This window comes from Maylandia zebra, unplaced genomic scaffold (assembly GCF_041146795.1).
Source record: "Maylandia zebra isolate NMK-2024a unplaced genomic scaffold, Mzebra_GT3a scaffold02, whole genome shotgun sequence".
NCBI lineage: Eukaryota > Metazoa > Chordata > Actinopteri > Cichliformes > Cichlidae > Maylandia > Maylandia zebra.
Genome location: NW_027490032.1, coordinates 1,676,852 through 1,748,940, shown reverse-complemented (window position 1 = coordinate 1,748,940; position 72,089 = coordinate 1,676,852). Strand labels below are relative to the sequence as shown.

The following is a 72,089-nucleotide window of genomic DNA, read 5'->3' as shown; positions in this document are numbered from 1 at the left end:
CTAAAACTAAGTTACTTTTTTAGAAATCAGTCCTGTTTCTCCCTCCAAATGAGAAAACACTTGATTCGTGCAACTTTTTTACCTTTATTGGATTATGGTGACCTGCTTTTTATGAATGCACCTGCTCACTACCTAAAGAGGTTGGATACTGTGTACCATTTTGCTTTACATTTTATCACTGACTATGGAAATCGTGTACATCATTGTTCTTTGTATGCTGCTGCTAAATGTCCATCTTTACATATCCGCAGACTCTCCTATTGGTTGATCTTTATCTATTTATCTCCTTGGGCTGGTTCCAACTTATTTATGTGTTTATATGTGTAAAAACCACAACCAATGCAGCCTTCGTTCTCACAATATCATACAATTGATTGCCCCAAAATCTTGATATTTATTTATCATCACCTCTGTTAATCCTTGATATTTATAACTGAGTGATCTGTATATATTAGTGCTATTTCTTAAATGTGCAAAATCTGTAACGCAATGTATTGTTTGGAGTTTACTCTGTCACTGTTACTTTTTTTAGAATTTCTTCCTGTACCAACGGTAACACACATACTTTCCTTAGGGATTAATAAAGTATTCTGAATATGATTCTGATTGTTTCAGGATACATGACCTGCCATTATCCAATGACACATCTGCTTTCCGGTATCTTTTGCTCGTTTTTCCTCCTCTTCTTTTCTCTTTTTTCTAAATTGAGCACCTGATGGCTTTGAACTGTTCTTGACCATGTTCCATTGTTTTTAATTTTGCGCTCCAGAACACCCATCCCCCAACCCAAAGCCGGCACCCCCCTCCCCTGTCGACAGGTTGTGTGTGAGATATTAAATCATCAAACTGTAAATTTTAAATAGTTATTGATCCCTCTTACCCCTAGTCCTAAAGTGTATATTTATTTTCCTATTCTTCTTATATTTATTGTTTGTTTACTTGCACTGCTGTGACTGGAGCCTCGTCGTCTCGTCTCTCTATATAATGTAGTGTATGCAGCGGAGATGACAATAAAGTTTACTTTGACTTTAGCACAGCAGCAAGCAGGCTCACCGAGGGCTCTCGCGCTCACTTTATAGAATTTCGAAAAAACATAGGTACAAATTATAAGTCTGTATCATAATGTCCAGTGTTTTCATGTTTGTTGGTTTGTTTTTATTTTGTTTCATTTTGCGGGTTGGATATTAGATGCTGCTCCAGCCAGCCAGAGAATCCCCCACCGCCCCGCGCTCTCCTTACTCTGCCGCAAGCAGCAGGCGCACCTTGCAAACGGAGGGCGCCCTTACTCCCAGCAAACGGGCGGCAGAAGACCGATCAGTGCCTATGACATCTCCAAATTGCGCTGGCTAATGTATGCATGAGTACGAGCAACTTTTTTTTGGAGATGCCCGTGATGCCACCCCTACCATGATGCTTCCCTGGGCAACCCCCCATGTCGCCCTATCAAAAACCGCTACTGGTGCTGAGCAGGTTCCAACCTGAGATCTAAAACTATTTACATGACTCACTAGAACAAAACTTAGTGAGATTACAGAGTGGGGAAACTGGTTCTTACCCGCTGTCGAGCATTACAGTTGTTGTTGCCATTTTAGTTCTCTGTCACCTGCAAAATGAAATTTGAATCATTAGAAGCAGCTTTTGATTAATATTTCAAACCTTTACTGATGCACTGACACATTTATACAGCCATAACATAAAATTATTTTTTAATGTTTAACTTCAAAGCTTTCAAATTAAAAAAACTACTTTTAAAAGAGAAAAACAAATGGTAATCTGAGTTTAACCATAGAAACAGCAAAAAGAACAAACCATTTGAAAATAATCCTACATTAATAATAATCTAGATCCCTTTTTAGAAAGTACGTTTAAAATTTTGTAAGAAATATTTAACTTTTGACATAAAGCTGTATTTAAATATAATCTTTACGTAGGCGTTCCTCATTATTGAAATGTAACACTCAAGCCTGGAGTTTGTCTCTGTAAAATTTCATGTTGGAGGTCGGTTACCCCTGAACAAGTTTTATTTATTGTTACCCTTTTTTTTTTTAATCTTTTCTGAGAATATTTGAGAAGGGTGGGAACCCTTTAAATGTCCTATCTTTTAATAATAAGACTTTGATGAACCTGGATCTTTGTTGTCTTTCTTTTTCTGTCCCATGTTCACATCACGTAGGTCACGCATGCTGTGCAACAATGAGCAACGAAGCATGCGTTGAGCAAAGGGGGCGTATCCAAACGAAGCTCGTGTCGTTCTTCAGAATACCGCGTGACCAAACGTGATATTTTTTTTTTCAAACTTTATTGAAATTACAAAATGAACAGCCAGTCATTCCAGTTCAGCCTGAATAGTAGACATACAAGGCAAACAAAAGCAACAATATACAGTGCAATGAAACAAGAAGGACAAATAAATAAAGGAAAAAAAAAAAAAGAAAAAAAAAAAAAAAAAGGGGGGGGGGGATGTGACAGACTTCATAATTTAGTACTTGTGACAGCTCATTTGTTAAACATTTCTGAATGAATTTCAAGCAGTGATAAACCTTTCTTATTATAAGTTAATTTAAGAGAGTTTAAATAATATTCAATTTCAATCAAAAACAAATTAAACGATGGGGTTGAGTTTTGAAATTTACATTTATGTATATGGAATTTCCCTAATAAGATATAAAGATTGACAATGGCACATTTTTTTTTCCCTTTAGTTTCAAAATAAGTGATAATGTTCTTCCCTTCAATTTTGATTTCGTATGTTGTCTTGCACAGTATATAATTTTCAAGCTCTCTCCAAAATGTAGCACTATATGAACAGTCATAAAACAAATGAGTAACACTTTCAAGTTCAGTTTTACAAAAGGTACATTTTCTATCAATGTCACAGAATCTTGAAATGTACATGTTGGATGGATATATGTTATGTAATATTTTCAAATGTAATTCTCTAATATGTTTATTGGTGCATTTCTTGCTTAAGAAATCAATACCATTTATATAAAGAGTGTTAACGGATGCATGTGGTGTGTTCTGTTTTTTGTAGCTTTTCATCAACTCAGTCAGTCCACTGGGAATGGACTTTACTACAGAGCTAAAATCTTTAAATTTGATAGGGAATATTTTTTCTGTAATAAAGTCATTGTAACTAAGTAGCTGGCCTTCAGAGTCAAATAAGTCTTTTAAATAGATTATATTTTTATCAATCCAATTCTGCAAATATAGTGATTTGTTCCTCTTAGTAATACATTCGTTATTCCAGATAATAGATCTATGTGGAGAAAAGTTATGTGAGTAACATAATTTCCAAGCCAACAATGCCTGTTGATAAAATGCAGACATTTTAACTGGTAACTTTGATATACTGTAACTACAAGACAATAGGAAGCGTAATCCTCCAACATTTCTAAAAATGTTATGTGGAATGAAATGCCATAATGATCCAGGAGATTTTAAGCATTCTTTTAGCCATTTCACCTTAAATGTATAGTTCAGGTCCATGAAGTCCAGAAGGCCAAAACCACCTTTATCTTTAGGTCCACAAAGCAATGATTTTTTTAGATGATGGTGCTTATTCTTCCATACAAAGTTAATAAATAAATTATTAACATTTTTACATGTGGAATCATACACATTAAGGGAGAGGGCTGGATACACAAATCTGGAAACACCTTCAGCTTTAGTCAAAAGGATTCTACCAAAAATTGATAGGTCTCTTTGGAGCCATAAGTTCAGTATAGTTTTAGTTTTTTCCATCCTGGGAGAAAAGTTGAGTTGTTGACGCTCCGTGTCATTCTTACAGACATGAATACCAAAGTATCTAACACAGTCTTTGACAGGAATATTGTATAAGGATTTGACATTTGATTGGTACAAACATAAAATTTCACATTTAGATTTATTTAGTTTTAATCCAGAGGCAATTGAGAAATCATTTATTAATGAAATAGCATTTTCAATCTGATCTTTGTTTTTTAAGAATAAAACAGTGTCATCTGCTAGTTGAGTCACTCTGATTTCTTTACCAAAAATAGATAAACCTTTAATGACTGGGCTATTTAAAATGTGTAATGAAAGTAGTTCAGCTACAATTAAAAATAAAAAGGGTGAAATTGGGCAACCCTGGCGAACAGATCTCATGACTGGAAATCTTTTAGTAGTATTTGGATATAGTATAACACAACTGTCAATATTTTTATAAAACATTTCGATAGTTGACACAAAGTTTGGACCAAAACCAAAGGTTTTGAGGGCTTTAAATAAGAAATAATGTTCTACCGTATCGAAAGCTTTATAAAAATCAAGAAACACAATAAGGGAATCATCATCTATATTGTCAGAGTAGTCTAATAGGTCAAAAATAAGCCTTATGTTTGAACTGATATGGCGGTTGGTCATAAATCCGGTTTGCGTTTCAGCTATGATCTCATCCAGATTTTTCTTTAATCTTTTGGCATAGACCAATGAGATAATCTTATAATCTATGTTCAAAAGTGTGATAGGTCTCCAATTTTCTATAACAAGAAGATCTTTATCAGGTTTAGGAATTAAAGTTATAATACCCTGTTTCATGCTTGTGGACATTTCTTTTCCATCAAGGCATTCCTTAAACAATTCTAATAAAGGATCAACAATGATATCCCAGAACTGTAAATAAAATTCCACTGACAAACCATCATTGCCTGGAGATTTGCCCTTTTTCATTGATCGAATTGCCTCTGAAATTTCTGATTTTGTTAAGGGGCGTTCACAATTAGTTTTAAAGTTTTCCGAGATAGTTGGTGCAAAATTTTTAACTGACTCGATAAATCTATCACAATCATTGATATTACAATTTGATTTGTATATATCTTTGTAGAATGAACCAACATGTTTTGAGATATCTAAATAATTAGTGGTTATGTTATTATCAATCTTAAGAGCAGATATATTGTTTCTTCTTTGGTTTCGTTTCTCAAGAGCAAAAAAGTAACTAGAATTTCTTTCACCTAGTTCTAGCCATTTTGCTTTGGACCTTATAAAAGCCCTTTAGCCATGTTAATATATGCATTATCTATTTCTTCCTTTAGTCTTTTCAATTTAATTTCTTCATCATCTGATAGAGCATCTTTCTTCATTAATATGTTTAATTCATTCATAATACAGATTTCTTTAGTGTCATTTCTTTTTTTAATTTCTTTGCTTCGCCTTATTGCCGCTTCCCTTACCTTGAATTTGAAAAATTCCCATTTTAGTGTGTGATTCATATTGGTATCCCCGAATATCTGTTCTGCCGTTTTTTCCACTGTACTACAAAATGTATCATCATTCAATAAATTATTATTTAGCTTCCAAAAACCACGTAGTTTACTTTGACCTTGTTTATTGCCAACTAAGTGAATTGTGATTAATTTGTGATCGGTTAATGGAGCAAAATCATGAGAAGATTCTGAAACAAAATGTAAACACGAAGAAGATATTAACCACAAATCGATTCTGGATTGTAGAGATCTATTTGCATTGCTCCAGGTAAACTCTTTTGTATCAGAGTTGAAGAATCTCCATACATCTATAACTGCAAGTTGTTCACAGAAAAATGCAGTGCTTTTAAATTTTGAGTGTTGAGATGTTCTTATTGGTACTCTATCTATAAGATCGTCTGGAGCATCATTATAATCTCCTCCAAGAATCATGTGGGCTCCCTTATATTTTGATTTTAAAAAATCAAGTTTCTCAGATAATTGTATGCACATAGATTTGGCCTGAGTTGTGTTATTGTGACTGTATAAATTACAGGCTATAAAGAAGGTGTTGTCCAATTTGAAAACCAGAATAATCCATCTGCCTTCATCTGAAGACAATGATTCAATAATATTACCTTTAAAGTTGTTAAGGAGAATGGCTACGCCTGCCGAATGTTGAGAGGCGTGGCAAAAATAACACTGATCACTCCACTGTGCTTTCCAGAATTTTACATCATTATCACTCGAATGAGTTTCTTGTAGAAAAATCAAATCAGCATTTTTTCGTCTACAGAAAATGAAAATTGACTTTCTTTTGGTACTGTCACGAATACCTCTAACATTAAGGGATAGTATTTTTAAGGAACTGAAATGTAAGTCTGTCATAAGAGAAGAAGGGAATGAATAAAGTGAACTGGATGTCTGTAAAATTAACTAGAAATTTATAAGGTGCTAAGGTATAAACACCTAAAGAAGATACTCTCAAACGGGAAAACTAAATGTTGAGTACCTAAGTAAAAGTCTTCAGACTCAATTTGTTTTTCTTTTCCCCATTGAAGTGACCCAAATACTTAAGCAAATTAACATTTATACACCAATAAAAGTAGGATGTTTAACTACTCACACTGTAAAACATAGGCAAGTCCAAACAAAACCAAAATAATGATTGCCAAGTATTGGAACAGCTAACTTGGAGGTATGAAAGTTTTATAGAAAACTTAAAGAGGATATTATTGGTTGTAAAGATATTACCTAATGAACCTGAGGTATTTCAAGCAAAACAAAACAAACAAAAATATACAATATACAAGTGCCTCAAAATTATTAAATATTGAACAGTAACATTGGGAGCCTGAGGTAGTTGAAATACCTGTTAATGTTACGTAACTTACAGAGTGAACTTAAAGTATTTCAGTCATCTTGCTGATCTTTTAATAACCTCTTATTTATGCAGTGTGTCTTACACCATCAATGATGGCCACAGGACCAATCCATTTGGTCTTCTTTCCCTCATCACGGGCTTGTTTGACAGTTGGCCACAGTTTATTTCTGCACTGTCTCTCCATGTAGGTGAGATCTTCAGCCAACCTGAGATTCTTCTTCTTCATCACATCAGAGTTGAGGGAAGCTCTCCACACTTTGTGTCGGAAGGTGCGCATGGTGAACTGTATGATGATGGGGCGTGAGCGGTTTTCATCTCTTGTTCGACCAACTCTGTGAACAGTATCTATCATGAACTCGAATTTGTTTTTTTCCTCTGGGATGATCAGGGCGATTATATCCATCACCTCTTTTCTTATATCTTCGTTACTATGCTCTGGAAGATTCAGCAAACGTAGGTTCCACCGCCGACTATATCTCTCCGTCTCCTCTTGTTTCTCTTGAAGTGCAGCAATGCGATCTTTCAGCTTCTTCACAGTAACCTCTGTCTCTTTGCTCTGTATTTCAAGACCTTTCACTTGATCCCGCACGGCAATAATCTCCGCCGTGTTTTTGTTCACCATTTGTTCGAATTTGGAGAATCTGTCATTCAGCCCATTAATAGCTTTCAAGATGTCAGCATTGGATACAGCTTCCTCTCTTACCTCGTGCACTTCGATGCGGCTCTTCTTTGGGTTGGGGCTCTTTAGAGGGGTCTGAGGGAGAGGTTTGCATAAGCTTGCAAAGGTTTTATCTGGCTCCAAGTCCATTATCAGTCCTTCCTTTCTTTTTGCCTCTTTTTTGGCCATGCTTATCCCGTGGCTATTAGCTAAATGTTTCTATACAAGCTAACACTTCACCGTGTCAGAATTCGGCAGGGAAAAAAAAGAAACTCAGTTCGGCCTGATGTTATAAAGATGTCCTGTACGTGTGCAAAACACAAGTGCAATGAGTCACTTCTAATAAAGGAATTATCTGAGTCCGTTTAGATCATTTAAAACGTTAGGTACTCATCAGAAATTCACGAGCTTACAGAGAAGCGTCCACACAGGTCGCCATCTTGGCCACCCCCCTCGTGACCAAACGTGATAAACGAGGACCAGTTTCTGTGAAATGACGTCACTGACTCGTTATGTGGCTCGACTGTAGTACTTTGTTTTTGTGTTAACTGGGTCTGAGGTGATTCTGAGGATCATCACGGCTTAAACAGATTATGAAGCCACCAAAAAGGCGTAAAACGTCGGCAGCTGGGGATGGTTAAAATTCGGAGTTTTAACCAGCTCTCTTCTTCTTTTAAACATTTTTCACACGGACACCGTCAACCTGAAATAAATATACATTCGCATAAAACCCCTGTTCCCCAATGTTTAACAAAACAAAGACGAATACTTACCACAGCCTGTCTTTTTTTTTTTTTTTTTTTTTTTTTTTTTTTTACTTGGTTGCAGAGCTTTTTTTTTTTTTTTTTTTTATTAGTAATATAAACATACAAACAAAATGCACCATATATTACAGATTCAGAGAATAAACATTTCTTACATATTAGCAACTTTCAAATATAGTGAAAATAAAATATAAAGATGGGGTCACATAAATTAACAGATTATTAACTCACTAAATCAAAATCTTCTACAAAGGAAACAAAAAAAGCAGCCTTTTTCTTTTTAACTAAAGTCAAAGATTTAACCAACAGGTTTAGGTCGTTTTTCCAGTGAGCCAGTGTTGGTTTAATCTTAAAAAAGCGACATTTATGTATAAAATACTTACACAAGATTAATAACACATTAACACCATAATTAGCTTTCTTTTCTTTCAAAAACACTCCAAACATTATCATATTTAAGGTAAATGGGGTAATTTGAATCCCACTGGAATAAAGCCAGGTATGAAAATCCAACCAAAATATTTGTATAAAATTGCACAAAAAGAATAGATGGTCCAAATCCTCCTCTTCTGTTTCACAAAATACACAATTACCCGTTTCTATTTTGAATCTATCACTAAGGAGTCTATTTGTCGGATAAATTTTATTCAAGATTTTAAATTGGACTTCTTTCCCTTTAGGAGGGATAGGGAAGGTGATATAATCAGTTCTTATTTTTTCAATTTCTTCCCTTTGGAAATCTTTTAATATGTAATTACGTCTAAGTAAATTTGGAGAATAAAGACTCCTTAATAAAGATCTAAGAAACTTATTGTTGCATTTAACATCACAAAATCGAATACCATCTATATATAATTGCCTTAACTTGGGGGAGATGTCAGAATATATTATATCATTTACAACTATGTTTTTAAGTGACAATGGAATGGATTTTATAACCCGATTAAATTTACTTTTAGAACATTGGATATTAAACTTTTGGCAAAAATCTTGATGTCCTAGAACATGTCCTTCCTCATCTACAAAATGGGCAATTGCCCAAACACCTTTTGATAACCAATCTTGAATAAAAATAGATTTTCTGTTCATCAGTATATATCTATTGTTCCAAATTGGGCTATTATGTGGAGTGAAATTATGTTTAAATAACATTTTCCAATAAAGAAGGACCTGTTTATGGAATTCAGAGAGTTTAGCAGGTAGCTTAGTAATTTCAAAGTCACACTTTAGGAGAAAGTCGATACCCCCTAGTGTGTTAAAGACCTTACTTGGTATAAAAAACCAAATGGAGTGTGGATTATTTAGGAAGGATTTTAACCATTTAAGTTTCAAAACACCATTCATTATGTCAAAATCAATTGCGTTTCCACCGCCTTCAATGTATGGTACTTACCACAGCCTGTCACTACCCGATCCGTACCGGAAACCCGATCGGTACCCCGCATGCGCAAATCTTACGTCACTTCCTCTCTTTGCCAACATTTTTTTTTTTTTTTTTTTTTTTTTTTATTAGTAATATAAACATACAAACAAAATGCACCATATATTACAGATTCAGAGAATAAACATTTCTTACATATTAGCAACTTTCAAATATAGTGAAAATAAAATATAAAGATGGGGTCACATAAATTAACAGATTATTAACTCACTAAATCAAAATCTTCTACAAAGGAAACAAAAAAAGCAGCCTTTTTCTTTTTAACTAAAGTCAAAGATTTAACCAACAGGTTTAGGTCGTTTTTCCAGTGAGCCAGTGTTGGTTTAATCTTAAAAAAGCGACATTTATGTATAAAATACTTACACAAGATTAATAACACATTAACACCATAATTAGCTTTCTTTTCTTTCAAAAACACTCCAAACATTATCATATTTAAGGTAAATGGGGTAATTTGAATCCCACTGGAATAAAGCCAGGTATGAAAATCCAACCAAAATATTTGTATAAAATTGCACAAAAAGAATAGATGGTCCAAATCCTCCTCTTCTGTTTCACAAAATACACAATTACCCGTTTCTATTTTGAATCTATCACTAAGGAGTCTATTTGTCGGCTCTTTGCCAACATTGCGACATTCAATATATTTGAATGATACGGTTAGCGCCCAGTTAGCTCCTAGCATTTCTCAGCAGCTCTGCCTCCTTTTCGACTACCAGGACATTTAAACAATGAATAATCCGTATCCGCAACAAATTTTTGCTTTTCTCCTCAACAGAAAGCGTTCCCCTATTGAACAACAGCGCCGTAAAATAAGAAGAATGGTGCCTAATGACAGAGTTAATAATACAGACTTTATAATATGTCACGTGAAGATTCAGCAGCCAGATGAAGTGTTTACTGGCAATTGACAGTGATAGCGGACATTATCATCACTTTTCCAACAATCCTCTCCACACAGACAAGCATAAACACACTCGATTATCACTAAATCAAATTTAACACACGTTTGTAATGACGCTAATTCAGTTTACAATAGGGTTCATTCGCTCAGTCAGCAGGTGGCGGTATCCTCGTACACTGGGGAGTACACTGCCATTAAACGAACAGAAGAAGAAGAAAACCCCTGCACATGCGCGGTACGGATCGGGTAGACCCGATTTGTACGGTCTGACTTTGCACATGCGCAGTAAGGATCGGGAGTCCCGATCCGTCACTATCTTTTAATTTTTTTATTTTTGTCTACATTATATTAAATGTTTCATTATCGGAAACATGTTAAGAGATACTTGTTATTCTTAACATCTTAACAGATACTCTGACCTGTAACTATCGTAAAATGCTTCGACCGGAAGTAGACACCTTTCGCGCATGCGGGGTACCGATCGGGTTTCCGGTACGGATCGGGTAGTGACACAGCCGAACGACTGCACTCTGTGCCGTCTTCATGGAAAATAACACTTCCGTCTCACGTATTTGTTTTTACTGCCACTCAGACCCTACATCCCCAGTGAGGGAAGAAACGGGGGTGATGTCTCCCGAGGACACCTCACACACCATCTCTCCTTCCTGTAATCACTTTAAATGTGAGATCGCTCCCTGATATGATTGAGGAGCTAATGACGCTAACCCGGTCACAGTGGCAGTATCCCGGCACTGCCCGGTACTCCCTCTGTGAGTAGGCTGCCCGGCTTCCAGCTGCTGCGGGCGGACAAGACGAGAGACAGCGGTGAGAGGAAAGGAGGGGGACTGGCGGTGTTTGTTAAAGACGGTTGAGGTATCTCTGGGCACATCGCTGTGAAAGAACAACTCTGCAACACAGACATTGCCGTTAGCATTAGCGTTAGCCGTTAGCATCCGTGGAGGTAGCCTGTGACTCTCTGTGGTCCGCAGACTGCAAACGCAATCTCCGAGAGCTCGTCTTCTTCTTCAGGGGACTTTAATCATGTCTCGCTGGACTCCACACTGCCCACCTTCACCCAGTATGTGACCTGCCCCACCGTAGGCAATAAAACATTGTACTTAATGTATGCCAATGAAAAAGTGGCATACAGTTCATCACCTCCCCCTGCCCAGGGAAGATCCGATCGTAACCGAGTGCGTCTTGTCCCTGTGTGCAGCCCTTACTGTGCAGGGAGCCACTAATCACCCACGCAGTGCAGAGATGGTCCGCGGAGGGCATATAAATAAATAATAAAAGCAAGTAAATGACAGTATGCTCTTTCTGAAACAAACGGAGACCTTAACTTTTATCAAAATACCGTTTTACTCAGTTTAAAGTAATACCACTGTATAATAGCCTTCAAATTTAATAATGTTAACAGTATCTCAGGAATATTTTTGCCCTTTCAACATGCATTAAAAAATAGATATACAGTTTTGAATCAGACCTGTATGTACGTTTTCTCAAAAGTGACGTAAATAAGTAATCTCAAGAACCTGAAATAATAGTTTCCCATGTAAACTGGAGATGTCCTTGTCAATGTCATCAGAGTACTCTGGATGTCTTACACGAATTTGAAACATAAAACCAGAGTGGCACATGACAGTGTTGCACATAACATAACTAGTTTATATGACATGAAGTTATAAAAAAAAAATAATCCATGTAACTTGGTAATGGCTTCTTTCTGATAACTGTCGGCTGCAGTGTGCATTATCTTGACAAAAGTATAAGATACTGAACCCACTGATATGATGTGGTGGAGGAGCACAAATACCTGGACACCCACATAAATACATTTGCTGAACTGGAAGATCAAAACAGAAGCTGTACACAAGCAGTGTATGGGCAGGCTATTTTTTGTGAGCAAGCTTGTGCAGTGCACTTTGATGTGTTCTTATTAAATTATGATTTAATATGATTAATTTAATTTAATATGATTATTAAATTATTTATTATTATCGTTATTATTATTATTATTATTATTCCACTGGGATTATTTATCTTTTATTTATCCAGGTGAAAGTGTCACTGGGGTTAAGATCACATTTCCAAGAGAGACCTGCCATCTCTCTAGAGAAATCCGAATCAGAATACTTCATTAATTTTATGATCGTAAAGGTCCGGGGTTTGAATCCACTGAGCTGCCCAGAGGTACCCCTGAGCAAGGTACTGTCTCTAGACACTGCGCCCTGAGCGCTGGATTGGTGGCTGCGCACTGCTTCACTGAGTGAATGGGTTAAATGCAGAGAGGAATGTCCCTACACGATTAATAAAGGATAGTTTATTAATCCCAGAGGAAAGTATGTGAGCACAGTTGCTCCAATAAATTAGAACAGTAACAAACAAGGTAAAGTGCCTGTAGTGGCAATTCCTTTTGTTCGACCAACCAAACATCCCACAATTAAAAATCCACAAACCACTGCTGCACTGAGATAATATTTCGTACGCAGGCCCACCCCAGTGCATGCTGGTCCTATACCAGTCTCTTTATTTATAGAAAAATGGCCCTACAGGTATTACTGACTGACTTAACAAGGTAAACACCAAAAAAACAAAAAAAACATTGAAACAAATATTAACCTGCAAATAAAACTTGTAAATAAACCCAAATTATAAGTAAACTAACAACAAACTTTAACTAATTTCAAAATAATAAAAATAAAGAACAAATAGCTCCAACAGTGCCAACATCCCTACTTCCAGACTTGGTTGTACTTTGCTTGCACGTGTATTAATGTTTCAGAGATGCAACAACCATTTCCTGATGCGAAACAAAGAGCGGAACAGGACTGTGGTTATCTTTCATGAATGCTGCGGAAACAAGCCGACTCCTGAAAATGAACTGTGTCCACATGTCTTTGTTTCCATTCTGTCCCTGGAGAGTGACCCAGTTGTTCATTAACATGAACTCATGTTCACCACTTGCAGAAATGAAAGTAATGCAAGCACAGCAAACATCTACTTAAGAAGCCGTTTGTCTTCATGTCAGTGTTTAAGACAATCAGGAATCTTAACCACCCACAGCACTGGATACAAATAAAAACAAGATGTGCAGGTCTATTCTTTACTTTTGTGATTTCTGTTTCAGCTGAGGTCTTTTGTTGCTATAAAACCAACGACTTGATCAGTTGTGTTTCTGTTGTTTTGAAATATTTGTATTTGTCTCCTTTTTGCTAAACAGCATCACACCAGCTAACCAGGCCCATGAAGTGGAGGTTAAATAAAGCTGTGATGTATAAAGCTGCTTTTCAGCTGGTTAACAAGAGAGTGGAGAAGAAATCGAACTTTGTATATAAATAAGACTGAGCACGCATCAGTACAACCCGTCTACTTCTTCCTTCTTCTCTCATTAGGGATCGCCACAGCAGATCATCTGCCTCCATCTCACCCCATCTCTACCATCCCCCTCTAACGTGCCAACACTGCTGATTTTCTTTGGCGAACAGAAATCCAAATACATTTCAGTTTTAAATGTCTAATGGGATGAAAAATGAAAATGAATTTCAGTAGAAATACCACAAGGAATTATCAACACTGGTATAAGGCACAGTCATACATGAACAAGTGAACAAATGTTAACAGTCTGTAGTTGATTAGACATTCATTTTCATACAGTTGTCCAGTTCAAGTTAGCGGAGGGTGATAGAGTTGTGGCTGGAGCCTGTACAATTCCCCAGTTTCAGAGAGTCTTCAGGAGGCACATGTAGACTCTGCCCTGAAGCAGCAAACACACAGGAGAAAAACACAGTGGGCACATCTTAGTTTCACTACAAGGCTTTGAAAGGTCTGCAAACAAACGATGAATGAAGCTGAAATATAAATGTGCCAGCTTGGACTACTGATGGGACACCCAGCTGATTTCAAAGAGTCCTTGATGGTTAGTACCAACGTCTTTGGTGTGACAGGAATGACTCATTTAACCCACATGGGCCCATCACAACCGTTAACAACAGACAAGTGAAACTGTGTGAACACCTCAGGCCTGTTAGGGACACGACCCTCTCAGTGATGTCACAGCTAAATGGAGAAGGCCCCATCAGTTACAGAAAGCATTGGCACTGTTCTTCCTCATTTTTAGATAAAGCTACGGACGGAATAAAAAAACTAAACACAACAATAGCCATCAACCTCCTGACGAATTTCTATTTTTCATATTTTGTGCCATTTTTGTAAATACAGCAAACCAAACACTAAGAATAAGATCGGAGCCATCGGCACAGCGTCAATGAATAAATCAGAAAGATGATACTCCAAGATGAGCTGACAGCAGGTCAGAAGGTAAGGAGGATCCAAAATCACTGACACCCACACAGAGGACAAAACATGAAGAAATCCTATCAGTGCCTAGAAAATGTCCATCTGAGCACCAGATCTAAAGAAGCCAACACGACCCTGCAGGCTGTGTAAAGGTGTCACAGAGACTATCCAGCACATAAGATGCAAGCTAGGACAGCGTACAAGCAAGTGGCTGGGAGAGGTTACAGGAACGTCTGAACTCCTAATGCCCAAAAATCCATCTGGGAAGGATGATGTGAAATCTTTCTTTAGTGAATCTTACATTTGGAATCAACATGAAAACACAATCACTGCTTTGTGAAACAATTACATTTCACTGTAAAAGCCTCACAATGAATAACAACAATAGCAAACAGCCATCCTTAATTCAACTCAGTGCAGTTACATTCCTCTGACTGTGGGTGATTCTGGGCTTCTGCTGACACCTGGTGGATACACTACAAAGTTTACAAAAATCACTTAAACACATCATTTAAACTGTATGTCATATTCCTAATGTTTTTCATTATATCATATCATGTTTATCACTGTGAGCAGCTTTGTCTTTGTGTTTTGTCTTATAGAGCATTAAATATGAGTGTGATCTCACGTTCTCTTTAACGCTCCTTTAGCATTATGCTGCCTATATTCCCTCCACTGTCTACAGATGAACACTCTTCAAGTCCTGTTTTTGTCTCTAGTTCTTGGGTCTACAGGTGAGTGAAAGAGCATTCTTACATTTTTATTCTTTAATGGTATTTCTGTTGAAAAGGGTTCATGTTTTTCATCGTCTCATCAGTGTTGCTCATGAGTGATAAAGGTGCAGTAGGCCTCTCTTCAGTACCAACAAAGTATGGTTCTGGACTGAGATGTGGAGAAACAAAACTGACACTGCAGAGCGACTGACCAACATTTCAGAGGACGCAATAAGATAAACGAGGCTGCAGCGACTCACAGAAACATAGAAGCCAAACTCAAATTCAGTTTTATTTATATATCACAAAACAACAACAGGGGCCTCAAAGCACTTTATATTGTGAGGTAAAGACTCTACAGTAATAACAATGATCCACATTTGTGCTTTAAGAGCTTTCTGCTCATCTTATATAATCAAATATAATAAACCTTTATTGTGATTGTACATGTAAAACTAAATTTTGGTTCAGCATTCCAACTGTGCAGGGGTAAAAAAAAACTTTGCAAAGACATCAGGACAAAACAGCAAGCAGACAATATATAGAGAGATGCATAAATGCATAAATCTTCATCAGTGAGCAGAACCAGTTCAAGTCAAGATTTTTTCAGTTTGGAGTTCAGATTCTGACAGTTGTGTACTTTTTTTTTATCATAACAGGAAGTAAATACAGAATAATTCGAGTCCCTGTTCATGCTGCTCAGTATAAAACACTTGAAAATATATTAACTTCTTATAAAATATTATATCTCATGGAGTTGTTAAGTGTTCAGTGACAAATACAGCACATACTGTTTGTGCCATTATTAATATAAAGGAACAAGAAAACATTAGCCACATCAGCTATTTGGCACCAAACAGACATTTTCCAGCACCTCAAACTGTATTCCAAACCACATTAGTTAATAAAATAACTCAGTTACAGTTTAATAAAAATAATTGCACTTTAGCTTCGTTGTAGTTACATTTTCTCCTGTATTCATTTTTCTTTGGGGATTGAACCATCAACTCAAACTGTAACAGTAACAGCAGACTCAAGAATCAGGTGACATTTCAGTGCAGCTCGTTTCCAGCTTCATCGCTCTGCAGGAGATCCTCACGGGTTTGTTTGCCTCTGATCTTTGTGTCAGAAGCAACAGAGACGACATTAATCAGTAAACAGTAAACTGGTTCTTGTATAATGCTTTCCTACTCTATCTAAGCATTCAAAGCCCAAGGCCTCCCTCCTCTAGAAGTGGCTGTTCTTGAGTGGTATGTAACCTGCACCTCTCCTCGTCATACTTCATCAAATTGTTATGTTACTCAGTCAGTGCGGTGGCTGCTTCACTGTTTAAACTTTCTCTCGGTTCACTTTCAGCTGTTGACCTGCCTGTTAGTCACAGACACCCACCTGCTGTGCTGAAGATCCAGTTGTGAGAGCCAGCCTGCTGTTCTTAAACCCACTAAGAGCAGAAATCCTGTGAGCAGAGTGGGCTGGTCACTAAACCAAATCAGAGGAAAGACAAAAAAGAAACCTGTCTGACGGCTCGCTGATACAAGCAAATAAAATGTATCGCCAACTGCTGCACCTGTAACAGACTGAAAACCAAAACAAAGATACGACATGTGGGACACAAAAATGAGAAATACATAAATCAACAATCTTCTTATTGTGTGTGTGAGTGAGAGAGTGTCACAAATATATGTGATAATGAGGGTGTTGAAGCTGCAGCGACGCCCCCCCCCCAGAAGCCTGAAGGTAGACAGAGGTGAAACCGGGACAACCGGGCCCCAAGAGTACCAAAGGCCCGACAAATAACCAGATTTTTTGTAACCTAAAAAGTGTCATCTGTGCCTTAAAATGTGCGTGACATATCCCAAAACTATGACACCGTCAGTGACAGTAACAAACTGATCAGGTCTGATTGCAGTCTGCTGTGTGGGGACTTTCACCTGCTACTGTAGGGTCTACCTTACAGTAGCAGGTGACTGTTGTTGATTTGGGGCTGTATAAATAAAACTGAACTGAAAACTGAACCTGCCCCAAATTTCAGTGAATCATGCTTAACTGCGGTCAAAAAGCACAAAGACCAACGAGTCTGACTGGATTCTTTGGTGGGGCCCTGATGACTGCTAGGAACAGGCGGAGCTCGACATAAATTTGACATATTTAAAGTCTAAGATGACCTGAAAGAGGTGCAGTTAACCATGGCTCTCCAACAGTTTGTGTGCTGCTTCACTGTGGTGATCATTTTCTTCTGCAAAGGTGAGAAAATGATTTGATTGGTTGTTCTCTTTCTTCAAAGCAAAGACATGAACTGGTGGGTTAATGTTTAAAGGTTTTATGTCAAAATTATCAACATCATCAATGAAAAGTTGAAGTTTGTTTCAGCAAAGATGCAGATTTTCTTAAAAGCTGTTTTAAATATAGAAACTAGACCTAAAGATCTACAATCCCCTCCCCTAAAAAGTGTTGTGTTTAGTGTGATCAGTTCTTCAAGTTCGAAGAAAGCAGTCAGTGCTTACTTTCACAGGTTTAACAGGTTTGTCTGTGTGTTCTCATTTCCAGGTTGTCACTCACAGCAGCCCAGTAAGCATCCAAAGACATTTGAACCTTGTCTTCCTTCTGTCAGCTGTACAGTAATGAGCACATATAAAACTGTGATGTCCACATTTGAGTGTGCTGACTTTGGTTTTTCTATAAACTGTGATGTGATTTTGTTCAGTAAAATCTTCCAGTTTTCTGACACAGAGGAGGAACATTTGTGGATCACATGTAAACCACAGTCTAATGTTAAAATAACATCCACATAAATGTCACTGCTCAGGATCTCCCAGCAGAGCATTGATCAGTGTTATCTCTCTGAGTGGTTTTAATGTGGTGGCTGATCTGTTTAGCTGTGCTCTCTCTTCTCTTGTCAGCATGTGGCAGAAGTGCTGTGAACAGCAGCAGCATCACAGGAGTTCGTGACGCTGCACCAGGAAGTTGGCCCTGGTTCGCTGCTGTAAACACTTATTCTATAGGGTCTCTGATCACCGACCAGTGGGTGCTGACAGCTGCATCCTCCGTACCAACGTGAGTCACTGCTGCAAGTTTACACTTTGTTGAGGAGTAATATGAAGGTGAAGTGCAATATTTATATGCACTAGAGATGTTTTTTTAAAAGATATTTCCTCACTTCTTTTAACATTTAAAAACAACAGCTGTTACACAAATTGCTGAACTGCAAAGTACAGAGTTGTCTGCACAACAATCAAACCAGATGTCACATTAATTTAATTTCATCCTGTCGTGTTATTCAATTATACGCTGTACGATTCATAACCACACTTTATTTTCTTGTTCTTGCTCTGCCCACATATAACATAACATTCTATACAAAAACACACTGGTCTCGCCCTCTAGCTGCCATCAGCCTAACTACACTGACCGGCTGCATTAACATCTACTGTACAATGCAATTACACCACACATCCAAGTCATTGTTTTTTCGGAGCATTGATTTGTCAAAGATATGCTGTCACATGAAAATATTGATGATTCTGTCCGTTCATGTCAGAAGATGGTTAGCTTAGCATAAAGTTTTTAAACGGGGAACCTGCAGATAATAAATACAACTACGCACCTCTGTAAGGCTCATTAACGAACACATGCTGGGAAAGACTCAGTCACACAGTCAATTGTTTTGTGAGTTTTCTTTGTGTGCAGGCTGTGATCAGCTGACCTCACGTCACAGTCGCTGCTCACTTCAAAAAAATATAAACAGATTTACATGAGCTACATGAGCTCTGCGGCTGATAGCCAAACCCTGCACTCTCTAATGTCAGCATTCAAAAGAGAACTTAAGGATTGGCATAAATTGACTTTGGTGTCTGCACTCTAACACTGACCACGCTCTGCACCAGCCCAACACAGAGCAGCTCTGTAACCTTCACCATAGTCCTGCAAACTAACCAGTTTAACCTGAACTAATCTGATGCTTTCATGCAACCTTTGGAAAACACAGAATTATCAGCAGCACAATCACTGATCCAAGATCTGATTTTAGAAACTCATGAATGAATCATAAAGATGTAAGTTACATATCCGGACATGTTGGAAAAAGTTCCTGCTTTAAAAAAGTATCACACACAGTTTGTGTGTTTGCTGATGTTTGTTGAGCTTGCTCCTCTACAAACACTAGATCTCCATGCAGCACCTGAAACATAAACTTACTCAGTGTTATGGATGAATCTGACCATCAGAGTTAATTACTCATTTATGTAGTGCGCCAGCAGGTTCAACCACCTGCGCGCGCACACACACACACACACACACACACACACACACACACACACACACACACACACACACACACACGACAAAGGGCTGAAAGGAAAAAGGAAACTCGTGACATTGACTGCTTTGCTCTGTGACAATGATCAACATGAGGCACAATAAAAATATCTGTTGTGTGTGAAGGGATTACAGTAGCATGGTGGTCTTGCTGGGCAGCAACAGCCCGTTAGATCCAGACCCAAATAAAGTGAGGCTGAACGTGATAAACGCCACCTGCCATCCTGGATTCAACTCGTCGACTCGTGAGAACAACATTTGTCTTCTGAAGCTGTCGGCTCCTGTGAATTTCACAGACTACATTCAGCCGATCTGCTTGGCCTCAGAAAACAGCACTTTCAACAACGAGACCAGCAGCTGGGCCATCGGCTTTGGTGACATTGGTAAATCATAAAATATTTATTTGATTTTACAGCATTATGTTGGAGTCTTTAGAAAAGCTTGATGTTTAAATTCTCTCCAAACAGAGGCATTCAGGTATAACCTGCAGGAGGAAAAGTATCAGTAGTGGGAAACGATGTGTGCAAAGCCAGATTTCCATGGATCCCAGACAGCATCATCTGTGCTACAAAGACGAATTCATGTTGGGTGACCACAACTTTATTTACTATAATCTGTTGTTGACTGTCACTGAGATAATCTCATCTTTACTCACACTTTGGTTTACTTGTTTTACTGTCGTTGTCTATAAATATTAATATTCATATTTAATCAAAGGTCTTTTTTTCTTTAAAAAAACCTAATTTATTTAATGAAACTGATTCCTTTAAAAGAGCTGTCTGAAACTTTCTGTCTGTGGAATCGTCACTTTCATTTGCACCAAAGCAGCTGAAATGGATTCACAGTGGTTCATGTTTCCTAACTGGACAGACTGACATCGATTAAGTTTTACTGACTGTGATATACTGTGATGATCAACTACTCCCTTAATTTATTTGAGCAGTTTGCAACAAAACTACCAACAAAGTTAAAACTTTCTCAGGTGAAAAAGGTCAACTTCTAAGAGTTACACATCTGTATCTGTCCTAATAACTTTCATCACTGTCTTTCCACAGGATAAACTTGGAGCGCCACTCATGACTCAGAGTAAATCAGTCTGGCTCCAGAGTGGAGTTTTCAGTGTGCCTGGATGTACAGCATCTCCTTCAGTCTACACTCCTGTGTCCCAGTACCAGAAATGGATCAGCGACACAGTTACAGGGACACCACCAGGCTTTGTTACCTTCACCTCCCCACACAGTTCATTACAAACCACTGCTCCTCCTACTGCCCCTCCCACTTCCCCGACATGTGTGGGTGTGTTTTGCAGTGGTGAAAACCTGATCCACTTCACTCACTTCTCCTCTCTGTGTGTTCTCGTTGTGTTGCTCCATGTGTTTGCTGGAACTGTTGGAAACTAGATCAACACATTTACTCAAGTTCAATACAAACATGAAGAACTTTACCTGACATGTTACTTTATAAATAAAATAACCTTTTATTATTCATTGATAACAGTCTGCACAGCTTCTAATTGTAACTAACTTCCAATCCAATTTTATTTATAAAGAACTTTAAAATACCCAGCACAGGTCCAAAGTGCTGTACAGAAAATAAGTTAAAAACAATAGAATAACAGAAAACAGCAAAAATAAATAAATAAAACACATAATGCATGAAATTAAAACAGTCATATATTAAAAGAAAAACAAGATAAAACAGCATTGAATCAACTAAAAATAACTAAAATAAAAATTAAAAATAAAAATAAAAAGCAACATTTCACGTGGTGTCAAAGGCCAGGGTAAAGAGGTGGGTTTTCAAGAGTGACTTAAAAACATTTAAATAATTTGGTTGGAGAAATTCTTTCTGGATAACAGGGAGCATAAACATTTTGTATCAAAGTTTTATTCCGAGATTTATGCCCTAATTGTGGATAAATTGGCATGGTTGAGAAAATCTTGGGGGACGCTGCTTAAATGTGAAATAGATATACAGGCATGGGACAAAATCCTGCTCCTTCGGTTTGTAACCGATTTAAAGAACTGCAGTACTAAATTTGCACAATGTGTATATTTCTCCATATATTTATAGGAAGTATAATATGGGAACATCTCCAAACTGTCTCAAGTGTAAGGTCAGAGTGGGCACTAGATTCCACTGCTTGTGGGAATGTGCTGTTATCCAGTCATTTTGGAAAGAGGTCTGCGCCAATATTAGTACAGCCATTGGTCATCAGGTGACAGAAAACCCATTAATGTGTATATTGGGATATATTCCCATCTCACTGGTACAACATGAGCATGTAATTCAGTCACTGTTAATGTTGGCCAGGAAAAGCATTATGTTGAGACGGGTGGGGGCTGAGCCTCCCTCCATTTCTCTATGGAAGTCGCTCATCATTGAAGTTATGACTCTGATCAGGCTGGGACACTATGTTGATGGGAGCTCCTGAATTTTTGTGGACAAATGGAAGAAACCACTGGAAGCACTGGGAGTAACCTGTAAACTGGATCCTAGTGGACAACAATTATGGACATAATGTTGTAATACTCTAGTGCTGTTTAGTGTTATTATTTTGGATGTGAACCAGTCTTATATTTGTTGGGGAAAAAAGTTAAATAAAAGTTAAAAAAAAAATTAAATAGGTGGCCTGTCTAATCTCTAAAGGAAGCTCGTTCCACAGTTTTGGAGCTGCTACAGCAAAAGTACAATCTCCTCTAAGTTTACGCCCAGTCCTGGGTACATTCAGGCGCAGCTGATCAGCTGACCTGAGAGAGCGGGTGGGTGTATAAGGCTGTAGCAGCTCAGAGAGATAAGATAACTTAACAACAGTGACATGATGAGAAGCTGTAAAGTGCAGGTGTGCTCACTCACTGTGGAGCCTCACAGGTGTTTCATCCAGGCTGACTCCAGAGCAGCAGTGATGGGATGTTCCACGCTGTGCTGAGCTCCTGAAGCACTCGTGCACCTGAAGCATGTGACCATCTTACCTCTGGCACCCTGGGCCCAGATTCAGGTGTGAACCTGTTACATGGAGGTGAACTCCAGCACTAGTTTAAAGCTGATGGTGCGACTGGATGTAATGTTTCATTTTAATAAAACAAGTCAACAGGAAGTAGAAGATTAGAGATTAGATAGAACTCTATTAATCCCTCGGGTGGGTTCCTCCAGGAAATTCAGCAAAGAATAAATAGGAATCAATCATTTACTGACACTGTTTACACGTATGATTTTAACTAGAATACACCACCTCCTCCTTCGCCTCACACCACCTGCTACAGCTCTACTGTTCTATAAATACAGTCATCCACACCACTGATGTGAGGTCACATGGTTTATGTTCATATGTAAGGAGCAGAGAGACGTCCTAGCAGCTGACCTCAGGTCAGTTTAATGACTCTGAGCTCAGATGAGCAGCTCTGTTATTCTCACTGTGACAGGGAGACACTCTCAGACACTCCGGTCATGTCAGCTTGTTCTCATGCAGGAGGATCAGGAGCGCCATGTTTGTCATAGTCTTTATTTTTGAATCATGATGTGTTTGTGCCATCAGAGTCTGTCATGAGTACTCAGGGTTTCACAGCAGCTCTTCTGAATGCTGAGGAGGACTCCAACCTCATGTTTCACTTCTCTGAGGTTCTGATGTCTGTGAACACTCGTGTTTGTTCTCTGGGCTCATCTGGACAAAAACACCTTTCTGTGTTTGGGTCCAGCCTCATTCTGACTGACAGGAAGTGTGTTATCCATGAGCTGCACGTCTTTGAGAAAGCTGCAGTTTCCTGGTGTGTTTCCTGTCTGTGGACAAACACGAGTGTTTCAGCTAAGGACTTGGTTACTTCCACCTGTCGATAAAGGACATCACCCTGTCTTTTCTCTTTAAATGCAGCTCCAGGTCCTTCCACGTGCTGCTCTGTATTTGTGCAGTTTGTAGTCTGTCTTGGGAAACGTAGCACACATCGTGTTCTTCTGGTGTTTTCTCCTTGAGTGTGAAACAGTCACACTGACACTGTGCTGTTGTTCACAGAGGGGGGCTGATTCTGAGCTATTCTGAGCGCACGTAAAAAAAAATTGAGTGCAAGTAAAAAAAGTTTGCAAGTGCAAGTGTTGTATTTTGAGGAGAAATTTATTTTGAGCAAAGAAAAGCTGAATTTGAGTGAACAAAATTCATTGCTGTGTGCAAAAAATGTATTTACGTGTTTGCTATTATCCACACACACACAAAAGATGCCCGTTACCCACCAGCTGACCGGGTGGTCACTGGGGTTAAACATAATATATAAAGCCTTGGAGATAAGCGTACAAGGGTGTTTGGAAAGAAGAGTCTAAACACAGTTTGTTATCAGGGGAGAAATTGTTTGTTATGTTCAGCTCCAGCCTTGAGACCGCAGCTGGCGCCGATATGGTAGCCACATGGTGGTGTTCTTGCTTTAGTGTGAAGCACTACATGTCAATTTTACAGTTGATCTAATGTCCATCACTGGTTCCTCACCATTCCTTTTGGAGAGCCATGAGCCTCTCCACGATGTTATCCAGCTACACCGAGATGTCATCCAGTTTGCTCATAGAGCACGAGTGTTCACGACAGCCGTGAGCCTCTCCAAGATGTTGTCAGATGTTGTCAGAGTCTCAGCACTCACAGCAGCGGCAAGCTTCTCCAAGATGTCATCCGTGCTGCTTCTAATGAGCCCATTCTGAGAAGCCACGGCTCGCTCCATCGTTCCAATCAACATAGCAGGCAGCCTTGTGGGGATTTGAACAGCTGTTTCCGCTTTCTTTATTCTTCGATAAGCCAGGGCCAAGCCAGCGACAATCAGCAAGAACCCTGTTATCATGGTTCCAAAAAGATAGATGTCTTCAATGGGGTCTCCCAAACCCAGGTGTCTGCATTCAGGGACCAGTTGATCAAATCCATGTGAGACTCTTCCAGGGTAGAGGGAGAAAAGTAGACAAGACTAGACAGAGACATGAGAAAGCCAAGCAGGAAGGATAAGGGAAGGGAGAGGGAGAAAATGCGACCGCCTTCGTCAAGAGCCAGAGAGAAGAAGAACTGGAACAGTTTGCTGTGGTTTATTCTGTTCCTGTCATAAATAAGAGTCTGGTAGCACTTTGCTCTCTTTCCACATTTTTAGGAAGGAAGTTAAGAAGAGTGAGTGAGTCGTCTTCCTCTGTGGGCCCAACATCAGGCAGCAGCAACGCATTTTTAAAAACCCAGCTCACTGCTTCACAGTTCCACCTGTCAGTTTCTGCTCTCTGTGCTGGGATTCCCAGAGGAGGTTCGGCGTGGTGGTGTGTTCCCCTGTCGAGGGTTCAGTTTTTGTGGCCTGAGTTGGACGTGAGTCATCCTCTGATACGTATTTGGAGTTTCGTCTGACGATGGAAGCTGGTATATTATTTCTGTCCTGGGTTTTAGCCAGTTTATAATCCATAGGAAAAATCCCCACAAAACACTTAAAAGTCATAAAAATTCATTCAGATTTTGCAATTTGGTGACGCATCCATCGGATACTCCAAGATGAGCTGACAGAGTTCCTCTGACAGCTGAAGACAGATGCTGGGACCAAACAGGAGGATCCAAAATCATGTAATGTACCACAGACAGACAGACAGAGGACAAAACATTGAGAAATCCTACCAGTGGTTAGAAAAAGGCCAGATTAAAGGGACAGCACAGAGGCTCTGATCACGGCAGAGAAGAACAGGACCTAAGCATCAGATCTATAGATGCAAGAGTCTACCACAGCCAACAGGATTTTTTTTTATTGCAAAAGTTCACACATCCAGGCATCCACTGACAATTCAAGGACGAACCACATCAAACTGGGAATGCTGACTTGCATCTTAAACTCCCATCTCTCATAATATGAGAATTAGAAGACACAGAGTAAAGTCTTTAACATCAGATTAGAAAGGAAAAACAAAAAGAAATACAAAACACTTACAAAATACAAAACACATGCAAAACACAAAACACATACAAAATACAAAACACATGCAAAATACAAAACACTTACAAAATACAATACAGTTTCATAAACGTAAGAAATAGTGAGGCTTTGAAGGCTAGTGATTTTTGAACTGATGGTATGTTTTTGTCTCTTTTAGAACACAGTTCTGGATGGACCTTTTGAGTGACATGAAGGAAATGCACCTCTTTAATGGTAGTCATGAACACATGTGCTTGGTGCGCTTCGTTTTCATGGCTGTGCTTCAGAGGGATCTGAATGAATTCAAAAGGAAGTGGAACACGCACCTGATTCCCCCAGTTAGGTTGTCCATCTGGTAAAATGTGATGTATTACCTGCCTCATAGGTTTGTATCACTCTTGTCAATTTAAAATGTGAAAAATCAAAATTCTGTAATTTAAGTAGAAATCACAAAAATGACATTTTTTTTAGCACCTTTTAATCTCTAAATGGTAAATGTCCTGTATTTGTATAGTGCTTTTCTAGTCCCTAAGGACCCCAAAGCGCTTTACACAACCAGTCATCCACCCATTCACACACACATTCACACACTGGTGATGGCAATGATGCTCATGGGGGGTAAATGTGCAGTAGGTCTGTCTTCGATTACAACAAAGTATGGTTCAGGACTGAGATGTGGAGAAACAAAACTGACTCTGCAGAGCGACTGACCAACATTCCAGAGGATGAGATAAGATAAGACTGCAGCGACTCACAGAAACATAGAAGCCAAACAATTGAAGTCAGTTTCATTTATATATCACAAAACCACAACAAAGTGGCGTCAAAGCACTTTGAATTGTAAGGTAAAGACTCTACAGTAATAACAATGATCCACGTGTGTGGATCTTTTTGCTTCATCTCATGGAATTGAATAGAATAGCCCTTTATTGCCATTGTACTGGAGTACAATGAGTAAAAAAAAAAAGACTCCAACAGTTTTGTAAACACATCCTGTCCCTATCCTTCCCCTCCACCTCTCTGTCCTACTAAGAATCTGAGGTATAAATCCTCTTCAGCAGGCTGAGAAAGGGAAGTGTCAAAAATTATAAGTAAATAAATAAAGTTATCTGCCCTCACAAGATGCACTCAAAGATATTTTTCCAATCGCCTACAAGAGTGTGGACAAACTGAGGAGACAGTCATCTCAATCTTCAGTGAAAAACACAACGTAGTTAATTACAAAACGAAAATCCAAACACACATATCGCAAGATGCCCATTTCTAGGCATGGGCCGGACGTGTTGTTGTCTGAAGGTGATACTGATGCCAATTTGGCACGAATGGTAACGTAATCTTATTGAAATTTACAACATAGTGAAAGGTCTGTTATCTCCAGCTTAAAGCTGCGTCCACACTTACAGTGCTCAGGAAACCAGAGACCAACATTTGGCCACATCTTGCAACTTCTACTAACATGGCAATAAATAAACGTGAAAATAAATAAGAATAAACCAGCAGAAAAAATAAATAAAGCAAAACTAACACACAAACCGAGTGACTCGACTTCTTGTAGTGACCCACTTCGTCTTTGTTTACCTTTTGATAGTAAAGTTATTGCAAAGCAAATATGATCGAGTTTCCTGTAAATGTCCCTGAACGGCCCTGCTGGAAGCTGAGGTGTGTTTGAGGCGGGAGCGTTCACAGCTCTGTTACAAAGTTTCCACAGAATTCCACGTCCACTAAAGCCATTTCATTCTTTTTCTTCCCCTCTGGGATTATTTATCTTTTATTTATCCAGGTGAAAGTCTCGCTGAAGTTAAGATCACATTTCCAAGAGAGACCTGTCATCATGGCAGCAAAAGTTACAACACATAAAATATTCCATACAAACAAGTGAGTACAAACAAAGGTTATATTGGTTGCTTTACACATATAAAACACACAGACAAGAGGGAACAACCCAGGGTTTAGCAGGCGAGATGCAACAGTCAGTGTCTCTCTTTGCTGCTGGTTGTGAACGTGGATCGCACCAGATGGTGAAGTTTAACCAAGCTGGTTTCCATAACTAGCACATGTTTTGTGTGAGCTTGAGTGTAAAATGTGAACATTTTAAAGACTTAAGTAATCGTTTAAACCACCTTACTGTCCTTTCACCGTCTGCAAACTGATCTGGAGCATAAATGAGATTCAGAGAAATCAGAATAGTTTATTAATCCCAGAGGAAAGTATGTAATGACAGGTGCTCCAATAAATAAGAACAGTAACAAACAAATGGTAATGGTAAATGGCCTGCATTTGTATAGCGCTTTTCTAGTCCATAGGACCCCAAAGCGCTTTACACTACATTCAGTCATTCACCCATTCACACACACATTCACACACTGGCAATGGCAAGCTACATTGTAGCCACAGCTGCCCTGGGGCACACTGACAGGTAAATTGCAATTTTTAATAATACAAAATATCACGAAATAGTTCTTATATATAAATGTCCCAATATATATCACACCAAACTGAAATATAAATACACTTTCAATTAGGCTGTCCCTCTTAATCACTGTTTTTTTCTCCGTAGAGGATGTGCGGACATTAAAGGTGTACCTCCTTGTACATCAGGGGTGCCCAATCCCGGTCCTCGAGAGCTACTGTCCTGTAGCTTTTAGATGCGTCCTTGTTCCGACACACCTGAATCAAATGAATGGCTTGTTATCAGGCCTTTGCCAAACTTGATGGCATGCTGAAGAGATCAAACCATTTGATTCAGCTGTGTTGCAGTAGAGATGCATCTAAAAGCTGCAGGACAGTAGCTCTCGAGGACCGGGATTGGGCACCCCTGTTGTACATCCTTTAAACATTTCTACTGGCAGATTTCCAAAATTTTCCAAAGTTTTACTTAAACGAGGTTCAGGATTATAAATATGAGCCTGTCCATGATTGTAATGCACTAAGCAACAACACTAATCCAACTATAATTTGGGGTGTGCAGTATTTCTGGATTCTTTTTCTTTTAGTCCAAGATGAGAAAGAAGTGGAGGTTGGAGAGGATGCAACTCTCGATTGTCAGGGTCCCAGGGAGCCAGAGATCTGAGATGAAGCAGGAAACCAAGCTGAAAGTTACACCTGCAGGTGAGTTGAAGCCTCGAGTGTGTCCTCTGTAACCGTTTGTCCCTCGATGAGCAAGACTAGCCGGTTAAATCAAGAGTAAGAATTCCCTCTTCCTGCTTTCATCCATTTTATTAGTCATGTCCTGGCTTCAGGTATATACTCTTATGATTATACATTTATTGAACTGGTTTATTAGTAAAATATCAACTTCCAACAATGCCAAGATACGTGCATCTATCCACTTTCCTCCTGTTCTGCTACTACTGTGTGAATCACAGCTAAGCAGACAGACAGCTCTTTGACCAGTGACAGGTGTGCTGGCTACTTTATTAAGACGGCCCTTCAAAATGCAAGCAGAGTAAAACTAACAGACATCAACAAACATGTACCTCAGCCTCAGGGTCGACGCACTTATGGTATCAATTTCAATATCCTACGTCACCTGACAGGATTTTTTTTTTCATTTGACCTCTGACCTTGAGGTTGATATCCCTGAGAGTTATACTTGTCTGAGATTTTATAGTAGCTACACCTATGGTATTGATTTTTAATTCCTCTCAAGTTATCACATTCACAAACTTGGGAGTCCACGAAAATCCATGAACGTTTTACAGCTGAGGGGTAAAAAACAAACAAGGTGCAATGAGACCTGAAGTTACATAGTAGCCTGTTTCTTAAAATTAACTTCCCTAAAAATCACAATTGTATGTAAAGTACTAAAAAATTATAATTGAAGACACGTCAAAAACTCAAAATACTCAAAACACTGCCCTATGCATAGCCAAGAAAACTGTCCTCATGAACTGGAAAAATAAAAATAATCTTAATTCTAACCAATATAGAAATTATCTATTAGATTACATTAGTCTTGATACAGCCTCGGCCACCACATCAGATCAATTGCTCTGGGCTCCTTTGATCGGCTCCATCACCTAGTGGGGGTGGGGGGTCATAGTTTGGTCCCGCTTTTAATGTTGTGATTGGTGTGGGGGCAGGGACAGGCTTAGGGCGTCGGGGGGTTCCCCGGAGGCATCTTCCTTGGGGGGCTCAACCCGGGGTAGCGGTCATGTCCGGTTGGGGGCTCTTTTCTGACTATTTCCTCGTGGCTGCGTGCAGCGGGGCTAGGGGAGGGTCTGTGATGATGGACGTGGGTTACTGACCTGGTAGCCTGTCTGCCCCTGGGTGGGTCCGGGATGGGCGTGAGGGTCTGGGGGCGCTCCATCTCTGGGCCGGGGCTCTGGCTGGGCCTCGGGGCCTTGGGTCCTGGTTTGTGTGTTGCCGGGGTTGTGGGCGGGTGGGTGCATGGGGGCCCATCCCTGGCGCAGGGTGCCGCCGGTGCGTCGAGCCGCCGGTGGGGCTCTTCAACCGGTGGGGGAAATTGTCACACCTTGCAGGAGCTTTCCTCCCCTCAGGAACTCTCTGCAGGAGGGGGAGATACAGGAGAGGTGGAGGAAGATCTCAGCCTGGGCGTCTATTGTCTCATGTAGTCTGGAAGACGAGTGGATGGTGGGGTGGGTGCAGTTTTCTCTGTGGTGGGGTTGGGTGGACTGTCCCAGGCTCTGTGGGGCGCTGGGCCCCGGTCTGGATGGGCCTGGGCCCCCTTTTCCCTGGCGGGTCGCGGAGTGTGGGAGTGCCTACTGGGGTCAGCGGGGGAGCTGGCCCCAGGGAGGGGTCACCTGCCCCTCCCTTCCTTCCCTCCCCATCTCCAGCTGCCTCCCTCCTCCTGCTCCACCACAACCACCCACACATGCAGGGCCTTGGAGTAGGGGTGTGTCACCAGGGTGCAGAGGAGGCTACCCCACCCCCCCCCCCCCTCTGTCCCCTTCTGGCTGCCTCTGCCTCAATTTTATCCCACAACTTAGACATTCACATTACTCACACTCTCATTACACATACATATAGGATCTTGGGGGTGGGCACGATACACGGAGTCCAAGTTACCATCAGGGTGTACACCTCACCCCTGGCATCGTTGCCCACCTCTCAATTTTAAATACACGTAGACATTGAGGGCTATCAGGAGGGACTATGCGCTTACCTGCTGCTCTCTGGCAGGTAGCTCCATGCCCTCCTGGGTTTTAATTGCACCTTAGAACACACATGCATCAACACTACAATGAGCGGGTGGAGGGAGGTTTGGAGTCTTCTCTCACCCCCGTTCTCTGCGGCCTGCTGGAGCGGGGGGGCTAGGAGGAGTTGGCCGTCCGGCTGCGGTCTGGGGTGTGGGGCCTCCCTGCTGCTGCGGAGTCGGGGCGGTCTGCCTCTCCCCACCGCAGGGAAAAGGGTAACACCACCTGGGTCTGGGTGCGGTTCCCCCCCTCCAGGGGCAAGGGTACCTAGACCCGGTTTGTAGAGTACGCTTGGGGAGTGTGATCGTGTATACAGCGTCTCTTTATGTCTGTCTCCACGTCGGTTGAGTGTGAAGTGCACATGAGAGCATGAGGGTGGGAATGGATGTTTGTGTCTGTGTGTGCCTGTATGTCTGTGTCTATATGTCAGGTTGGGTATCAGACGCCACCTCTCTGGGGACATCTTGGGCCCTCCAAGGTTTGGAGGCCCATCTCCACCCACCACCACTTCCCCTGCCGGTGGCGGACTCCCTCAGGTGTCGGTGCACTGGTGGTTCTTTGTGTCTGGGGGTGGGCGTCCAGGTACACACCGGCTCACTCCTTGGCGGCCGCTTATTGGGGCTCGCTCGGGCCATTTCGGAGGTGGGGTGCCCTCGGCCTCTCGGCCTGGGGCTCGGTCACTCAGGCGCAGCTGGCTGCCGGCGGAGCTCACGGGCGCGTCACTGCAACTCCCCCTGGCTTCTGCTCCGCGGCTACTGAATGAGCCCTCATCTGGGACTCTCCTTAGCTCTTACTGGGACAGTGACGCAGCTGCCCCTCTGTGGGTCTTCCTTGGTCTCTTGTGTTCTGGGGGCCTCTGGATGTCTGGAGTTTTGATCTCCTCCATACCTGCTTGATACCATAAAGGACAGGGCTGTGGCTCCCCACACTCCCTAGCAGATCATTACATGGAGAAACCTTTGGAATGCAAGCATGCTGATCCACACAGGTATGTACACAGGTGCACACATGGGTATTCACAGACGCGGACTACAGCTTTCTTGGCTGCTGCCTCAAAGCACACTGTGCGCTGTCTATCTTGCATGTTGCACAATATCGTTTATTATTTAGTAACTATTGATATCTATGGCTAGCTAGTTTATTGTGATGGTGCTTTTTTTTTCTTATTATGTTGCTCTTTGTTGTTTGCTGTCTCCTCTGTTTTTTTTTCTCCATACAGGTGACCCAGGAGTTGTTGTTTTTTTTTTTCTCTCTTCCCCCCCTTCTCACCGTCTCTTCTCCCCTTTGGTTTTCTTTCTTTCTCTCCCTCTCTTTCTTTCATTCTTTCCCCCTGTCCTATCCCACAGTTATGTCTGTCCCGTTTGCAACTGAAAATAAAATAAATCCATAATTATAATAAAGGTCAATCAAATGAACCAATATGGCAAGGCCATGATGATCCACTTGGTAAAATAAATCCGCTTGGCATCTTTCTTGGCCTCAAGACAACAATTCTGATGGCTATAGATCCAAACGGGACAAAAAAAAAAAAGAAAAAAAAAAGAAAACTCAAAATACTCACGGGCAGTGTTTTCCACAAAGTCACAAATAAGGATGAAGTTGAGTTGGGTTCATTCATGACTATTTAACCAGCGCACGTGTGAGAAATATTTCCTGCTTCTGACTTTGCTAGGCCTCGACTGGTTATCGCAACGCAACCTATGAACAGACAAAGCAATAGCGCCACCTGTTGGTGAGATTTAACCCAGCACACTCCCACTCATTTCGCAGTCTGAAGGATCGGGCCCAGATGCTGCGATAGCGTCTGCCAGATGGAAGGAGAAAAAAGAAAAGAAAGAGTCCACGTGAGAGGTGGGAGGAGGCTGCATCACCAGGAAGCCTTGCTCACGCTTGTGAAAGATGTCCTGTAAGAGAGAGAGAGAGAGAGATGTTCTGATGATCTTGGCAGCTGTTTTAACTATCTGATGTAGCTGGGGTCACCGACTTTGCAGTTTCTGAACAACATCCCTGCTGAGTTTGTCAAATAGTTTTGGGGGGATAATGGTGTTGAATGCTGAGCTAAAGTCTATGAACAGCATTCTGACATAGGTGTCTTTCTTGTCCAGGTGGGAGAGGGAGAGGTGAAGAGCAGTGGAAATAGCATCCTCGGTCGACCTGTTCGGCCGGTATGCAAACTGCAGCAGATCCAGTGATCTGGTGGCATGTCACATGTGGCATGACAAGTTTCATGAAGCAGTTTATGATGATGGGGGTCAAGGTGATGGGACGGTAGTCATTAAGCACACTGAGGATTTCTTTGGCACCAGGATGATGGTGGTGGACTTGACCAATTCCTGAGTTTTGTTTTCTTTCTCTGTAAGGTGATAATGGGTTGCCTGACTCATTTAATTTAATTAATAATAGAAACATTAATAAAACCCTTTAATTCAGCCATTTGCCTCCCTGTCTCCTTTTTTCAACTGAAAACTTACTGAAAAGTTATGGTAAATGGCCTGTATCTGTATAGCGCTTTAATTAGACCGTAAGGACCCCAAAGCGCTTTACACTACAACACACACACATCACAAGCTACATTGTAGCCAGAGCTGCCCTGGAGCGCACTGACAGAGGCGAGGCTGCCGGACACTGGCGCCACCAGGCCCTCTGACCACCACCAGTAGGCAACGGGTGAAGTGTCTTGACCCTCACCTTCTTCCAACTCAACAAAAGTGCCGTCAAACGTTTGTGCTGCAGTATTTGTGTTTGTGCTGCTTCTGTGTTAAAGTTATTCATGAAAATGTAAAAGGTCACACATACACACGTTTATCCAAACCAAACAAATTTGATGTCCATCAATTGTACTACTTTTGTGCTGGTATTATTTTAAAAATATGAGAAGAAAGAAGAATCTTTTTACAGTAAGAAGGGGGCTAGTTGACTACAGATGACCTCTAGAAGCTTTGATTTATATCTCTGAAAGGATAGCAGCACAAACAACTATTTTTGCAGCATAAATGTCACAAAAACATTTGACACCACCTCTGTTGGAAAAGATGGGGAGCAAACTTCACACTCATTAAAAATCATCTATTGAGTATTTTTCTGGGTAACCGTATAGAGTTTAAATTTTCACCTCCCTCTTTCCTATTAAACCCACAGGCCGTTTTAATACCACAGAGGCATGACACCGAATGAGTCATAACTCATGCAAACATCAACAACCACCCAGAGAAAACACCATCAGTTACAAACGTTTTTGCACTGTCTTCCTCGCCTGTAAATAAACCCCAGGGGGTATTATGAAACATGATCATCCAAAATGTTCCTGAGCAGTTTCTATTTTTCATATTTTGTGCCAATTTATAAATACAGCCAGTCCAGCACTAGAAATAAGTCCTGAGCCATCAACACAGCGACCATGAATAAATCAGGAAGATGACACTCAAAGATGAGCTGATAAACAGACTCTACTGTAATAACAACGATCCACATCTGTGCTTTATGAGCTGCCTGCATCATCTTATAGACTCAAATAGAATAGCCCTTCATTGTCATGTAAAACTAAATTAAAGGTTTAGCATGCCAACTGTACAGGAGTAAAAAAAAAATAAACACATCAGGAATAAGCACCAATCAGAAGAGATGTATACAGTCAAGAGGAATACATATAAAAACAATAGAGAGGCACACACTGTTCTCATCAGTTAACAGAACCAGTTTAAGTCAAGATTTTTCTGGAGTTCAGATTCTGACAGTTGTGTACTTTTTCCCCCCCTTTAACAGGAAATAAATACAGAATAATTCGAGTCCCTGTTCATGCTGCTCAGAGTATAAAACACTTGAAAATATATTAACTTCTTATAAAATTTTTTTTTTTTTTACTTTGATTTTTATTAGGTTATTTTGACATTGTGGACATACAGTAAAGAAAATAACAAACAGACATACATATAAACAAACATAGAGTCTGGAGTTTACATATCTTTCTCCATTTATCACGTTGCAGAAAAAAAAAAAAAAGAAAACCTATTATGTTATTTCATTTGTGTCACTTCTGAATGTTTTCCACTTCCTCCATAGTATGTCGTATTTACCTCCCATCAGTCTAATGTTGAGTGTTATTTTTTCCATCTCTGAGATATCCTCTACAATACTGATCCAATCCCGCTGGGTGGGAGGATCTGGGTGTAACCACTTCTTTGTAATTGCTTTTTTTGTTGCGGCCAGAATTATTTTGACTAAATACACGTCCTCTCTTTGTATGTATTCTTTTATGTTTCCTAGATACATCACTTGGCAAGTATTTGGGAATGTATAACTCAAAATATTATCCATATTCATTTTTAAGTCTTCCCAATACTTTTTAATTTTAATGCATTTCCAGAACACATGAGAATGATCCGCTTCCATTTCTCCACACAATCTCCAACAATTTTGTAAACTTGAGGTCAGTTTGCTTTTTATTTTGGGTGTAATGAAAAAACGTGTCAAATTTTTCCAACAAAATTCCCTCCACAACGGCGAATTAGTTGTACTGTGTTGCAATTCACACATATTGAGCCATTCTTTCTCTGTTATTTTTATGGTCAGTTCGACTTCCCATTTCTTTTTAATATAGAGTGTTGAATCTTGTCTATTTTCTTCTAATGACCTATAGAAGGTGGAAATAGTTTTAAATTGTTTATGTTCATAGCAATCTTTTACTTTTCCGACAACCCCCAGTGGTTTCCCAAGCCAGTCAGATTTTATTTGTTTTGCGTAGTAGTCCCTAACTTGCAAATATCTAAAGAAATCTCTATTTTCCAATTTGTATTTGTTTTTTAGTTGTTGGAAACTCATTAGTCCTCCGTTTTTCATAAGGGTACAAACTGCTGTAATCCCTTTTAGTTCCCACTGTTTGAATGTTTGGTCCAATTGTCCTGCCTTGAAATTTTTATCATGTCTAAACCATCTGAGTATAAATAATTGTTCTTTTAACTGACATTTTTCTATTACTGTGTGCCATATGTCTAATGTAAATTTCACAATTTGATTCATTCCACTTTTATTCTTTGTCATTAAATGTTTGTCAGAGATAAAAATCTGAATGTTGTTTCCCTCGATTTCTTTCTCAATTTCCTTCCATCTTGCCTCATATTCTGGTCTACACCAACCAGCAAGTGGTCTGAGTTGGGCTGCATAAAAGTATTCCCTTAGGTTCGGCAAGGCCATCCCTCCCTTGCGCTTCGGGAGTTGCAGTGTTGTTAGTCTTATTCTGGGCTTCTTCCCACCCCAAATAAACTTTGATATCATCTTGTCCCATATTTTGAAATTTTTTTGAGATATAGGAAGTGGGAGTGACTGAAACATGTATAACAGTCTTGGGAGAACATTCATCTTTATTATTTGGATTCTTGAGTAGAAGTTTGTAGGTGTTGCCGACCACCGTTCTAGATCTTTTCTAATGTTGCCCTCCACCTGATTATAGTTTATGTCCGCCATATCTGATAATGATTTTGTCAAGGTTACGCCCAAATATTTCATGTTGTTCGAGTGCCAATTTAATTTGTATTCGTCTCTGATCTTTTGGGAGGGTATATAATTGAATGATAGAATTTGTGTTTTGGATACATTAATTTTATAGCCTGACAAGTATTCAAAGGTATGGAATAGTTGCATCAAAATTGGGAAGCACTTGTTTCGTAGAAAAATAATAACGTCATCAGCAAACAATCCAATAAGGTGTTTTTGTCCAGCAAGGGATACCCCCTCCAACTTTGAATGTTGTCGCTCTGCTTGTGCTAGTGGCTCAACATATAAAGCAAAAAGAATTGGTGACAAGACACAGCCCTGTTTTGTACCTCTATATAGCCGAATTCTATCTGTCAGACTACCATTCACCTTGATTCTAGCTGTAGGTTGATTATAGATTGTCCTTATACATTGTATTGAGCTGTCCTTAAACCCGAATTTTTCCAATACTCCAAATAGGAAGAGCCAGCTTACGCTATCAAATGCCTTTTCTTGATCTAAGCTAATTAACACAGTACTGATATTCGTTTTTTCTGCATTGTCAATAATGTGAAGGACTCTCCTTATATTGTCCTGTGCCTGACGTCCCTTGATGAATCCAGTTTGATCCACTTCTATCAGATCTGGTACAAATTTTTGGAGTCTTTTGCTAATGATCGAAGCGTACAATTTATAGTCGTTATTTAGGAGGGAAATGGGTCTATAATTCTTGCAGTATTCTTTGTTTTTTCCTTCTTTGGGTAAGATTGTTATAATAGCTTCTCCCCATGATGGTGGAGCTATTCCCTGATTCAGAGTCCAGTTGAAGCAAGATAGAAGAAGTGGCTTGAGTTCTTCTTTGAAAACTTTGTAAAATTCAGCCTGAAAGCCATCGCTTCCTGGGGCTTTATTTGTTTTTTGTTCGGCAATAACTGTATCTAGTTCCTTATCTGTAATCTGTGAAATCAGTAACTTGTTTTGGGTATCTCCTATGGAGGGCAGATCCAGCGGGTCAAGAAAATTTTTTATTGTCTCAAGGTCTGCGGCTGCCGGTTGTGAATACAGTCTCGTGTAATATTTTTTAAATTCATTTTCTATCTCATTAGGCATATAGTGTAATTTGTTACTATCCAAATTTCTTACTTTATCAATAATCCTTGATCTCTGCTTTTTACGCAGTCTACTGGCAAGTATTTTAGTTGCTTTGGGCCCTGATTCGTAATAGGTTTGTTGCATATACCTAGCCTTTTTTTCTACTTCTTCTTTTAGTAATTCATCAATTTGGTTTCTGATGTCTGATATTTCTTCTAGAATTTCTGGATTTTTAAGTAGTTTATGTTCCCTCTCCAGATGTTTAAGTTTTTCTATCAAATTTTTATATAGGGCCAGTCGCGCTTTTTTTGTGCTGCTGTTAGGGCTATGAGTTTTCCCCTTAAGACTGCCTTTAATGCATCCCAAAGTATAGTTGGGCTCACATCTCCGGTATCATTGTCTTCTATATACATTTTTATATCTTCTTTAATTTTCTTAACATGTTCATCCCTATTTAAAATACCCAAATTAAGTCTCCATGCTGTATGTATTTTCCTATTATCGAGACTGATTTCTAGACTAATCAAACTATGGTCTGAGACATCTGCCACACCTATTTTACAATCTGTAACATTATGAAGTTCTTCAATATTAATTAGAAAATAATCAATTCTCGAATATGTGGCATGAGGTGCAGAGTAGTGGGTGTAGTCCCTGGTTTGAGGATTACGTGTTCTCCATACATCAATCAGTCCCACCTCTTGTAATATTGTATTCATAAAATTAGACAAACGATGTTTACATGTTGCAGCACTGGTAGTGTCAATATCCCGATTTAGCACAGCATTGTAATCCCCTGCACATATCACCAGACTTTCAGATTCTTGTGTCACTAAATTGAATAAATCTTTGTAATCACTTTTCTTACTTCCTGGTGGGGCGCAGATATTAACCAGGGTAACTAGTTTATTTTCCAATTTCCCTTTAATTAGTAAGTATCTACCCTCTTTATCAGACACTTCTTATAAAATAATATATCTCATGGTGTTGTAAACTATTTAGTGACAAATACAGCACATAGTGTTTGTACCATTATTAACAAAGAGGAAAAAACACATGAGCCACATTAGCTGTTTTTGCAGCAGCTCGAATGTGTCTACAAAACATTAGTTTTTAAAAGAAATATTTATTTATTTTATTTTAAAAAATGCATTTTAGCTGTGCTGTAGTTATGTTTTTCACTGTATTCATTTACTCTTCGGGGACTGTACCATCAACTCAAACTGTAACAGCAGACTCAAGAATCAGGTGACATTTCAGTGCAGCTCGTTTCCAGCTTCATCGCTCTGCAGGAGATCCTCACGGGTTTGTTTGTCTGCTGGTCTTTGTGTTAGAAGCAACAGAGACGACATTAAACAGTAAACTGGTTCTTATGTAATGCTTTTCTACTGTGAGCACTCAGAGTGAGCCCTTTACACAACTTGCCTCATTCAAACATTCACACCAGCACTTTTTCTGTGAGCTTTTTGTCTAACATTTAGACTCCAATGACTGCATCTGAGAGCAACTTGGGCTAAGTATCTTCCCCGAAAATATTTAGGATGCAGACTGGAGCCAACCCTCCCATTAGTAGGGAACCTGCTCTACCCCCACAGCTACAACCACCCCAAACAGTAAAATCAATGCAGTTGCTACAATCACTGCAATCACTATGGCTGCTATCTGTCCAACACGCCACTTTTCTCTCTCCATGTTCCCTCCAACATCCCTGTTTTCTCTCTCAGTGTTTCCTCCACCCGAGGTATCTTTAGTAGTCTGTTCCACCCGGACACTGATGGAGCTCCGCTTGTTTCTTGTTCTCCTCGTTCCGACAAAACACTCATATCTGCCCGCATCATTGAAGGTGACATTCTTAAGAATCACTGAAACGTCTCCATTCTTCATGTCCGGGTCTCTCAGCTTCACCCGGCCTTTGTAACACGGATGCTGATATTTTTCATAGGAGCGCTGCTCTCTGTAGTACCACACGTAGTCTGTCAGCTCAGGTCTGCTCCACTCCAGCAGCTCGATGGGAGCATCTGTAAAACCCCAACACTGGAGAGTGACGTCCTCTCCCTGCTTCACTGTGATCACCTCATCCGGATCTAAACCACAACAGAAGAACAGTCATTAGTGCTTCAGCTCAAAGAAAACTACAGGGAAAAACCCAAAAAGGTCAAAGTGTTTCATATGTGATGAGTGGACACACAGACACATCCAACATCCAGGTGAGACTGAAATCACGCAGATCTGCTGAAAGTAATTTAAACTCTAGCCAAACATTTGTGCTTGCACACAGGGCTGGAATGGGACAAAACCTAAATCATAAAAGGAGGCTAACCCAGAGAGAATGTATTTGTAACTTATATTAATTTCAAACAATAACAGACCATGTTGATCATATTCTAATAATCCAGCTGAAACGCACATAACCAAGAGTGAAAATATAATATATGTAAATGTGTGATCAGTGTGATCAGTTCACACATGTAAATAGTCTGCTACTAAGAAGCTGAGGTATACATCATCTACAGCAATCTGAGAAGTGTCACAAAATTATAAATGAATAAATAAAATTATCTGCCCTCACTTGATGCACTCCAAGATATTTTCGTCCGTCACACGAGTGTCGTTTCAATCAACCATTCAACGCTGAAAACCACAAAGTAGTGAATCACAAAGCGAAACTCCAAAGACGTGTGACAGGATGACTCAGCAACAGGTGAAAACACATTCTGGGAATCCGAGCACAGAGCGCAGACCTACCGCAGGTTACACTCGTTACCTGCATGTTTACATTCATTTTTCATTCATGTTCATTTATCGTGTCTGACGAATGTTTTCGTAAACTTTGAGAAAGTTCACGAAAACACGCAGATCTGCTGAATTTCGTAAACTTTGCTGAAGCATTTCGTAAATATTTCAGCAAAGTTTACGAAAACAGTCGTTCCTCACCGATGATGATGATGAACTGGCAGGTCTGTTACCGACAGCTAATATCTGCGTCCACACATGAAGCGAGCAGAACAGAAGCCGAAAGTGGACCGCATCCTCCAACTGCAAGGATGGCGCAAAAATAAATAATAATAATAAAAAAAACACACACGCATATCAACCAGTTCCTATTTGTTTACCTTTTGATAGTGAAGTCCAAATCATCAAAAAGAAAAAGAAAACAGATATGAGCCACATTCCTGTAGTTTAAGTGATTCCAGCGCAATCGCTTAAAGAAAGTACGTATTGGTGCGTGCAGGGTCCAAATATCGCAATGTCGATACCAACTCTTGTACAGATACGGATCAATGAGATCGACACTTTAGATGCGATGTCATCGAAGAGGAGACCCGACTGTGTGTGCAAGAACCGCTGCTTTCACAAGTCACAGAGCCGCTGCAGTTTGTTCCTCCGCCTTTCTTTTGTTTGGATTGTTGTACTGTCACGTGACTCATGCAGTGTCGGGCAAACAAGTAGCGTCAACTATTACACTATTACACTATTACACTTTGGGAGTGAGAACGTATTAGCCTGAAAACACGTGACGATGTGAAACTACACTCCAAGATGAGCCGAGTGCCTCTGACACCTGGGGACAGAAAGAGAGGAGGATCCGAAATCATGTAGCTAATGTACCATTGTCACACAGACAGAGGACAAAACATCAAGAAAGCCCTTTATTGTCACTGTACAGGAATTAGATTGGTTGGAAAAAAACTTTGTAAAGATATCCTCTCCCTCCATCTATCTAAACTACTAAGAATCCGACATATGCATCGTCTGCAGCAGTGTGAGGAAAGGAAGTGTCACAAAATTACAAACAAATAGCTGAACTACTTCATAAAGTCAGTATGCCCTCACAAGATGCACTCCCAGATGCCAAAGTTGTTTCAATTATTAGTTTATTAATCCAGTTTGGCAAGCAATATCATTAATTTTATGATTGGAAAGGTCCGGGGTTTGAATCCACTGAGCTGCCCAGAGGTACCCCTGAGCAAGGTACTGTCTCTAGACACTGCGCCCTGAGCGCTGGATTGGTGGCTGCGCACTGCTTCACTGAGTGAATGGGTTAAATGCAGAGAGGAATGTCCCTACACGATTAATAAAGGATAGTTTATTAATCCCAGAGGAAAGTATGTGAGCACAGTTGCTCCAATAAATTAGAACAGTAACAAACAAGGTAAAGTGCCTGTAGTGGCAATTCCTTTTGTTCGACCAACCAAACATCCCACAATTAAAAATCCACAAACCACTGCTGCACTGAGATAATATTTCGTACGCAGGCCCACCCCAGGACATGCTGGTCCTATACCAGTCTCTTTATTTATAGAAACAAAATGGCCCTGCAGCTCTTACTGACTAATGTAACAAGGTAACATCAAACAAACAAAACATTGAAACAAATATTAACCTACAAATAAACTTGTAAATAAACCCCAAAATATAAGTAAACTAACAACAAACTTTAACTAATTTCAAAATAATAAAAATAAAGAACAAATAGCTCCAACAGTGCCAACATCCCTGCTTCCAGACTTGGTTGTACTTTGCTTGCACGTGTATTAATGTTTCAGAGATGCAACAACCATTTCCTGATGTGAAACAAAGAGCGGAACAGGACTGTGGTTATCTTTCATGAATGCTGCGGAAACAAGCCGACTCCTGAAAATGAACTGTGTCCACATGTCTTTGTTTCCATTCTGTCCCTGGAGAGTGACCCAGTTGTTCATTAACATGAACTCATGTTCACCACTTCCAGAAATGAAAGTAATGCAAGCACAGCAAACATCTACTTAAGAAGCCGTTTGTCTTCATGTCAGTGTTTAAGACAATCAGGAATCTTAACCACCCACAGCACTGGATACAAATAAAAAAAAGAGGAGTCAAACATGTGCAGGTCTATTCTTTACTTTTGTGATTTCTGTGTCAGCTGAGGTCTTTTGTTGCTATAAAACCAACGACTTGATCAGTTGTGTTTCTGTTGTTTTGAAATATTTGTATTTGTCTCCTTTTTGCTAAACAGCATCATACCAGCTAACCAGGCCCATGAAGTGGAGGTTAAATAAAGCTGTGATGTATAAAGCTGCTTTTCAGCTGGTTAACAAGAGAGTGGAGAAGAAATCGAACTTTGTATATAAATAAGACTGAGCACGCATCAGTACAACCCGTCTACTTCTTCCTTCTTCTCTCATTAGGGATCGCCACAGCAGATCATCTGCCTCCATCTCACCCCATCTCTACCATCCCCCTCTAACGTGCCAACACTGCTGATTTTCTTTGGCGAACAGAAATCCAAATACATTTCAGTTTTAAATGTCTAATGGGATGAAAAATGAAAATGAAAATAAATTTCAGTAGAAATACCACAAGGAATTATCAACACTGATATAAGGCACAGTCATACATGAACAAATGAACAAATGTTAACAGTCTGTAGTTGATTAGATATTCATTTTCATCCAGTTGTCCAGTTCAAGTTAGCGGAGGGTGATAGAGTTGTGGCTGGAGCCTGTACAATTCCCCAGTTTCAGGGAGTCTTCAGGAGGCACATGTAGACTCTGCCCTGAAGCAGCAAACACACAGGAGAAAAACACAGTGGGCACATCTTAGTTTCACTTTGAAAGGTCTGCAAACAAACGATGAATGAAGCCGAAATATAAATGTGCCAGCTTTGACTACTGATGGGACACCCAGCTGATTTCAAAGAGTCCTTGATGGTTAGTACCCACATCTTTGGTGTGACAGGAATGACTCATTTAACCCACATGAGCCCATCACAACCGTTAACAACAGGCAAGTGAAACTGTGTGAACACCTCAGGCCTGTTAGGGACACGACCCTCTCAGTGATGTCACAGCTAAATGGAGACGGCCCCATCAGTTACAGAAAGCATTGGCACTGTTCTTCCTCATTTTTAGATAAAGCTACGGACGGAATAAAAAAACTAAACACAACAATAGCCATCAACCTCCTGACGAATTTCTATTTTTCATATTTTGTGCCATTTTTGTAAATACAGCAAACCAAACACTAAGAATAAGATCGGAGCCATCGGCACAGCGTCAATGAATAAATCAGGAAGATGATACTACAAGATGAGCTGACAGCGTGTCACATGGTAAGGAGGATCCAAAATCACTGACACCCACACAGAGGACAAAACATGAAGAAATCCTATCAGTGCCTAGAAAATGTCCATCTGAGTACCAGATCTATAGAAGCCAACACGACCCTGCAGGCTGTGTAAAGGTGTCACAGAGACTATCCAGCACATAAGATGCAAGCTAGGACAGCGTACGACCAAGTGGCTGGGAGAGATTACAGGAACGTCTGAACTCCTAATGCCCAAAAATCCATCTGGGAAGGATGATGTGAAATTTTTCTTTCTTTAGTGAATCTTACATTTGGAATCAACATGAAAACACAATCACTGCTTTGTGAAACAATTACATTTCTCTGTAAAAGCCTCACAATGAATAACAACAACAGGGCCGTGCAGAGAGGTTTAAAGGGGCGGGTGCTCAAAGTTAAAAAGGGGCACATTGAACCAGGCTGAATAACAACAACACACATTCATCAAGAATCTAATATGGGCAACACGGCAAAGCAAACGTCGCCAACGTTTTACCTGATGGGTACATGGTAAATGGCATTTGTATAGCGCTTTTCTAGTCCTTAAGGACCCCAAAGCGCTTTACACTACATTCAGTCATCCACACATTCACACACAGGCAATAGCAAGCTACATTGTAGCCACAGCCACCCTGGGGTGCACTGACAGAGGTGAGGCTGCCGGACACTGGCGCCACCGGGCCCTCTGACCACCACCAGTAGGCAAACATGGGGTTAGTATCTTACCCAAGGATATTTGGCATGCAGCCAGGAGGCAGCCTGGGATCGAACCACCGACCTTCTGATTAGTGGCTGACCTGCTCTGCCACCTGAGCTACAGCCACAGTACAGTGTTGCTGTTGAGGGGTTTCTGCTGCTCCTGCTGCTGATAGTGCTGGAGGGCAGGGCTGTGTTGATCTGAGACTGTAGACAGTAAAAAGTCCACAGGAGAGATGGTAGCTGATTAAACAAGTATCATGAGATAATAACTAAATGCAAAGATTGGTGACAGCGCTTGGAACCATAAGGCAACAAAAAACTGTGAGAAATAATTTAGGCTCTGCCTGTGAATCACTCTTTGCTTCTCTTCTTCCTTCCATCCCATCATTTCATATATCACTCTCCACTTGCTGTCTATCTGAGAACAAGGGACAACTTGCTATTGCAATAAACTATAATCTAATTATCCACACCTAACAACTCCAGCACTTAATCTATAATAAAATGATGACAGAAAAATGTTATAGCCCTGCCTTTAGTAGCCTCACACAGCTCCTACTGTTTCCTCCTCATGTCCTTACCAGCCATGTCTGCACAATGTTATATCATGAGTAATATTTTTTTTAAAAATCCATCTAAATAAAACACACACATGCACGCACACACACATTAAAATAATAATAATAATAATTTTTTTTTTTTAAAAAGTTGCCTCAACAAAAGGGCACTTTGGGCACCCATCAGGAAAGGGGCGGGTGCTCAAGCCCCTCTAGCCCCCCCCCCCTGCACGTGCCTGAAATAGCAAACAGCCATCCTAAATTCAACTCAGTGCAGTTACATTCCTCTGACTGTGGGTGATTCTGGGCTTCTGCTGACACCTGGTGGATACACTACAAAGTTTACAAAAATCATTTAAACACATCATTTAAACTGTATGTCATATTCCTAATGTTTTTTCATTATATCATATCATGTTTATCACTGTGAGCAGCTTTGTCTTTGTGTTTTGTCTTATAGATCATTAAATATGAGTGTGATCTCACGTTCTCTTTAACGCTCCTTTAGCATTATGCTGCCTATATTCCCTCCACTGTCTACAGATGAACACTCTTCAAGTCCTGTTTTTGTCTCTAGTTCTTGGGTCTACAGGTGAGTGAAAGAGCATTCTTACATTTTTATTCTTTAATGGTATTTCTGTTGAAAAGGGTTCATGTTATTCATCGTCTCATCAGTGTTGCTAATGAGTGATAAAGGTGCAGTAGGCCTCTCTTCAGTACCAACAAAGTATGGTTCTAGACTGAGATGTGAAAAAACAAAACTGACACTGCAGAGCGACTGACCAACATTGCAGAGGACACAATAAGATAAACGAGGCTGCAGCGACTCACAGAAACATAGAAGCCAAACTCAAATTCAGTTTTATTTATATATCACAAAACAACAACAGGGGCCTCAAAGCACTTTATATTGTGAGGTAAAGACTCTACAGTAATAACAATGATTCCCATCTGTGGTTTGTTTGTCTCTGAGCTTTGTGTCAGAAGCAACAGAGACGACACTAATCAGTAACCAGTAAACTGGTTCTTATGTAATGCTTTCCTACTCTATCTGAGCATTCAAAGCCCGTTACACGCCCACCTTATTCACTCATTCACACCAGCACTTTTTCTATGTAAGCCTTCTATCTGATGATGGGAGTTGACAGTTTTTGTTAGCTTGCAGAATGATCTTTTTCTTGAAATCTCATCTGTGTGAACATGGTCAACAACAAGTAGCCTAATGCTGTTAGACCTGTTTTATTGGCCTGACAGTGTCTGCGTGTTTCAGCGAAGCTGAACACAACATGGAGATTATTGTTTTACTTTTCACAGAATAAATTTTTTAAAACACAAACTCTTGGACACAGTTCACACGGCTCTTATACTGCAAGTCAAACCTTCTTTGGAGTATTGGAGGAGAAAGTGAGTAACTCTGCAGGGACCTGGTGGACAAAGGTGATAATGACACATTAACCCTTTAAGACCTACCATAGAACCAAGTCCGCCAGAGCTTATATTATATTTTTACATGCTGTGGAGCCATTTTTGGGAGCATTTCAAGTTGCTATACATCAATACAACCATTATAGCCCAAACTTTAATAATATGTCTGCATTAAGTGCATAGAAATTACATAAATTGCAAGAAAATGCAATAAACTACAAAAACATTGAAAATCGTTTTTGTTTTTTTAATATATATTTCTAGTTAGAGAAATTTAAGAGGCTTATCCCTCAAAACTGTAAATACAAAAAAGTTGCACAAAATAGTTTCCTACCACAGGAAATTTATTTTGAGTGTCATCATAGTTTTATTTTTGAAATACACCAATTTTTATATACTGCAGGAAAAACGAAAATAAATATTATACTGCAAATTTGCAAAAAGCAGCATATGCATCAAAATAAACTATTTCCAGCAGTGCAATATGAGTCCTAAGCATCCCAGAAACGACACAGAAAGGCATAAAGTCAAAGATAACTTTTAAAAACACCAGTATAGCCTCAATAGTTCACGATGACATCTATTCTAACGTAGGAAGTGTTATGAACAGCTGATCGGATCAGCAAAGCGTGTTTCTGGAATATTATGTTACCCACCACCTGCTTTTCCCTGTGTGGATAAGTAATGTCTGTGTGGCACTGAATTTAAATCAGTCACACAGTCATTTATGAGGCAACATAATGAAGCTCTGTTAGCACCATTATACTGTCTCACTCTTATTTTCTCACCTTTGCAGCTTGTTGTCTTTGTAACAGCTGTTCTCTTACTCATCTGCCTCCCTCCTGCTTCTTGGTGTGTATGTGTGTGTGTGTGTCTGCCTCCCTCCTCTAGAAGTGGCTGTTCTTTAGTGGTATGTAACCTGCACCTCTCCTCGTCATACTTCATCAAATTGTTATGTTACTCAGTCAGTGCGGTGGCTGCTTCACTGTTTAAACTTTCTCTCGGTTCACTTTTAGCTGTTGACCTGCCTGTTAGTCACAGACACCCACCTGCTGTGCTGAAGATCCAGTTGTGAGAGCCAGCCTGCTGTTCTTAAACCCACTAAGAGCAGAAATCCTGTGAGCAGAGTGGGCTGGTCACTAAACCAAATCAGAGGAAAGACAAAAAAGAAACCTGTCTGACGGCTCGCTGATACAAGCAAATAAAATGTATCGCCAACTGCTGCACCTGTAACAGACCGAAAACCAAAACAAAGATACGACATGTGGGACACAAAAATGAGAAATACATAAATCAACAATCTTCTTATTGTGTGTGTGAGTGAGAGAGTGTCACAAATATGTGATAATGAGGGTGTTGAAGCTGCAGCGACACCCCCCAGAAGCCTGAAGGTAGACAGAGGTGAAACGGGGACAACCGGGCCCCAAGAGTACCAAAGGCCCGACAAATAACCGGATTATTTGTAACCTAAAAAGTGTCATCTGTGCCTTAAAATGTGCGTGACATATCCCAAAAATATGAGACCGTCAGTGACAGTAACAAACTGATCAGGTCTGATTGCAGTCTGCTGTGTGGGGACTTTCACCTGCTACTGTAGGGTCTACCTTACAGTAGCAGGTGACTGTTGTTGATTTGGGGCTGTATAAATAAAACTGAACCTGCATCATGCTTAACTGCGGTCAAAAAGCACAAAGACCAACGAGTCTGACTGGATTCTTTGGTGGGGCCCTGATGACTGCTAGGAACAGGCGGAGCTGGACATAAATTTGACATATTTAAAGTCTAAGATGACCTGAAAGAGGTGCAGTTAACCATGGCTCTCCAACAGTTTGTGTGCTGCTTCACTGTGGTGATCGTTTTCTTCTGCAAAGGTGAGAAAATTATTTGATTGGTTGTTCTCTTTCTATAAAGCAAAGACATGTCACTTAAAGATGAACTGGTAGGTTAATGTTTAAAGGTTTTATGTCAAAATTATCAACATCATCAATGAAAAGTTGAAGTTTGTCTCAGAAAAGATGCAGATTTTCTTAAAAGCTGTTTTAAATATAGAAACTAGACCTAAAGATCTACAATCCCCTCCCCCTAAAAAGTGTTGTGTTTAGTGTGATCAGTTCTTCAAGTTCGAAGAAAGCAGTCAGTGCTTACTTTCACAGGTTTAACAGGTTTGTCTGTGTGTTCTCATTTCCAGGTTGTCACTCACAGCAGCCCAGTAAGCATCCAAAGACATTTGAACCTTGTCTTCCTTCTGCCAGCTGTACAGTAATGAGCACATATAAAACTGTGATGTCCACATTTGAGTGTGCTGACTTTGGTTTTTCTATAAACTGTGATGTGATTTTGTTCAGTAAAATCTTCCAGTTTTCTGACACAGAGGAGGAACATTTGTGGATCACATGTAAACCACAGTCTAATGTTAAAATAACAGCCACATGAATGTCACTGCTCAGGATCTCCCAGCAGAGCATTGATCAGTGTTATCTCTCTGAGTGGTTTTAATGTGGTGGCTGATCTGTTTAGCTGTGCTCTCTCTTCTCTTGTCAGCATGTGGCAGAAGTGCTGTGAACAGCAGCAGCATCACAGGAGTTCGTGACGCTGCACCAGGAAGTTGGCCCTGGTTCGCTGCTGTAAACACTTATTCTGCAGGGTCTCTGATCACCGACCAGTGGGTGCTGACAGTTGCATCCTCCGTACCAACGTGAGTCACTGCTGCAAGTTTACACTTTGTTGAGGAGTAATATGATGATGAAGGTGAAGTGCAATATTTATGTGCACTAGAGATGTTTTTTTTTAATATTTCCTCACTTCTTTTAACATTTAAAAACAACAGCTGTTACACAAATTGCTGAACTGCAAAGTACAGAGTTGTCTGCACAACAATCAAACCAGATGTCACATTAATTTAATTTAATCCTGTCGTGTTATTCAATTATACGCTGTACGATTCATAACCACACTTTATTTTCTTGTTCTTGCTCTGCCCACATATAACATAACATTCTATACAAAAACACACTGGTCTCGCCCTCTAGCTGCCATCAGCCTAACTACACTGACCGGCTGCATTAACATCTACTGTACAATGCAATTACACCACACATCCAAGTAATTGTTTTTTCGGAGCATTGGTTTGTCAAAGATATGCTGTCACATGAAAATATTGATCATTCTGTCCATTCATGTCAGAAGATGGTTAGCTTAGCATAAAGTTTTTAAACGGGGAACCTGCAGCTAATAAATACAACTACGCACCTCTGTAAGGCTCATTAACGAACACATGCTGGGAAAGACTCAGTCACACAGTCAATTGTTTTGTGAGTTTTCTTTGTGTGCAGGCTGTGATCAGCTGACCTCACGTCACAGTCGCTGCTCACTTCAAAAACATATAAACAGATTTACATGAGTTACATGAGCTCTGCGGCTGATAGCCAAACCCTGCACTCTGTAATGTCAGCATTCAAAAGAGAACTTAAGGATTGGCATAAATTGACTTTGGTGTCTGCACTCTAACACTGACCACGCTCTGCACCAGCCCAACACAGAGCAGCTCTGTAACCTTCACCACAGTCCTGCAAACTAACCAGTTTAACCTGAACTAATCTGATGCTTTCATGCAACCTTTGAAAAACACAGAATTATCAGCAGCACAATCACTGATCCAAGATCTGATTTTAGAAACTCATGAATGAATCATAAAGATGTAAGTTACATATCCGGACATGTTGGAAAAAGTTCCTGCTTTAAAAAAGTATCACACACAGTTTGTGTGTTTGCTGATGTTTGTTGAGCTTGCTCCTCTACAAACACTAGATCTCCATGCAGCACCTGAAATATAAACTTACTCAGTGTTATGGATGAATCTGACCATCAGAGTTAATTACTCATTTATGTAGTGCGCCAGCAGGTTCAACCACCTGAGCGCACACACACACACACACACACACACACACACACACACACACACACACACACACACACACACACACACACACACACACACATACATGACAAAGGGCTGAAAGGAAAAAGGAAACTCGTGACATTGACTGCTTTGCTCTGTGACAATGATCAACATGAGGCACAATAAAAATATCTGTTGTGTGTGAAGGGATTACAGTAGCATGGTGGTCTTGCTGGGCAGCAACAGGGTGTTAGATCCAGACCCAAATAAAGTGAGGCTGAACGTGATAAACGCCACCTGCCATCCCGGATTCAACTCGTCGACTCGTGAGAACAATATTTGTCTTCTGAAGCTGTCGGCTCCTGTGAATTTCACAGACTACATTCAGCCGATCTGCTTGGCCTCAGAAAACAGCACTTTCAACAATGAGACCAGCAGCTGGGCCATCGGCTTTGGTGACATTGGTAAATCATAAAATATTTATTTGATTTTACAGCATTATGTTGGAGTCTTTAGAAAAGCTTGATGTTTAAATTCTCTCCAAACAGAGGCATTGAGATATAACCTGCAGGAGGCAAAAGTATCAGTAGTGGGAAACGATGTGTGCAAAGCCAGATTTCCATGGATCCCAGACAGCATCATCTGTACTAGAGAGACGAATTCATGTTGGGTGACCACAACTTTATTTACTATAATCTGTTGTTGACTGTCACTGAGATAATCTCATCTTTACTCACACTTTGGTTTACTTGTTTTACTGTCGTTGTCTATAAATATTCATATTCATATTTAATCAAAGGTCTTTTTTTCTTTAAAAAAAAAACTAATTTATTTAATGAAACTGATTCCTTTAAAAGAGCTGTCTGAAACTTTCTGTCTGTGGAATCGTCACTTTCATTTGCACCAAAGCAGCTGAAATGGATTCACAGTGGTTCATGTTTCCTAACTGGACAGACTGACATCGATTAAGTTTTACTGACTGTGATATACTGTGATGATCAACTACTCCCTTAATTTATTTGAGCAGTTTGCAACAAAACTACCAACAAAGTTAAAACTTTCTCAGGTGAAAAAGGTCAACTTCTAAGAGTTACACATCTGTATCTGTCCTAATAACTTTCATCACTGTCTTTCCACAGGATAAACTTGGAGCGCCACTCATGACTCAGAGTAAATCAGTCTGGCTCCAGAGTGGAGTTTTCACAGTGCCTGGATGTACTGCATCTCCTTCAGTCTACACTCCTGTGTCTCAGTACCAGAAATGGATCAGCGACACAGTTACAGGGACACCACCAGGCTTTGTTACCTTCACCTCCCCACACAGTTCATTACAAACCACTGCTCCTCCTACTGCCCCTCCCACTTCTCCGACATGTGTGGGTGTGTTTTGCAGTGGGGAAAACCTGATCCACTTCACTCACTTCTCCTCTCTGTGTGTTCTCGTTGTGTTGCTCCATGTGTTTGCTGGAACTTTTGGAAACTAGATCAACACATTTACTCAAGTTTAATACAAACATGAAGAACATGTCTTAACCAGGTAGAAGAGCTTTGCAATAGCATAAAGACATCATCCTGCCCCTCAGATGGAGTCCCAACCCATTTTCTAAAAAAGATTATTAAGGTAGTCAGTCCTGACATTTTAACTATTTTTAATAGCAGTCTCAGCTCTGGAGTAGAACCAACTGGATACAAGCACGCTGTAGTGCAGCCAGTACTTGATTATTCTGTTCTTGTTCATTTTAGACCTGTCTCCAAGCTACCATTTCTGTCAAAAAATTCTAGGAAGGATTGTATTTGAGCATCTGCAATCCTTTCTAAACAGTCATAATATTTTTGAGAAGTTCCAGTCGGGCTTCAAAACCCACCACAGCACAGAAACTGCCCTCTTAAAAATGCTTAATGATATTTTATTAATCACTGACTCAGGAGACCCAGCTGTGCTCCTGCTCCTAGACTTAACTGCAGCCTTTGATACTGTTGACCACAGCATTCTGATCTCCCGTTTAGCGCAATGTGGTATCAAAGGTATCCCCTTGGAATGGTTTAGGTCGTACCTCTCCAAGAGGACTTTTTCCGTGAGCCTTGATGATTTTATTTCTTCCCCAGCTCTTTTTACTTGTGGTGTCCCGCAGGGATCCGTATTAGGCCCAATTCTTTTTTCAATCTATATGTTGCCCCTAGGCCTAATCTTTAGGAAGCATAACATCTGCTTTCACTCATATGCCGATAACACCCAGATTTATCTTCGGTTTAATAAAAACACCTCTACGCCCATGGAATCGTTAGTCAAATGTCCCGACGAAGTTAAAACCTGGATGGCCTCAAATTTTCTTGCCTTCAACGAGGATAAAACAGAGGTAATTATTTTTGGACCAAGCGGTAATTTCAATGCCCCAGATTTGGACTTATGCAACCTAAAATGTGCTGTTAAAACGCATGTAAAAAACCTGGGGGTTTTCTTGGATAGCAAACTTACATTTGAGAAACAAATTAATTCAGTTGTCCAGCGGTCCTTTTTTAAATTAAGGCTCCTATCCAAAGTGAGATCTTTTCTATCCTATAGAAACTTGGAATGAGCAATTCATGCGTTTGTTTTATCTCAACGGGGTTACTCCAATTCACTTTATGTGGGTGTCAGTCAGTCCAGCTTGGCCCGGCTCCAACTTGTACAGAATGCTGCAGCTCGCCTTTTGACTCGTGTGACGAAACACCAACATATTACTCCGGTGCTTGCTTCCCTTCATTGGCTTCCAGTGCGTTTTAGAATTAAATTAAAAATCTTACTTTTAACTTATAAAGTGCTAAATGGCCAGGCACCGGATTATTTGTCTGACCTTGTGCAGCTGTATACGCCCTCTAGAGCCCTTCGATCAAGTGATCACCTACTCCTTACTTTACATAAGTCTAGAATGGTAGAGGATATCGCGCATTTGCGGTTGTGGCACCGAAAATGTGGAACAATCTACCTCTCCACATTAGAAAGGCCCCAACTGTTACTCTTTTTAAATCGCATCTTAAAACATATTTTTTTACTCTGGCTTTCAAAACTGTAGGGGAGTTACCAATTCTTTTATCCTAATCTGTTTTTAATTTTTATCTGTTGTTGTTATTAATGCCACTGTTTAATTGTTATGTTGTACAGCACTGTTGTTATTAAATGTGCTTTATAAATGAATAAATGAAATGAAATGAAATGTATATTTATAGTAATTATAATATGGGAACATTTCCAAACTGTCTCAAGTGTAAGGTCAGAGTGGGCACTAGGTTCCACTGCTTGTGGGAATGTGCTATTATCCAGTCATTTTGGAAAGAGGTCTGCGCCAATATTAGTACAGCCATTAGTCATCAGGTGACAGAAAACCCATTAATGTGTATATTGGGATATATTCCCGTCTCACTGGTACAACATGAGCATGTAATTCAGTCACTGTTAATGTTGGTCAGGAAAAGCATTATGTTGAGATGGAATTCACTAATCCATCGTTCCAATCAACATAGCGGGCAGCCTTGTGGGGATTTGAACAGCTGTTTCTTTTTTCTTTTTCTTTTTTTTTTGCCTGTCCCGTTTGGCTCTTTTGCCATCAGAATTATTGTCTAAAGGCAAAGAAAGATGCCCAACGGATTTACTTTAGCAAATTGACCATCCCAGCCTTGCCATAATGGTCCATTTAATTCACCTTTTATTGTTTATTTTATTTTCACTTGCTGAATACGGGACAGACTTGACTGGAAGAAAGAAGGGGAGAAAGAAAGAGGGAAAGAGAAACAGCTGAGAAGAGGGACGGGGGAGAAGGGCAAAAAACAAAAACCAACAGAATGGGCAGAAAATGAAAAAAGAAAAAAAAATGCATCTATCAATCACCTGGGTCACCTGCTGAAAAACAAAAAAGAAAACAAGCAGAAGAGAACAAGAGTAATAGAATAAACAACATCACAATGATATATGGGAATATGACAGTAAATACTAAATATTAAACATTATTGTGCAGCACATAAGATCAACAGAACACAGTGTGCTTTGAGGTAGGAGCCAAAAAGGGTGTAGTTTGTGGGTGTGATCACCCGTGTGTACACCTGTGAGCATGGACGCGCTTGTTTTTTTAAAAGGTTCCTTCATGTAATGATCTGCTAGAGGGTGTGGGGGAGCCACAGCCCCGTCCTCCAGGGCATGAAGCAGGTATGGAGGAGATCAAAACTCCAGACATCCAGAGGCCCCCAGAACACAAGAGACCAAGGAAGACCAACAGAGGGGCAGCTGCGCCACTGTCCCGGAAAGAGCTGAGGAGAGTCCCAGATGAGGGCTCACTCAGCAGCCGCGGAGCAGAAGCCAGGGGGAGTTGCAATGACGCGCCCGTGAGCTCCGTCGGCAGCCAGCTGTGCCTAAGTGACCGAGCCCCAGGCCGAGAGGCCGGGGGCACCCCACCTCCGAAGTGGCCCGAGCGAGCCCCAGGCTCCAGGCCCCGATAAGCAGCCGCCAAGGAGTGAGCCGGTGTGTACCTGGACGCCCACCCCCAGACACAAAGAACCACCAACGCACCGATGTCTGAGGGGGTCCGCCACTGGCAGGGGAAGTGGTGGTGGGGGGAGATAGGTCTCCATACTTTGGACGGCCTGAGATGTCCCCAGAGAGGTGGCGTCTGATACCCAACCTGACATATAGATACAAACATACAGGCACACACAGACACAAACATCCATTCCCACCCTCATGCTCTCATATGCACTTACTCCACACTCAACCAACGTGGAGACAGACATAAAGAGACGCTGTACACACGATCACACTCCCCAAGCGTACTCTACGAATCAGAATCAGAATACTTTATTGATCCCTGGGGGAACCGGGTCTAGGTACCCTTGCCCCTGGAGGGGGGAACTGCACCCAGACCCAGGTGGTGTTACCCTTTTCCCTGCGGTGGGGAGAGGCAGACCGCCCCGACTCCGCAGCAGCAGGGAGGCCCAACAGCTGTTTCTGCTTTTTTTATTCTTCGATAAGCCTGGGCCTAGCCAGCGCTGATCAGCAAGAACCCTGTTATCATGGTTCCAAAAAGATAGATGTCTTCAATGGGCTCTCCCAAACCCAGGCTTCTCGTCAAGAAGAGGGTGTCAATTGCATTCAGGGACCAGTTGATCAAATCCATAATTCCTTTTTAGGTTTTAGAGAACAGACTGTGAGACTCTTCCAGGGTAGAGGGAGAAAAGTAGACAAGACAGAGACATGAGAAAGCCAAGCAGGAAGGATAAGGGAAGGGAGAGGGAGAAAATGCGACCGCCTTCGTCAAGAGCCAGAGAGAAGAAGAACTGGAACAGTTTGCTGTGGTTTATTCTGTTCCTGTCATAAATAAGAGTCTTTGCTCTCCTTCCACATTTTTAGGAAGGAAGTTAAGAAGAGTGAGTGAGTCGTCTTCCTCTGTGGGCCCAACATCAGGCAGCAGCGACACATTTTTAAAAACCCAGCTCACTGCTTCACAGTTCCACCTGTCAGTTTCTGCTCTCTGTGCTGGGATTCCCAGAGGAGGTTCGGCGTGGTGTTGTTTTCCCCTGTCGAGGGTTCAGTTTTTGTGGCCTGAGTTGGACGTGAGTCATCCTCTGATACGTATTTGGAGTTTCGTCTGACGATGGAAGCTGGTATATTATTTCTGTCCTGGGTTTTAGCCAGTTTATAATCCTTAGGAAAAATCCCCACAAAACACTTAAAAGTCATAAAAAATCATTCAGATTTTGCAATTTGGTGACGAATCCATCGGATACTCCAAGATGAGCTGACAGAGTTCCTCTGACAGCTGAAGACAGATGCTGGGACCAAACAGGAGGATCCAAAATCATTTAATGTACCACTGACAGACAAACAGAGGACAAAACATTGAGAAATCCTACCAGTGGTTAGAAAAAGGCCAGATTAAAGGGACAGCACAGAGGCTCTGATCACGGCAGAGAAGAACAGGACCTAAGCATCAGATCTATAGATGCAAGAGTCTACCACAGCCAACAGGATTTTTGTTTATTACAAAAGTTCACACATCCAGGCATCCACTGACAATTCAAGGACGAACCACATCAAACTGGGAATGCTGACTTGCATCTTAAACTCCTGGCTGTCAAAATGTGAGACTTAGGGGATGCAGAGTAAAGTCCTTAACATCAGATTAGAAAGGAAAAACAAAAAGATAGTTTCACGTCTCATCAGTGTTGCTCATGGGGGGTAAATGTGCAGTAGGTCTCTCTTCGATTACAACAAAGTATAGTTCAGGACTGAGATGTGGAGAAACAAAACTGACTCTGCAGAGCGACTGACCAACATTCCAGAGGATGAGATAAGATAAGACTGCAGCGACTCACAGAAACATAGAAGCCAAACAATTGAAGTCAGTTTCATTTATATATCACAAAACCACAACAAAGTGGCGTCAAAGCACTTTGAATTGTAAGGTAAAGACTCTACAGTAATAACAATGATCCACGTGTGTGGATCTTTTTGCTTCACCTCATGGAATTGAATAGAATAGCCCTTTATTGCCATTGTACTAGAGTACAATGAGTAAAAAAAAAAAAAGACTCCAACAGTTTTGTAAACACATCCTGTCCCTATCCTTCCCCTCCACCTCTCTGTCCTACTAAGAATCTGAGGTAGAAATCATCTTCAGCAGGCTGAGAAAGGGAAGTGTCAAAAATTATAAGTAAATAAATAAAGTTGTCTGCCCTCACAAGATGCACTCACAGATATTTTTCCAATCGCCTACAAGAGTGTGGACCGACTGAGGAGACAGTCATCTCAATCTTCAGTGAAAAACACAACGTAGTTAATTACAAAATGAAAATCCAAACACACATATCGCAAGATGCCCATTTCTAGGCATGGGCCGGACGTGTTGTTGTCTGAAGGTGATACTGATGCCAATTTGGCACGAATGGTAACGTAATCTTATTGAAATTTACAACATAGTGAAAGGTCTGTTATCTCCAGCTTAAAGCTGCGTCCACACTTACAGTGCTCAGGCAACCAGAGACCAACAACTTCTACTAACATAGCAATAACTAAAAGTGAAAATAAATAAGAATAAATCAGCAGAAAAAATAAATAAAGCAAAACTAACACACAAACCGAGTGACTCGACTTCTTGTAGTGACCCACTTCGTCTTTGTTTACCTTTTGATAGTAAAGTTTTTGCAAAGCAAATATGATCGAGTTTCCTGTAAATGTCCCTGAACGGCCCTGCTGGAAGCTGAGGTGTGTTTGAGGCGGGAGCGTTCACAGCTCTGTTACAAAGTTTCCACAGAATTCCACGTCCACTAAAGCCATTTCATTCTTTTTCTTCCCCTCTGGGATTATTTATCTTTTATTTATCCAGGTGAAAGTCTCGCTGAGGTTAAGATCACATTTCCAAGAGAAACCTGCCCCAGGGCAGCTGTGGCTACAACTGTAGCTTGCCTCCACCAGTGTGTGAATGTGTGTGTGAATGGGTGGATGACTGGGTGTGTAAAGCGCTTTGGGGTCCTTAGGGGGGACTAGTAAAAGCGCTATACAAATACAGGCCACTTACCATTTACATCATCATCATCATCATCATCATCATGGCAGCAAAAGTTACAACACATAAAATATTCCATACAAACAAGTGAGTACAAACAAAGGTTATATTGGTTGCTTTACACATATAAAACACACAGACAAGAGGGAACAACCCAGGGTTTAGCAGGCGAGATGCAACAGTCAGTGCCTCTCTTTGCTGCTGGTTGTGAAAATGGATCGCACAGTTGCTCCAATAAATAAGAAAATAACAAACAAGGTAAATTGGAATATTCAATAATACAAAATATCATGAAATAGTTCTTATATATAAATGTCCCAATATATATCACACCAAACTGAAATATAAATACACTTTCAATTAGGCTGTCCCTCTTAATCACTGTTTTTTTCTCCGTAGAGGATTTGCGGACATTAAAGGTGTACCTCCTTGTACATCCTTTAATCGTTTCTACTGGCAGATTTCCAAAATTTTCCCAAAGTTTTACTTAAATGAGGTTTGGGATTATGGAAAAATGGGGCTGTGACAGTGTGCTGGTTGTAAGTAGCAAATATGAGCCTGTCCAGAATGATTGTAATGCACTAACCAACAACACTAATCCAACTATAATTTGGGTGTGCAGTATTTCTGGATTCTTTTCCTTTCTTTTAGTCCAAGATGAGAAAGAAGTGGAGGTTGGAGAGGATGCAACTCTCGATTGTCAGGGTCCCCATGAAGGCAACATCTTACGGGTAGCATGGACCAAGAGTGACCTGAAAGTAGATGATTATGGCTTCTTTTACCGGGAAGATCGTCCTTACAAAGCCTACCAGCATGAGTCTTTCAAAGGTCGAGTGGAGCTGGAAGACCCAAACATGAAAAGTGGAAAAATGTCCATCATTCTTCACAACGTCACCGTTAATGACACTGGAACATATGAGTGCCACATCTCATATGAAACAGATCACAGCCAGAGATCTGAGATGAAGCAGGAAACCAAGCTGAAAGTTACACCTGCAGGTGAGTTGAAGCCTCGAGTGTGTCCTCTGTAACCGTTTGTCCCTCAATGAGCAAGACTAGCCGGTTAAATCAAGAGTAAGAATTCACTCTTCCTGCTTTCATCCATTTTATTAGTCATGTCCTGGCTTCAGGTATATACTCTTATGATTATACATTTATTGAACTGGTTTATTAGTAAAATATCAACTTCCAACAATGCCAAGATACGTGCATCTATCCACTTTCCTCCTGTTCTGCTACTACTGTGTGAATCACAGCTAAGCAGACAGACAGCTCTTTGACCAGTGACAGGTGTGCTGGCTACTTTATTAAGACGGCCCTTCAAAATGTAAAGTAAAACTAACAGACATCAACAAACATGTACTTCAGTCTGAGAGTTATACTTGTCTGAGATTTTATAGTAGCTACACCTATGGTATTGATTTTTAATTCCTCTCAAGTTATCACATTTACAAACTTGGGAGTCCACGAAAATCCTCCATGAACGTTTTACAGCTGAGGGGTAAAAAACAAACAAGGTGCAATGAGACCTGAAGTTACATAATAGCCTGTTTCTTAAAATTAACTTCCCTAAAAATCACAATTGTATGTAAAGTACTAAAAAATTATAATTGAAGACACGTTAAAAACTCAAAATACTCACGGGCAGCGTTTTCCACAAAGTCACAAATAAGGATGAAGTTGAGTTGTGTTCATTCATGACTATTTAACCAGCGCACGTGTGAGAAATATTTCCTGCTTCTGACTTTGCTAGGCCTCGACTGGTTATCGCAACGCAACCTATGAACAGACAAAGCAATAGCGCCACCTGTTGGTGAGATTTAACCCAGCACACTCCCACTCATTTCACAGTCTGAAGGATCGGGCCCAGATGCTGCGATAGCGTCTGCCAGATGGAAGGAGAAAAAAGAAAAGAAAGAGTCCACGTGAGAGGTGGGAGGAGGCTGCATCACCAGGAAGCCTTGCTCACGCTTGTGAAAGATGTCCTGTAAGAGAGAGAGAGAGAGAGATGTTCTGATGATCTTGGCAGCTGTTTTAACTATCTGATGTAGCTGGGGTCACCGACTTTGCAGTTTCTGAACCACATCCCTGCTGAGTTTGTCAAATAGTTTTTGGGGGATAATGGTGTTGAATGCTGAGCTAAAGTCTATGAACAGCATTCTGACATAGGTGTCTTTCTTGTCCAGGTGGGAGAGGGAGAGGTGAAGAGCAGTGGAAATAGCATCCTCGGTCGACCTGTTCGGCCGGTATGCAAACTGCAGCAGATCCAGTGATCTGGTGGCATGTCACATGTGGCATGACAAGTTTCATGAAGCAGTTCATGATGATGGGGGTCAAGGTGATGGGACGGTAGTCATTAAGCACACTGAGGATTTCTTTGGCACCAGGATGATGGTGGTGGACTTGACCAATTCCTGAGTTTTGTTTTCTTTCTCTGTAAGGTGATAATGGGTTGCCTGACTCATTTAATTTAATTAATAATAGAAACATTAATAAAACCCTTTAATTCAGCCATTTGCCTCCCTGTCTCCTTTTTTCAATGCAGACTAAATATTTAATAATAATAATAATAATACATTTTATTTGAAAGCTCCTTTCAGAACACTCAAGGACACTGTACACAGCAGAATAATAAAAGCAACATAAAAGCAAGCAGTGTACACATTTTCAAGCATAAGACATGAAGAAAATTTAAAATAGCAGAGTGGAGAGGTTATGCAGGATAAGCTATTTTGAACAAGTAAGTTTTGAGTTGGGACTTAAAGAGAGAGAAGGAAGAGACATTTCTTAAATCAGGAGGTAGGGAATTCCGGAGTCGTGGAGCGGAGCAGCTGAAAAGTTATGGTAAATGGCCTGTATCTGTATAGCGCTTTAATTAGACCGTAAGGACCCCAAAGCGCTTTACACTACAACACACACACATCACAAGCTACATTGTAGCCAGAGCTGCCCTGGGGCGCACTGACAGAGGCGAGGCTGCCGGACACTGGCGCCACCAGGCCCTCTGACCACCACCAGTAGGCAACGGGTGAAGTGTCTTGACCCTCACCTTCTTCCAACTCAACAAAAGTGCCGTCAAACGTTTGTGCTGCAATATTTGTGTTTGTGCTGCTTCTGTGTTAAAGTTATTCATGAAAATGTAAAAGGTCACACATACACACGTTTATCCAAAGCAAACAAATTTGATGTCCATCAATTGTACTACTTTTGTGCTGGTATTATTTTAAAAATATGAGAAGAAAGAAGAATCTTTTTACAGTAAGAAGGGGGCTAGTTGACTACAGATGACCTCTAGAAGCTTTGATTTATATCTCTGAAAGGATAGCAGCACAAACAACTATTTTTGCAGCATAAATGTCACAAAAACATTTGACACCACCTCTGTTGGAAAAGATGGGGAGCAAACTTCACACTCAATAAAAATCATTTATTGAGTATTTTTCTGGGTAACCGTAGAGAGTTTAAATTTTCACCTCCCTCTTTCCTATTAAACCCACAGGCCGTTTTAATACCACAGAGGCATGACACCGAATGAGTCATAACTCATGCAAACATCAACAACCACCCAGAGAAAACTCCATCAGTTACAAACGTTTTTGCACTGTCTTCCTCGCCTGTAAATAAACCCCAGGGGGTATTATGAAACATGATCATCCAAAATGTTCCTGAGCAGTTTCTATTTTTCATATTTTGTGCCAATTTATAAATACAGCCAGTCCAGCACTAGAAATAAGTCCTGAGCCATCAACACAGCGACCATGAATAAATCAGGAAGATGACACTCAAAGATGAGCTGATAAACAGACTCTACTGTAATAACAACGATCCACATCTGTGCTTTATGAGCTGCCTGCATCATCTTATAGACTCAAATAGAATAGCCCTTCATTGTCATGTAAAACTAAATTAAAGGTTTAGCATGCCAACTGTACAGGAGTAAAAAAAATTAAACACATCAGGAATAAGCACCAATCAGAAGAGATGTATACAGTCAAGAGGAATACATATAAAACAATAGAGAGGCACACACTGTTCTCATCAGTTAACAGAACCAGTTTAAGTCAAGAGTTTTCTGGAGTTCAGATTCTGACAGTTGTGTACTTTTTCCCCTCCTTTAACAGGAAATAAATACAGAATAATTCGAGTCCCTGTTCATACTGCTCAGAGTATAAAACACTTGAAAATATATTAACTTCTTATAAAATAATATATCTCATGGTGTTGTAAACTATTTAGTGACAAATACAGCACATAGTGTTTGTACCATTATTAACAAAGAGGAAAAAACACATGAGCCACATTAGCTGTTTTTGCAGCAGCTCAAATGTGTCTACAAAACATTAGTTTTTAAAAGAAATATTTATTTATTTTATTTTAAAAAATGCATTTTAGCTGTGCTGTAGTTATGTTTTTCACTGTATTCATTTACTCTTCGGGGACTGTACCATCAACTCAAACTGTAACAGCAGACTCAAGAATCAGGTGACATTTCAGTGCAGCTCGTTTCCAGCTTCATCGCTCTGCAGGAGATCCTCACGGGTTTGTTTGTCTGCTGGTCTTTGTGTTAGAAGCAACAGAGACGACATTAAACAGTAAACTGGTTCTTATGTAATGCTTTTCTACTGTGAGCACTCAGAGTGAGCCCTTTACACAACTTGCCTCATTCAAACATTCACACCAGCACTTTTTCTGTGAGCTTTTTGTCTAACATTTAGACTCCAATGACTGCATCTGAGAGCAACTTGGGCTAAGTATCTTCCCCGAAAATATTTAGGATGCAGACTGGAGCCAACCCTCCCATTAGTAGGGAACCTGCTCTACCCCCACAGCTACAACCACCCCAATCATTAAAATCAATGCGGTTGCTACAATCACTGTAATCACTATGGCTGCTATCTGTCCAACACGCCACTTTTCTCTCTCCATGTTCCCTCCAACATCCCTGTTTTCTCTCTCAGTGTTTCCTCCACCCGAGGTATCTTTAGTAGTCTGTTCCACCTTGACACTGATGGAGCTCCGCTTGTCTCTTGTTCTCCTCGTTCCGACAAAACACTCATATCTGCCCGCATCATTGAAGGTGACTTCCTTCAGAATCACTGAAACGTCTCCATTCTTCATGTCCGGGTCTCTCAGCTTCACCCGGCCTTTGTAAGACAGATGCTGATATTTTTCATAGGAGCGCTGCTCTCTGTAGTACCACACGTAGTCTGTCAGCTCAGGTCTGCTCCACTCCAGCAGCTCGATGGGAGCATCTGTAAAACCCCAACACTGGAGAGTGACGTCCTCTCCATGCTTCACTGTGATCACCTCATCCGGATCTAAACCACAACAGAAGAACAGTCATTAGTGCTTCAGCTCAAAGAAAACTACGGGGAAAAATCCCAAAAAGGTCAAAGTGTTTCATATGTGATGAGTGAATACACAGACACATCCAACATCCAGGTGAGACTGAAAACACGCAGATCTGCTGAAAGTAATTTAAACTCTAGCCAAACATTTGTGCTTGCACAGGGCTGGAATGGGACAAAACCTAAATCATAAAATGAGGCTAACCCAGAGAGAATGTATTTGTAACTTATATTAATTTCAAACAATAACAGACCATGTTGATCATATTAATAATAATCCAGCTGAAACGCACATAACCAAGAGTGAAAATATAATATATGTAAATGTGTGATCAGTGTGATCAGTTCACACATGTAAATAGTCTGCTACTAAGAAGCTGAGGTATACATCATCTGCAGCAATCTGAGAAAGACAAGTGTCACAAAATTATAAATGAATAAATAAAATGATCTGCCCTCACTTGATGCACTTCAAGATATTTTCGTCCGTCACACGAGTGTCGTTTCAATCAACCATTCAACGCTGAAAACCACAAAGTAGTGAATCACAAAGCGAAACTCCAAAGACGTGTGACAGGATGACTCAGCAACAGGTGAAAACACATTCTGGGAATCCGAGCACAGAGCGCAGACCTACCGCAGGTTACACTCGTTACCTGCATGTTTACATTCATTTTTCATTCATGTTCATTTATCGTGTCTGACGAATGTTTTCGTAAACTTTGAGAAAGTTCACGAAAACACGCAGATCTGCTGAATTTCGTAAACTTTGCTGAAGCATTTCGTAAATATTTCAGCAAAGTTTACGAAAACAGTCGTTCCTCACCGATGATGATGATGAACTGGCAGGTCTGTTACCGACAGCTAATATCTGCGTCCACACATGAAGCGAGCAGAACAGAAGCCGAAAGTGGACCGCATCCTCCAACTGCAAGGATGGCGCAAAAATAAATAATAATAAAAAAAAACACACACACGCATATCAACCAGTTCCTATTTGTTTACCTTTTGATAGTGAAGTCCAAATCATCAAAAAGAAAAAGAAAACAGATATGAGCCACATTCCTGTAGTTTAAGTGATTCCAGCGCAATCGCTTAAAGAAAGTACGTATTGGTGCGTGCAGGATCCATATATGCAATGTCGATACCAACTCTTGTACAGATACGGATCAATGAGATCGACACTTTAGATGCGATATCATCGAAGAGGAGACCCGACTGTGTGTGCAAGAACCGCTGCTTTCACAAGTCACAGAGCTGCCGCAGTTTGTTCCTCCGCCTCCTTTCTTTTGTTTTGATTGTTGTACTGTCACGTGACTCATGCAGTGTCGGGCAAACAAGTAGCGTCAACTATTACACTATTACACTATTACACTTTGGGAGTGAGAACGTATTAGCCTGAAAACACGTGACGATGTGAAACTACACTCCAAGATGAGCCGAGTGCCTCTGACACCTGGGGACAGAAAGAGAGGAGGATCCGAAATCATGTAGCTAATGTACCACTGTCACACAGACGAGGACAAAACATCAAGAAAGCCCTTTATTGTCACTGTACAGGAATTAGATTGGTTGGAAAAAAACTTTGTAAAGATATCCTCTCCCTCCATCTATCTAAACTACTAAGAATCCGACATATGCATCGTCTGCAGCAGTTTGAGGAAAGGAAGTGTCACAAAATTACAAACAAATAGCTGAACTACTTCATAAAGTCAGTATGCCCTCACAAGATGCACTCCCAGATGCCAAAGTTGTTTCAGTTATTAGTGAAGAACACAAAGCAGTCGGTTACAAAACGAAACTTCAAAGACGTGTCACATGATGACTCAAGTCTGACCTGTGCCTTGATAAGGAACCCGAAAAAACACCAACTCCCTGCCAAGATTCTGGGAATCCAGGAATCCAGCACACAGAGCAGAGATCTGGCAGTCGGTACTGGTTGCTTTATATTTAAATTAATTTTCATACAATGTGTCTGGTGTTGTTGTCTGAAGGTGATACTGACACCAATTTGGCACACGTAATCTTCTCAAAATTTACAACATAGTAGAGGCACTGTTATCTGCAGTGTAGTGGCAATTCCTTTTGTTTGATAAACTAAACATCCCACAATTAAAAATCTACAAACCACTGCTGCACTGAGATAATATTTTGTACGCAGGCAAAAGAAGTCCACTGTCCAAACTTGAAAGTTGCACTTTTTATAGTTTATTAATCCAGTTTGGCAATATCAAGATCCATTTTTTCTTACTTCCTGCTGCTTCTCCTGCTCTGGTAAAAAAAACCATAGGCCCACCCCAGTACGTGCTGGTTCTATACCAGTCTCTTTATTTATAGAAAAATGGCCCTACAGTTATTACTGACTGACTTAACAAGGTAAACACCAAAAAAAAAACCCAAAAAACCATTGAAACAAATATTAACCTGCAAATAAAACTTGTAAATAAACCCAAAATATAAGTAAACTAACAACAAACTTTAACTAATTTCAAAATAATAAAATTAAAGAACAAATAGCTCCAACAGTGCCAACATCGCTACTTCCAGACTTGGTTGTACTTTGCTTTCTTCTGCTTGTGTATTAATGTTTCAGACATGCAACAAGCATTTCCTGATGTGAAACAAAGAGCGGAACAGGACTGTGGTTATCTTTCATGAATGCTGCGGAAACAAGCCGACTCCTGAAAATGAACTGTGTCCACATGTCTTTGTTTCCATTCTGTCCCTGGAGAGTGACCCAGTTGTTCATTAACATGAACTCATGTTCACCACTTGCAGAAGTGAAAGTAATGCAAGCACAGCAAACATCTGCTTAAGAAGCCGTTTGTCTTCATGTCAGTGTTTAAGACAATCAGGAATCTTAACCACCCACAGCACTGGATACAAATAAAAGCAAGAGGAGTCAAACATGTGCAGGTCTATTCTTTACTTTTGTGATTTCTGTGTCAGCTGAGGTCTTTTGTTGCTATAAAACCAACGACTTGATCAGTTGTGTTTCTGTTGTTCTGTTGTTTTGAAATATTTGTATTTGTCTCCTTTTTGCTAAACAGCATCATACCAGCTAACCAGGCCCATGAAGTGGAGGTTAAATAAAGCTGTGATGTATAAAGCTGCTTTTCAGCTGGTTAACAAGAGAGTGGAGAAGAGATCTAACTTTGTATATAAATAAGACTGAGCACGCATCAGTACAACCCGTCTACTTCTTCCTTCTTCTCTCATTAGGGATCGCCACAGCAGATCATCTGCCTCCATCTGACCCCATCTCTACCTAACCCCCTCTAACGTGCCAACACTGCTGATTTTCTTTGGTGAACAGAAATCCAAATACATTTCAGTTTTAAATGTCTAATGGGATGAAAAATGAAAATGAATTTCAGTAGAAATACCACAAGGAATTATCAACACTGATATAAGGCACAGTCATACATGAACAAATGAACAGTTAACAGTCTGTAGTTGATTAGACATTCATTTTCATCCAGTTGTCCAGTTCAAGTTAGCGGAGGGTGATAGAGTTGTGGCTGGAGCCTGTACAATTCCCCAGTTTCAGAGAGTCTTCAGGAGGCACATGTAGACTCTGCCCTGAAGCAGCAAACACACAGGAGAAAAACACAGTGGGCACATCTTAGTTTCACTACAAGGCTTTGAAAGGTCTGCAAACAAACGATGAATGAAGCTGAAATATAAATGTGCCAGCTTGGACTACTGATGGGACACCCAGCTGATTTCAAAGAGTCCTTGATGGTTAGTACCCACGTCTTTGGTGTGACAGGAATGACTCATTTAACCCACATGGGCCCATCACAACCGTTAACAACAGACAAGTGAAACTGTATGAACACCTCAGGCCTGTTAGGGACACGACCCTCTCAGTGATGTCACAGCTAAATGGAGAAGGCCCCATCAGTTACAGAAAGCATTGGCACTGTTCTTCCTCATTTTTAGATAAAGCTACGGACGGAATAAAAAAACTAAACACAACAATAGCCATCAACCTCCTGACGAATTTCTATTTTTCATATTTTGTGCCATTTTTGCAAATACAGCGAACCAAACACTAAGAATAAGATCGGAGCCATCAGCACAGCATCAATGAATAAATCATTAAGATGATACTCCAAGATGAGCTGACAGAGTGTCAGATGGAGGATCCAAAATCATGTAATCTATCACTGACACACAGACAGAGGATAAAACATGAAGAAATCTTACTAGTGTCTAGAAAAAGGCCATTCCTAAAAGACAGCACAGAGGCCCTGAGCACCAGATCTATAGAAGCCAACACGACCCTGCAGGCTGTGTAAAGGTGTCACAAAGACTATCCAGCACATGAGATGCAAGCTAGGACAGCGTACAACCAAGTGGCTGGGAGATGGATCCCCAAAAATCCATCTGGGTCTGATGATGTGAAATCTTTGCTTCTTTGGTGAATCTTACATGTGGAATCAACCTGAATACACAATCACTGCTTTGTGAAACAATTACATTTCACTGTGAAAACATTCACAATGAATAACAAACACAGCCATCCTGATCTTCACTCAGTGCAGTTACATTGCTCTGACATTTTCTCAGAAGCAGCTCGAATTCCTGTAAAATCCCCAAGAGAAGTGACATAATCTAAACTGTATGTCACAAGCCTAATGTTTTACTTTCTGTTTAACCACCTACTTCCTGCCCCCCTCTGATTCGTGTGAAAGCTTAATGCTTCCTATAATCACTCCACTGTCTACAGCCTCCTGTCACAGATGAACACTCTCCAAGTCCTCCTAATTTTTCCGTCGGACACTGGCGCCACCGGGCCCTCTGACCACCACCAGTAGGCAATGGGTGAAGTGTCTTGCCCAAGGACACAACGACCGAGACTGTTCAAGCCAGGGCTCGAACCGGCAACCTTCTGATTATAAGACAAACTGCCAACTATTGAGCTACGATCCCCTTGGTGGCAAGACGGGTAGAGGGGACAGAGAGAGAAAGAGAAGAAGAGGATCTAAGACACCAAGATGGGCTGGTGATCTGAACCAGGTCAGAGACATATGGAGGAGACAGATGATGAATAGCCTTAAATGTGTACACGAGTATTTTGAAATTGATACAATATTTGACCAGGAGCCAATGAAGCTGCTGCAGGACAGTATTGATGTGGTGGATAGAAGGAGTCCTGGTGATGATACGAGCAGCAGTGTTCTGGACGCGTTAGAGCTTGTGGATGGATTTTTGAGTAAGACCAAAAAATAAGTGAATGACAGTAATCGATCCGGGAAGTAACACGGCTATGAACAAGAATGGCAGTGGCATGTGGAGTGAGAAAAGGACGGAGCTGATTAATGGTGCACAATTGAAAATATGCAGACCGAGTGGCATTATTAATGTGTGAATTGAAAGACAGAGTACTGTCGAGGATGACACCCAAACCTTTCACAGAGGAAGAAACGAAGGCGTGCACCGAGGACAGCATGAGTAGTTGTGACTAACAGGTGCCTACACCATAAATCATTAGAAACTGAAATCTATGCATGTGTTTTTAATGTTTGCTGCGACCTGATGGTCAGTTTTTAGTGCAAACTACAAACATTCTGATAGATGCATAGATCAAACACTGCAGTAATTAAAACCCGACAAGAGCAAAGGCCTCTGGATAGAGTCTTTGCAGTTTGCTGATGGCGTCAGTGAAGTCTTTCATGGCTGTTTCAGCATTTTCATCTGGTGCTACATAAACTACAGAAGGTCTGCACTGGATAATCAACAACACAATTATCTATCTACATCAGAGCAGTAAGTGCGCACACTGTCAGACATGTGCACCAGGATTTAATGTAGAAGCCCAAACCACCTCTCTGCCACATTGTTTGGGAGCTCATTACTTAACCACACATCCATGAAAAACATGTAATGAGCAGCAGTGGATAACCTTGTGAGGGTTACAAACAGAACATCAAATCTCAAACAGTACACTTCATTTTGAAGATCTACAATCTACAGTGTGAAAAACCATCAGAATGAACATTTAAAAGGTAAGTAAACAAATTTGATGTCGAGGACACAAACCCCAAAAGGCACTGAAGAAACAGTAAGACACAAGCGAAAAAGGAAGACTGAAGCTATAAGTACACAAAGGCTAATAAGGGTAATCACATCAGAATGAAATAAAAGATGTGAAATCAAATACAAGAAACAAAAGGGTATCAAAGTAAAACAGGAAGCAATGTAAGAAGGGAACAAAAAGACCAAGATTAGCATTAAAATACAGGAGAATATAGAGGAGACAGAATAAACTGGAACTCAAAGAATTAAAGATAAACTACCAACAGAAACTTCATTTCACTTCAGAAAAGGTAACAAAAACCTGAGATTATAATCATAAAGAAACCAACTAAGAAAAGGTCTGAACAGAATCGTGGATTGTAATTTAATTTAAGTTTGTAGCACACAACACCAGGTTCAGTTTTAACTGCCTGTCTCACTGATATAAACTGAGCCAGAGTTTCTAAATGCCCATCCTGCAGTCAGTGTGTGTTTGCAGATGAAAGGTAGCAGTGGGCGGTGTTCTTGCAGGACCACCAGTCTTTTAGCCTGTGGTTAACAGATGTTCCACAGCACTGTAGTCGTTCAGTTTCCTGTTTAACATGAACATGTGAGCAGACTGCAGAGGTGCAGGTGTTTCACACACCGTCACATGTTTTATTACACAACGTTTGAATCTTTTGACAGGAGAATGATTACATGTAAGTGCTTTAAATCCATTAAACTTCCATTACTACCGTTCAGTCTTTGACTGGTCCATGTTTTCTTCATGTATTTATTTATTCATTAAAGCATAATATTCCAGTTTAAATATGCGGTGTTGCACATTGTTCAATCACAGAGATGTGACGACCACAATCTGACAGATTAAACAGGAACTCAGAAGTGATGCTCAGTGATCACGCCAACAATGTCATCACAGTCTTCAGCCAGTCTCTCCCTAGCTTGGGTGGGTGGTGCTGTTACCACAGGGATAAGGTCACTTCCTGTCACATGTGTAATCAGAGATTTGTATAAAGAGTCAAAAGGAACTGAGCTTGATAAATAACTGAAGAGACTAAGAGTGTTACCTGTGGCTCTCCATCGATATAAAGATACCATGAGCAGAGTGGAGATGAAGTATGGACAGAACACCACCAGGTGGAGGGAAACTCTGGACACAAGGTGGTGGGAGGAGGGTTCATGGGCAAGGGTTGTGTTTGTAGGTTTGCCTGCAGAGAGAATCTCACATGTTCAGGTGAATATGTGGATGAAAAAAGAGGTGAAATCAGAGTGAAGCTCCTCACCTGTGACAGTGATCCAGCTGGATGGAGACTCTCCATGACCGCTGATGTCACACTTGTAGAGGCCTTCATCAGACCTGGAAACATGCTGGATGGTCATGTGACCTGTAGGCTGCTTCCTGATGAGGGAGCCATCTTTATAGAAAGCAGCTGGGAGGTTGGAGGGAGTGGTCTTTGTTTTACAGAGCAGAGTGACGTCATCTCCCTCCATCACAGGGAGGACAGGACTCTGCAGGATCACTGATCCACCTCAACACAGAGACAAACTACAGCATTTCATCCATTTACACACAGCTTCATCAACACTAACTCCACACACTCAGCTTACCAGTGACTGTCAGGTTAACCATGTTACTGATGGGACCCTCTCTGGACTCACACCAGTAAACTCCACTGTCCAGTGGGTCGATGTAACTGATGTCACAGGAAGAACCAGCTGATCTTCCCCACTCATCTCCACACTCAGCTCCGGTGTCTCTGCTTGTGTTTCTCCTCAGAGTCCATCCAGCAGAGCTGTCGTCCTCCTCACAGCTCAGAGACACAAAGGCTCCTTTAAAGACCTGAGAGCTGCTGGGACTCACAGTCAGACGAGCTGTGAGGAAGATGCATATTAAGTACAAGCCAGCACTGAGGTCCAAAGCAGACCTGCTGTGGTGAACTTTGTGAGCTCAGTCAAAGCTGATCAGTTTTTTTTTTAATGTGAACCTCCAAGAAAGTTAGAAACGTTTCTTCAGGTGAACATACTTCCTTTATGCTTTTGGTAGCATCGATGAACTTTCAGCAGGATCCTGGATAGCTTAGCGCAATAACTATGATATCATGCCACAATATAAAAAATGCTCAGAGCTTCTATTACGGTGTAGCTGATATCAGGTTTAAACTGTGACAGGAGAAGGTTACTGACCTTGGTTTGTTGTGCAGATCAGCAGTGAGGTTGAAACTAAAGAGAAATAACAGGTTAGTTTAAAGCTTCACATTCAGGAAAAAAGCAGCAACGCCATCAGTCTGGTCGATCTACAGACTGAAGAAGCAGAAAACAGGAAGTGGTTTTCTCTCTTTTTGTCTTCACAAACTGGATGTTTGTGAAGCAACACAGTGAGAGTCCTTTCTAATCCTTTTCAGAAACCAAAACACATCACAGCATACTTACAGAGCAGCCAAAGTGAAGAAACTTTCTCCATCTGTAGGTGCTACTGAACTTTGATCGGTCCACACTAGCATCAAGCGAGACCCTCCTCCTCCTTCCTCTCTTACAGGGTGGTAGTTCTGTAGTTTCCACCTCTCATCATTAAGAGAAAAAGTTTTCTTTGGCTGAAACATGTCAGTAAACATATTTTTTAGATTAGGTCATGAGCAAAATGAATGAATAAAATCTAGAAACCAACAGACACTGAAAATCTTGTTCCACAGCTTTATTAAACTCCTCCCAAACCTCAGTTTTTCCTTCAGCCTCAGCCAGATCCATACTTCTCTGTGCCTCTGCAGCTCCACAGACTAACCAAGCCTGACAGAAGTCCTCATTCAGTTTGAAGATGCCCTTCACCTCCAGTCTACACCATCTGGGTCAGGGATTATCGCCACGTGCAGGTACCCTCCGACCAACTAGAGGACCACGCCTCTCTCACTAAAGGAGATAAGAACTGAAGATCTCACAGATTAGGTCCTTTGAAATATATTCTCGTCCCTTTTACCTTTGGACATGTCAGGCCTGTCACCTGCAGCTCTGCTCTGCTCCTCAATCGGGGGGAAAAAAAGGTCTAAAGACAGATGAGGAGAAAAGGTCAGCTTAACATCCATCAGCCACACTACAATGCTCATGAGAAGTCACGTCATCCTTTTAGAATTACCAAACTCACCACCAGATGGCGCTCAAACACGACGAATTAGATCACTGCTGTTCAGGATGTCGGC

The 72,089-nt window shown here is 40.6% G+C and overlaps 4 protein-coding genes across 6 annotated transcripts in view; 2 read left to right on the top strand and 2 right to left on the bottom strand.

The window, feature by feature from the left end:
- LOC143415727 (uncharacterized) overlaps nucleotides 1-1,654 on the bottom strand; it is a 3,765-nt gene extending 2,111 nt beyond the window's left edge. Inside the window, exon 1 of the mRNA XM_076881123.1 lies at nucleotides 1,556-1,654. Within this exon, the coding sequence (XP_076737238.1) occupies nucleotides 1,556-1,587 (32 nt within the window). The 5' untranslated portion in view covers nucleotides 1,588-1,654. The remainder of the gene's footprint in view (nucleotides 1-1,555) is intronic.
- A 15,882-nt stretch (nucleotides 1,655-17,536) lies between these two features.
- LOC143415705 (prostasin-like) lies at nucleotides 17,537-21,489 on the top strand. Its single transcript, XM_076881093.1, has 6 exons — nucleotides 17,537-17,614; nucleotides 17,918-17,938; nucleotides 18,271-18,424; nucleotides 19,811-20,067; nucleotides 20,152-20,272; nucleotides 20,740-21,489. Exons 1-5 carry the CDS (start codon nucleotides 17,557-17,559, stop codon nucleotides 20,190-20,192), a joined length of 531 nt encoding a protein of 176 aa, XP_076737208.1. The 5' UTR covers nucleotides 17,537-17,556; the 3' UTR covers nucleotides 20,193-20,272; nucleotides 20,740-21,489.
- Nucleotides 21,490-47,900: 26,411 nt separating this feature from the next.
- On the top strand, nucleotides 47,901-52,696 carry LOC101486191 (chymotrypsin-like protease CTRL-1). The gene is made up of 6 exons (XM_004570609.3): nucleotides 47,901-47,964; nucleotides 48,282-48,302; nucleotides 48,635-48,788; nucleotides 50,199-50,455; nucleotides 50,540-50,661; nucleotides 51,131-52,696. The coding sequence occupies exons 1-6, from the start codon at nucleotides 47,907-47,909 to the stop codon at nucleotides 51,473-51,475; spliced, it is 957 nt and encodes a 318-aa protein (XP_004570666.1). The 5' UTR covers nucleotides 47,901-47,906; the 3' UTR covers nucleotides 51,476-52,696.
- Nucleotides 52,697-65,501: 12,805 nt separating this feature from the next.
- LOC105941397 (low affinity immunoglobulin gamma Fc region receptor III-like) lies at nucleotides 65,502-71,786 on the bottom strand. 3 transcript variants are annotated; one of them, XM_076881105.1, is made up of 6 exons: nucleotides 71,329-71,786; nucleotides 71,083-71,118; nucleotides 70,507-70,770; nucleotides 70,182-70,427; nucleotides 69,966-70,106; nucleotides 65,502-66,453 (listed from the first exon to the last, which is right to left on the bottom strand). In XM_076881105.1, exons 1-6 carry the CDS (start codon nucleotides 71,357-71,359, stop codon nucleotides 66,368-66,370), a joined length of 804 nt encoding a protein of 267 aa, XP_076737220.1. In that variant the 5' UTR covers nucleotides 71,360-71,786; the 3' UTR covers nucleotides 65,502-66,367. The 3 variants fall into 3 exon arrangements, with proteins under 3 accessions (XP_076737220.1, XP_076737221.1, XP_076737219.1); XM_076881106.1 differs by lacking the exon at nucleotides 65,502-66,453 and adding an exon at nucleotides 68,642-69,854 and having other exon boundaries at nucleotides 71,329-71,784; XM_076881104.1 differs by lacking the exon at nucleotides 65,502-66,453 and adding an exon at nucleotides 68,642-69,881 and having other exon boundaries at nucleotides 71,329-71,780.
- Between the last annotated feature and the right edge of the window lie 303 nt (nucleotides 71,787-72,089).

Bases quoted from the DNA above. Each gene is read 5' to 3' on its own strand.
- LOC143415705 (XM_076881093.1), top strand. From the start codon at position 17,557: ATGGCTCTCCAACAGTTTGTGTGCTGCTTCACTGTGGTGATCATTTTC. The intron at 17,615-17,917 runs GTGAGAAAATGA...TCTCATTTCCAG, and splicing joins GATCATTTTCTTCTGCAAAG to GTTGTCACTCACAGCAGCCC. The intron at 17,939-18,270 runs GTAAGCATCCAA...TTCTCTTGTCAG, and splicing joins TTGTCACTCACAGCAGCCCA to CATGTGGCAGAAGTGCTGTG.
- LOC101486191 (XM_004570609.3), top strand. From the start codon at position 47,907: ATGGCTCTCCAACAGTTTGTGTGCTGCTTCACTGTGGTGATCGTTTTC. The intron at 50,456-50,539 runs GTAAATCATAAA...CTCTCCAAACAG, and splicing joins CATCGGCTTTGGTGACATTG to AGGCATTGAGATATAACCTG. The intron at 50,662-51,130 runs GTGACCACAACT...GTCTTTCCACAG, and splicing joins GAGAGACGAATTCATGTTGG to GATAAACTTGGAGCGCCACT.
- LOC105941397 (XM_076881104.1), bottom strand. From the start codon at position 71,359: ATGGAGAAAGTTTCTTCACTTTGGCTGCTCT. The intron at 71,119-71,328 runs GTAAGTATGCTG...ATTTCTCTTTAG, and splicing joins TTCTTCACTTTGGCTGCTCT to TTTCAACCTCACTGCTGATC. The intron at 70,428-70,506 runs GTAAGCTGAGTG...CTCTGTGTTGAG, and splicing joins GGTTAACCTGACAGTCACTG to GTGGATCAGTGATCCTGCAG.